Source organism: Hyperoodon ampullatus, assembly GCF_949752795.1.
Source record: "Hyperoodon ampullatus genome assembly, chromosome: 2".
In the NCBI taxonomy this organism is placed as follows: Eukaryota; Metazoa; Chordata; class Mammalia; order Artiodactyla; family Ziphiidae; genus Hyperoodon; species Hyperoodon ampullatus.
In genome coordinates, this window is record NC_136915.1 from 118457292 (window position 1) to 118529380 (window position 72089).

The following is a 72089-nucleotide window of genomic DNA, read 5'->3' on the forward strand; positions in this document are numbered from 1 at the left end:
CAGAAAGAGCATTTTCCAACACTCTATTGGGAGACTGTGTCTGCACAGCTGAGAACCACAACTCTGATGGCTTCCCATGCCACACAGTCATATAGGGTTGGGCTGGTCCAGCCAGGTGTACCCTGAACAAAGTTTCCCAGGCAAAGGGACAAACAGAGGCTGAAATGCAGTCCACACTCTACATGCCAAGCCATGTACTCATGTGAGGGGCTCATCTGCCCAAGGTGCAGTGTGGACTTGGGGAAGCCAGGGACCAGGGCTCCTCCCATATATTGAGTGTGAGAAGAGGCTCCTAAGTGGTGTGTCATGGCAGATTACAGGTGTGCAAAATGTGGATCCTTCACATATGGGGTTGCTGGGAATGGTCATCACCTCTGGTCATACACAGCCTCCAGCCATGAGCAATCTTGACTGTTTACCCCATTGGGCCATAAAAATATTTTCTCCATGTGCTGCAGTGTGAAGAAGGGTGGGAAGCACTTGTCATTCATCAGGAAGGGAGCGATTTCAGAAAGGGCATGCATCCATTTGCTTATCTAGGCACGAGCTATGCCCAGCAACAGAGTGTTTGCTTCTTTGCTTACGTGTTGGGATCTGGTGATTTGCAATCTCCAGGTAAGATCTGAGCCTAGCAAGTCTAGGTCTGGAGCATCTGCCAGTAGGTATGGTTGTAGCTCAATTTCCATGGGGAGAATTCCATCTGGGAGCCTAGATCACAATTTCATAGCTTGAAGTCCCAGGAGGTTTGCTGTCCTGAGTGTTGGTTTTCCCCATCTGCACAAAAGGGAGAAGGAGGACATGTTGACTGAAAGGTGCTGGTAGGGAATTCCAGTCCCACAAGGAGCCCTCAAGAGTCATGCAAATGGCACAGACAGATGCCTTAGATTTCCCTGGTTCTGGGGTAAACTGGGTAGCAGGGCCTTGTCCTTTGCTGAGTCCCTCACCTCTGTTCCAGCCACGCAATTTGGAAGCCCTTGGGTAATCAACTTCTTAGCTTAGGAAAAAGCAGCAGTAGAGAATGTGGATATTTGCACTGATTTTGATTATAGACTTGAGGCAACATCCAGGCTCAAGCTACCCATGTTCCATGTTCCTAGTTCAGCCTCATTCCTTCTGTATCACAGTAACTGCACCTTGGCCTATATTTAGTGGTGAGTCACCTCCACTGGTGTCATATGCTCTAGTTACTTAGAATACTGCAGACAACTCTCCCATTGGCTTGCAGAGTCCTAGGTTTTAAATTACACATTATCCAAATTAATAATTGTCATCTAACTTGTCTAGAGGGTTTACTTTGAGATGTCTCAATCCAAGAGTCCCTGACTAATCCCTCAAGTCTAGTCTTTTCCAGTTGTATTTTCTTCTCTGTTTCCTCCCACTCTCTTTCCAATCCTGGTTCAAACATGCGGACACCTTGCTTCCCGCTTCCTGCTTCTCCTCCCTTTTCCCTCCTCCTCCTCTTTCCTCACTCACCTCCTTCTTTTCCTTCTCCCTCCTTTCATCTCCTGATCACTGAGGAAGTCAAGGTCCTTTTACCTTGTTCTCCAGGACACTTGGCTTATCTTTACATTCAAACTGACCTGTGCATTGAGTTCCCTTATGACCTTCCTACTTGGCCAACTCATAGATGCCTCATAGAATCAGCTCTTAATTCTTATTCATGGATTCATTTGCATTCCATTTTGATATCCCTATATTTCTTCTCACTCTTCATTTGTTATCATTATTATCCCTTTCCTCCGAGACTTCTGGGTTCAAATTTATCTTTCATGATTAACTTCCTACCTATTAGCTCAGCTATAAAACAGAAACACTGCCAAAATATTTGATTCACCCAGATACCCCAGAGCTGTCCTTACTGTAGCAGAAATGAGGACCCTCAGACAGTATCAACTCCTCACCAGATCCCCCAAACTGAAAGTCCTGTCAAAGATCAGGACTTACCTTCTCTCTTTGCATAATTGAGAGAAGGACACTGAGGCACAGGGAATGTGAGTGTCACTAGAGCTCTACAAATGGTTGGGCATGTTACACACTGTGAGGGTCTGCTGAGGGAGCAAATGGGAACGGGGGTTCAGCTTGTGTTCTACTTGCCCTTGTGTTCTACTGTGCACTTGGTGTGGGCCTGTGTCTGCCCGGGGTAGGGGGAAGGTGGGGGACACCTGCTTTCTAATTTCCACACTGTGAGCTAGCAATGGCCTTGGATGTTATAGAGGCTGGAGTTTCCACACTGTAGTTCAGAGGCCTAGGGGCTCCTGCATATAAAGTGTGGGATCAGCATCAAGGAAGCCAGCTTGTGGATGGTCATGGACCTGGGAAGTAGGGCTCTGTGAATGTGTGGAATGAGACCAAGGCCCTCAGCAATTAATCCTGAGAAGCATAGAGTCCCAAGGGAACCAGCTGATTCCTGGTTGGATGGACAAGATACAGCAGAAAGGTTGGAATAGACAGGACAACAAGGTTAAAAATCAGAAAGTCTTTACCTTATCAGAGTACTGCACTATGGAATAAATCGTGTTCACTGGCTCCTCCTTGGTGGGGAGCACCTGTAAAATACCCATCTTCCCTCAGTGAGGGAGCCCAGGTAAAATCTTATGAGTCCCCCTTCTTACTTCTGCTTCTGCCCATCAGCCCTCCCTGGTTGCACTTTCACTAGGTGGCCTCCTCTCCAGCTTCAACTCTGGTTCCATCCAGCTTTGGAGAGGATCAGGTTCAGGTGGAGGTGAGCATGGGACAGTTGGCAGCCATTGGGAAAAATCTTCAGAAGCCAAGAAGAGGGGTCAGACTGAGTCTTGCTTAGTCAGAATTTTAGCTTTCCATGGGCTCTATGGACCCAGCTGACCTATCAGTCCAAGTACAAGGCTGGATTGACCGAGCAGACCTCAGTTTCCCTTTCACTCCTTGGAGACTTTAGGAGAGCACGCTGGTGGGGGCACAGAGAAAGGCAATACCATGTAGAAGTCTGGTTCAGGGTGGAGGTGAGGGAGGGACAGGCAGGTAAAAGGCAGGCGAGAGGCGAGGCTGTGGGACAGAGTGAATCAGCCTGAGGAAAGCAAGCTGTTGCTGCAGCCAGACCAAGAAGTCAAGTTCAAGGGGACCTCTCTCAGTTCTGTGACCTTGAAACCCCCTTAGCAAATTGTTCACCTGTAGTGGCCACATAACAGCTCTCACCTAACAAAAGGGACACCCCTGTTGTGGGTCCCCTATAGAAGGTGCTTTGCTCTTAGTCATGACTCTCATTTAACCTGGAGCCAGGCTCTCATGTGGAAGCATGAGGCTTCAATCCTGGGAGACTGTTATGGGGTGACACCTGACCATATTCTTGTCCTCATAGAAAGACTCATGGCATCATTTCCCTGACCTGGTATTTCCTGGTTGGACCCCGTCAGGCTCTTGGCTGTGGCTGCTGCCCATGACTCCCTGTCCTGGGGGGCTGTGGTGGAGACCCACGAGTAGCATCACCTCACCTTGGACTGTGGGATTTCATCATAGATCCTGGGCTCTGCTGTCTGGGTGTCTCTTGGAACTGTGATGTATGTGTATATTGTTTTCTTTGAGGCAGCATCTGTGTCACAAACAAACATAGAACCACAGTATGTGAAATGTGGATGAATTTTTCGAGGTGATCTATTCTAATGTTCTCTTTTTCAGATGAAGAAATAAAACCCCAAGAGGTTAAATGACTCCCATCCTCTTGAGATGGATGCTTGGATCCTTGACTCTCTTTTCCTTTTCTAGGGATGGCATGTGGGATGGGAGACACCTGGCTCAGGTTTCATCCAGAGCTCAGTGGGAATTCTTTTCTGCTCCAAAGCCCACATTAGGGTAAAGAGATTCTCCCCAATCCCGGTGTTGGCACTGAAGGTAGCTTTTCCACCCAGGGTCTTAGTGTGTCTGGCACTTAGCATCCACTGCCTTGCATGGCTAGTTTTCTTTTCACGTGAGGGTCTTAATTTTTCGACTAGAATGATTCTCTCTAGTTATACACTGTGTTGGCCTCTTCTGGTGCATACCTTTCTTTTACCACCTCAATGTTAGACCTGTAGTAGATGCTCCACAAATATTTGTTGCTTGACTGATTCACAGAGTCAAAGATTTGTTAAGCTCTCTCCACATGCCAAGCTATGTATGAGGTCACAGAGCAGCAGACAAGAGAGATAAGTCCCTACTTTTAAGAATTCGTGGGCATTCCTCCCAGTGTACTGCTTTTCTTTGCTCCTAACATGGAACATTTGAGCGTCAAGTTGAAAAGAGATAGCCATAATTTGGGGCCTTCATATTCCAGGGCACCAGCATATCCGCAGACAACAAGTCTGAGCTGAGTGATATTACAGGGATCCAGTGTTTCAGAGTTTAGTCCTGTCGTAGCCCCTGCCTCAGACCTGGTGAGTGAGCCGGACCCAGTGCTCTCTCTTATCTCATTTGCAGATGAAAAAATAGCCCTTATTCCTTCCCATGAGGCTGTGAGAGATTGGAGGCAGATGCCTCTTTGAGGAGCCCAAAACATCACCTATGGCTTGAGCAGGTTGTGTGATTTCTCCCCATCATGACGCCATTTGAGTTACAGTTCATGTCACAGACTCTCTTCCGCCAGAATGCCTCCTTCTGTGCCAAGCCCAGGTTGGTCGATTGTAAGTATAGTATCTAACACTAACTGAGTATTTACGAGGTACCAGGCACTGGGCCAAGTATTTTATATGTGTAATTCATTAAATCCATTTAATATTTATATGCAGTACATCCTATTTTTATGCATATTTTACAACTGAGAAAACTGAGACAGTGATAAAATAACTGGTAGTTGATAAATGGTCAAGCTGCCACCTTCACCCCAGACTGCCTGCAAAGTACAAGCTTAGGCTTAACCACTCTGCTGTGAATGCATCTCTTCCATCACACAGGGAAACTCATGGCTGAGAACTTACCAGGGTTCTTACTGAAGGTCTTTAAGTGGGAACCTGAGGAATCAGACACAAAGGAGAGTCAGGAATATGGAATCAGATGTAGAGCCTCGCTACATTCAGGCTTGTTATTATGATCAGTGGGAAAGCAAGATTTTGGGTGGACACGGAGTTAGGAGGAATAGGAGGGTATAATGATCCCCTAGGGCCGAAGATCAGGTTTTCTGAATTGAGAATGGTTACAATTACAGAATGATCCAGAGGGACCCAAAGGGATCTAGTGACAACCATGGAATATAAAATTAGTACATGTCCCTCAATGACATTTCAAAGCTCACAGTTTTGATGGAATTGGAAGTGACCTTGGAGACCTAGTCCAAACCTCATTTCACATGTGAGAACATTGAGTCAGAGAGGTAAAGACATGTATCCCATGAAGCACAGCTTGTTAATGCCAGTGCTAAACTCAAACCCAACTTCTAGGCCCACCACATCTTGGTGATCCCAGAAACATATTTTGAAGACCGTTCAGGGTAATGTTATATAGTCCTCAGTACAATCTTTCTGGGAGATGGTAAGGTGAGGGGCTGGGGATTTTAGGAAGGCTAATTCCCTGGAACAAAGGATATTTCCACCCCACCTTGGATAAATGACTTCAGTCCCAGGAAGAAGGAAGAAGGAAGAAGGAAGGTGCATTTCCACATTTTAACTTCTGAGAAAATCTTACCTTGTCCTCTTTTGTGCAAAAGGAACAAAATCACTGAAGCTAGAATGATTAGAAGCAGAGAGAGCACAGCCAGCCCACTCAGCAGCACAGTGCGGTGAGTATGGAGGCCCATTGCGATGTCTGGAAATAGAAGATGCTGTGAGACTTGACTCTCAGGAAATAGGCCTTAGAGGCTGGGCAAGCTTGTCCATATTCAGGGGCACTCCCCTGGAGGACACTCAATATGGATAGAGGGGAGTGCCAAAGCTCCGAGGGAAACTGTACTTCCTGCTATTAAAGGTCAAGATCAGAAAGTGAATTGGGGAGCTAAGCGGGGGCTGCCTCAGAACACCCTGAAATGCCCAGCATCACCCAGAAGGCTTTGGATTCTTTTCTAGGGCTTCTTGGGAAGAGAATTCCCCTGGGTCCAGCCCTGGCATAAGAGAGGCACCTTCCCCTGGAGAGCTAGGGCCGATTCAGGCCTTGCAGCAGGTTACAGTGATTTCTGAGACTCCAGGAGAGATGGACAGAGATGGTTACCTGCACAGAGCTGCTTGGCAGAGATGGAGTCAGAATTGTTGCTGACAGGGTTCCATGCTGTACACGTGTAAGTCAGTTCTTGGTTGTCAGGGGTCTGGAAGACTCGAAGAACATTGCCTTCTTCCTCCAGTGGACTCCAACTGTATGTCACATTCTTTTCTTCTCTCTCGACAGAGCATGTCAGTGTGACATTGCAGGTGCTATTCACAGATGTCATTAAACTCTGAGTAATTTTTGGCTTCCCAAGCCGACCTATGAGGAGAAAACACATGAGCCAGTGGTAAGCTGGAGCTGGCCTATACCAGCTTGTGGGAGCCAACTGTTAAATTTTCAGAAATTTTCATGATGGATATTAAAAACTTACAATGAAATAAATTATATTAAAAACAAAGCTAATAACTCTTCAAAACTCATCACTTTCTAATTTTTTTGGACAATTTACTATAATCTATGCTCTAGAGGTTATTTCCATCTATTGTATCTATCCCTTGTAATGATGTATCAATACAAAGTCTTCCCAACTTTGCAGGTCTTAAAATCAGCCAAAGTGGGAGTATTTACACCAAAGAAATTGGCAAATGCTGCAAACTAGGGCTTGACTTACTGTTTTCTTGATTGTCACACTAGACTTAAGAAAGCAATGGAGGAGAGGGTACTGAAGCAGATTAAACTAACAATGCATCCTGTCTGTAGTCATTATATTGTGAATAGCACACAAAAAATTGGAAATGTTCTTCCAGTATTTGAAAACCACTATCCAGTTCAGCAAAGAAATTGCTCACATCATTGATGAACAAGTGAAGCTCCAATATATATGTCTTTGTTGAATCACTTTTTTCTTATTACTGAACTTAAATGAAAATGTCAACCAATATATATATTGGTTGTGTTTATCCGTTCCTCATGTTGGTTCCCTCATCAGTTGCAATGATATGTTGGCTAGGGATATAAATGCTCAACAAAAACCACTGAAAGGGGGGAGAACTTCAAGATGGAGGAGGAGTAAGACGTGGAGATCACCTTCCTCCCCACAAATATATCAGAAATACATCTACATGTGGAACAACTCCTACAGAACACCTACCTACTGAACGTTGACAGAAGACCTCAGACTTCCCAAAAGATATATGTATTTTTTTTCCTTTTCTTCTTTTTGTGAGTGTGTATGTGTATGTTTCTTGGTGTGATCTTGTCTGTATAGCTTTGTCCTAGGGTTCTGTCTGTCCGGTTTCTTTCTTTTTTTTTTTTTAGTGTACATTTTAGAGTTTGTTATCATTGGTAGATTTGTTTTTTGGTTTGGTTGCTCACTTCCTTATTTCTTTTCTTTTCTTTTTTATTGCTTTTTAATTTTTTCTATTGTTAATAAGTATTTTTTATATTAATAAATTTTTTTTATATTTATTTTATTTTATTTGTTTGTTCTTCCTTTTTTTCTCCCTTTTCTTCTGAGCTGTGTGGCTGACAGGGTCTTCATGCTCCGGCTGAATGTCAGGTCTGTGCCTCTGTGGTGGGAGAGCTGAGCTCAGGACATGGGTCCACCAGAGACCTCCCAGCTCCAGGTAGTATCAAACGGCGAAGGCTCTCGCAGAGATCTCCATCTCAGTGCTAAGACCTACTCCACTCAACGATGAGCAAGGTACAATGCTGGACACCCTATGCTGAACAGCTACCAAGACAGGAACACAACCCCACCCATTAACAGAGAGGCTGCCTAAAATCATAATAAGGTCACAGGCACCCCAAAACACACCACTAGACGTGGTCGTGCCCACCAGAAAGACAAGATCCAGCTTCATCCACCAGAACACAGGCACTAGTCCCCTCCACCAGGAAACCTACACAACACACTGAACCAAACTTAGCCACTGGGGACAGACTCCAAAAACAATGGGAGCTAGGAACCTGAAGCCTGTGAAAAGGAGACTCCAAACACAGTAAGTGAAGCAAAATGAGAAGACAGAAAAACACACAGCAGATGAAGGAGCAAGGTAAAGGCCCACCAGACCAAACAAATGAAGAGGAAATAGGCAGTCTACCTGAAAAAGAATTCAGAAAAGTGATAGTAAAGATGATCCAAAATACTGGAAAAAGAATGGAGAAAATACAAGAAACATTTAACAAGGACCTAGAAGAAGTAAAGAGCAAACAAACAACGTTAAACAACACAATAGATAAAATTTAAAATTCTCTAGAAGGGATCAATAGCAGAATAACTGAGGCAGAAGAATGGATAAGTGACCTGGAAGGTAAAATAGTGGAAATAACTACTTCAGAGCAGAATAAAGAAAAAAGAATGAAAAGAAATGAGGACAGTCTCATAGACGTCTAGGACAACATTAAAGGCACCAATATGCGAATTATAGGGGTCCCAGAAAAAGAAGAGAAAAACAAAGGGACTGAGAAAATATTTTAAGAGGTTATAGTTGAAAAGTTTCCTAATACAGTAAAGGAAATAATCAATCAAGTCCAGGAAGCACAGAGAGTCCCATATAGGATAAATCCAAGGAGAAACATTCCAAGACACATACTAATCAAACTATCAAAAATTAAATACAAAGAAAAAACTATTACAAGCAACAAGGGAAAAACAACAAATAACATACAAGGGAATCTCCACAAGGTTAACAGCTGATCTTTCAGCAGAAACACTGCAAGCCAGAAGGGACTGGTAGGACATATTTAAAGTAATGAAAGGGAAAGACCAACAAACAAGATTACTCTACCCAGCAAGGATCTCATTCAGTTTCAACAGAGAAATTCAAAGCTTTACAGACAGGCAAAAGCTAAGAGAGTTCAGCACCACCAAACCAGCTTTACAACAAATGCTAAAGGAACTTCCTTAGGCAGGAAACACAAGAGAAGGAAAAGACCTACAATAACAAACCCAAAACAATTAAGAAACTGGTAACAGGAACATACATATGGATAATTACCTTAAATGTAAATGGATTCAGTGCTCCAACCAAAAGTCATAGACTGGCTGAATGCATACAAAAACAAGACCCTTATATATGCTGTCTACAAGAGACCCACTTCAGACCTAGGGATACATACACATTGCAAGTGAGGGGATGGAAAGATATTCCACGCAAATGGATATCAAAAGAAAGCTGGAATAGCAATTCTCATATCAGACAAAATAGACTTTAGAATAAAGACTATTACAAGAGACAAAGAAGGACACTACATACTGATCAAGGGATCAATCCAAGAAGAAGATATAACAATTGTAAACATTTATGCACTCAACATAGGTGCACCTCAATATATAAGGCAACTGCTAATAGACATAAAAGGGGAAATTGACAGGAACACAATCTTAGTATGGGACTTTAACACCCCACTTTCACCAATGGACCGATCATCCAAAATGAAAAAAAAAAAAAGGAAACACAAACTTTATATGATACATTAAACAAGATGAACTTAATTGATATTTATAGGACATACCAACCCAAAACAGTGGATTACACTTTTTTTTCAAGTGCTTAGGGAACATCCTCCTGATAGATCATATCTTGGGTCACAAATCAAGCCTTGGTAAATTTAAGAAAATTTAAATCATATCAAGTGTCTTTTCTGACCACAACACTATGAGACTAGATATCAATTACAAGAAACAATCTGTAAAAAATACAAACACATGGAGGCTAAACAATACACTACTTAATAACCAAGAGATCAATGAAGAAATGAAAGAGGAAATCAAAAAATACCTAGAAACAAATGACAATGAAAACACGATAACCCAAAACTTATGGGATACAGCAAAAGCAGTTTTATGAAGGAAGTTTATAGCAATACAATCCTACCTGAAGAAACAAGAAACATCTCATGTAAACAACCTAACCTTACACCTACAGCAATTAGAGAAAGAAGAACAAAAAACCCCCAAAGTTAGCAGAAGGAAAGAAATCATTAAGATCAGATCAGAAATAAATGATAAAGAAATGAAGGAAACAGTAGCAAAGATCAATAAAACTAAAAGCTGGTCCTTTGAGAAGGTAAACAAAATTGATAAACCATTAGCCAGACTCATTCAAGAAAAAAAGGGAGAAGACTCAAATCAATAGAATTAGAAATGAAAAAGAATAACTGACACTGAAGAAATACAAACGATCATGAGAGATTACTACAAGCAACTATATGCCAATAAAATGGACAACCAGGAAGAAAGGGACAAATTCTTAGAAAAGCACAACTGTCCGAGACTGATCCAGGAAGAAATAGAAAGTATAAACAAATGAATCACAAGCACTGAAATTCAGACTGTGATTAAAAATCTTGCGACAAACAAAAGCCCAGGACCAGATGGCTTCACAGGCGAATTCTATCAAACATTTAGAGAAGAGCTAACACCTATCCTTCTCAAACTCTTCCAAAATATAGCAGAAGGAGGAACACTGCTGAACTCATTCTACAAGGCCACCATAACGCTGATACCAAAACCAAAGATGTCACAAAGGAATAAAACTACAGGCCAATATCACTGATGAACACAGTTGCAAAAAATCCTCACAAAAATACTAGCAAACAGAATCCAACAGCACATTAAACTGATCATACACCATGATCAAGCAGGGTTTACCCCAGGAATGCAAGGATTCTGCAATATATGCAAATCAGTCAATGTGATAAACTATATTAACAAACAGAAGGAGAAAAACCATATGATCATTTCAATAGATGTAGAAAAAGCTTTTGACAAAATTCAACACCCATTTATGATAGAAGCCCTCCAGAAAGTAGGCATGGAGGGAACTTACCTCAACATAATAAAGGTCATATATAACAAACACACAGCCAACATAGTTCTCAATGGTGAAAAACTGAACCCATTTCCTCTAAGAGTGGGAAGAAGACAAGGTTGTCCACTCTCACCACTATTATTCAACAGAGTTTTGAAAGTTTTAGCCACCGCAATCAGAGAAGAAAAAGAAATAAAAGAGTCCAAATCAGAAAAGAAGAGTAAAGCTGTCACTGTTTGCAGATGACATGATACTATACATAGAGAATCCTAAAGATGCCACCAGAAAACTACTAGAGCTAATCAATGAATTTGGTAAAGTAGCAGGACACAAAATTAATACACAGAAATCTCTTACATTCCTATACACTAATGATGAAAAATCTTAAAGAGAAATTAAGGAAACACTCACATTTACCATTGCAAAAATAAGAATAAAATACCTAGGAATATACCTACCTAAGGAGACAAAAGACCTGTATGCAGAAAACTATAAGACACTGATGAAAGAAATTAAAGATGATTCAAACAGATGGAGAGATATACCATGTTCTTAGATTGGAAGAATCAACATTGTTAAAATGACTCTACTACCCAAAGTAATCTACAGACTCAATGTAATCCCTATCAAATTACCAATGGCATTTTTCACAGAACTAGAAAAAAATTTTCAAAATTTGTACTGAAACACAAAAGACCTGAAGAGCCAAAGCAATCTTCAGAAAAGAAAAACAGAGCTGGAGGAATCAGGCTCCCAGACTTCAGACTATACTACAAACCTACAGTAATTAAGACAGTATGGTACTCGCACAAAAACAGAAATATAGATCAATGGAACAGGATAGTAAGCCCAGAGATAAACCCACACACATATGGTCATCTTAACTTTAATAAAGGGGGCAAGAATATACAATAGAGAAAAGACAGCCTCTTCAATAAGTGGTGCTGGGAAAACTGGACGGCTACATGTAAAAGAATGAAATTAGAGCACTCCCTAATACCATACACAAAAATAAACTGAAAATGGATTAAAGATCTAAATGTAAGGACAGACTTCATAAACTTTAGAGGAAAACATAGGCAGAGCACACTACGACATAAATCACAGCAAGGTCCTTTTGACCCACCTCCTAGAGAAATGGAAATAAAAACAAAAATAAATTATTGGGATCTAATGAAACTTAAAAGATTTTGCACAGCAAAGGAAACCATAAACAAGACCAAAAGACAACCCTCAGAGTGGGAGAAAATATTTGCAAATGAAGCAAGTGACAAAGGATTAACCTCCAAAATTTATAAGCAACTCATGCAACTCAATATCAAAATAACAAACAACCCAACCCAAAAATGGGCAGAAGACCTAAATAGACATTTCTCCAAAGAAGACATACAGATCTCCAACAAACACATGAAAGAATGCTTAACATCACTAATCACTAGAGAAATGCAAGTCAAAACTACAATGAGGTATCACCTCACTCCAGTCAGAATGGCCATGATCAAAAAAATCTACAAACAATAAATGCTGGAGAGTGTGTGGAGAAAAGGGAACCCTCTTGCACTGCTGGTGGGAATGTAAATTGATACAGCCACTATAGAGAACAGTATGGAGGTTCCTCAAAAAACTAAAAATAGGACTACCATACAACCCAGCAATCCCACTACTGAGCATATTCCCTGAGAAAACCATAATTCAAAAAGTGTCATGTACCACAGGGTTCATTGCAGCTCTATTTGCAATAGCCAGGACATGGAAGCAACCTAAGTGTCCATCAACAGATGAATGAATAAAGAAGATGTGGCACATATATACAATGGAATATTACTCAAAAAAGAAATGAAATTGAGTTATTTGTAGTGAGGTGGATGGAACTAGAGTGTGTCATACAGAGCGAAGTAAGTCAGAAAGAGAAAGACAAATACTGTATGTTAACACATATATATGGAATCTAAGAAAAAAAATGTCATGAGGAACCTAGGGGTTAGACGGGAATAAAGACACAGACCTACTAGAGAATTGACTTGAGGATATGGGGAGGGGGAAGGGTAAGCTGTGACAAAGTGAGAGAGTGGCATGGACATATATACACTACCAAACGTAAAATAGATAGCTAGTGGGAAACAACCACATAGCACAGGGAGATCAGCTCGGTGCTCTGTGACCACCTAGAGGGGTGGGATAGGGAGGGTGGGAGAAAGCCACAAGAGGGAGGAGATATGGGGATGTATGTATATGTATAGCTGATTCACTTTGTTGTAAAGCAGAAACTAACACACCATTGTGAAGCAATTATACTCCAATAAAGATGTTTAAAAAGAAAAAAAATAATAAAAGTTCATTTAAAAAATGTTTTTACTAAAGCAATGAAAAAGTGAATGATAAAAGTTGTAGGTAGTAAAGGGTTATCTAAAAACCAATTATATATAAGTTGAGGCAATAGCTAGATCTGGAGCTGCCAGAAGGAAAGGAAAAACCTTTTACCAGGAGATAAGAAAAGGACCATATTTAGAGCTGATAAGTTTAGTTCATTCTTGTCAAAACTGCTGCAATGTGGTTTTCTCCTCCCATTATTGCCATGTGAGGGAGGAAATAGAGGAAGGAACAGGCACATGACTTTCTAATTAATGTGGAGTCTGTAAAGGCAATAAATTCAGCACTGTAAATGTAGGAACCATTTGTCTGTACCTGTGAGGGAGTAGAACATGGGAACTAAGAGCTGTAAAGTCTTTGATTCCAACCTAACCAGATATTCTGGTCCTAAGTGTCTCTTAGAGGGAACCATTCCAGATCAGAATTAGTGATAACTTGCCAAAGAACTTCTAAACAAGTTTGGAGTAAAGACCTTGATTAGCTATAACAGTGGTAGATACAGATATGTATAGTGAAAAAGGAACCAAATGGTGTGTGTATGTTTCCGTAGAAACTTGATTTACAACAGTGTTTAAGTCTCTGCTTGTTGTTCACTTATTTTTAAAAAGAGTTTTTTTTATGTGTGGGTGTCAAGGTGGGGGATAGTGGTGAAGAATAGGATTCCATCTCATTTTTCTCTGCAGGAACAGAGATGTTACCTACACAAAGCTGATGGGCAGAGAAGGTAAGGATTGTGGCTGACAGGCCTTCATCCTCCCAAGTCAAAGTGTGGAGAAGCCATTGGAGACTAGGTTCAGAATCCAGGCTCCACTGTTCTCTAACTATGGAATGGTGGAGAAGGTATCCAGCTGCACTGAGCTTAGGTCTCCTCAATTATAACACGGGGACAACAATTTTCTCTAGTTAGGGTGGTTGTGAGGATTAGATGAACTATTATATATAAAGACCACTCTACTATCTATCTATCATCTATCTATCTATCCAGCACCAATCTATCTGTGCTTATATGTACTTCAATTTTCTACAGAAGAAGCAAAATAAACTGGCAATAATGACTGCCTCTGAAAAGGAGGAGTTGCATTTCATTGTATTATCTTTTGCTCTGTTTGTGCATATATTGCCTAAATATGTATAATCTTTATGTATTTTTAAAAATTAGGTGGTAGAATGCCATACAAATAGATAGTGTTATTAAATGTCAGTTTCTTTCTCTTTATCTTCTCAGCTAACTACCCCAAAAGTGCAGATTTTGTTGTATGGGCTTTCTCTAAGACTTTACAGTAGTCTGCCCTAATTGCAGATGGTTTAACACCCCCTAAAGACTGAGTGGGTAAAACTAAACATATAACGGGATGAAAACAAACATCATAAAATTGAATGCCCTCTTTATTTTCTCAGCCAAAGTTCTTGAATGAGTCAGATATTTTCTGAAGTGTCCACACTTGGGTATGGTTCTTTGACTCTGCCGCTCATGCTCAGTTCAGAGCCTTCTTCATCTAGGAAGTTCTTCCTAACTAGAATCTAAAAAGGGGACAAGGGTTAAAAAAATTAATAACAACAGCTAGTTATTGAGCGTCTACGTTAAGGCTTGCACTGTACTAGGAGCTCAACTAACACTATCTCAATTAATCCCACCTATTACAATCTACATTTTATAGATAAGGAAATTTAGGCCCAGGCAAGGTAAGCAACTTGCCCAGGGTCACATATTTGACAAAGGTTCTAATTCTAACATTAATGTTCTTTACAGTATGTGTCCTATCCAGATGCAACCCGATTGAATTATGCTATATTAATTGAGCACTTACAATTGCCAGGCACTGTATTAGGACCTGGGACTATTATGATTAATTCATTTTTCCATTCAACAAATACTTCTGCAGCACCCACTATGTGCCTGGCAAGGTAGGAGCTGGGAACATGAAGTGTATCATATACCAGTCTCTGCCTTTATGGAGCTTGAACTTTAGTGGATTAACTGTATACCTGAATTTTATCTGTTAGTCACATTTCTGTGTTTTTCTGCTGTGGGGCAGATGGACAGTAAAATCCTTGAGACATGGTTCAAATATTCTCTATGCTAGAAATTAGTGCTGAAATAAAATGTTAACCACTTATGTAATTTAAATTTTTCTAATAGCCACATTAAAAGTAGTGAAAATAAACAGGTGATGTAATAATGTATTTTATTTAACACAATATGTCCAAAATGTTATCTTAACCTGGAACCAATATAAAATTGATTAATGAGATATTTTATGGGTTTCTTTATTGATGCTAAATCTAGTGTGTATTTTACACTTAGAGCACATTTCAATTTGTACTCACCACATTTCAAATACTTAATAGCTACATGTAGCTACTGACTACCATATTGGACAGGACAGTTCTAGATTAGCACTTCTCAAACTTCAGCACACATAGGAATAGTTCAGAGAGAATGTTAAAACACAGATTCCTGGGCTTCACCACCAATGGTGAGGATTGTGGCCTGAGAATTTGCATTTCCAATAAGTTCCCAGGTGATGCTGATGCTGCCAGCACACAGACCACACTTTGAGTAGCATTACATAACACACCACACACATCTCCTAGTGAATTGCAGCAATTTTAGTGATGATAACAGTGTTAATATTTTACCTTTTAAAAGCATTTTGCATTAGCTACTGGAGAAATTAAAATTAAAAACCAAAATGAAATATACTACTCACTCATCAGAATGACCAAAATAAAATACAGTGACAACACTAAATGCTGTGAGGATGTGGAGATACTGATCATTCGTACATTTTTGGTGGCAATGCAAAATAATTTGGCAATTCTTTTAACACTAAAAATGACTCAAAAGTTCTGGAGAGAGCTATCAAGCCATGAAAAGATATGAAGATAACTTAAATGCATATTACTAAGTGGACGAAGCCAACCTTCGTTAAAAGGGTTACATACTGTGTGATTCCAACTACATGACATTCTGAAAAAGATAAAACCATGGAGACAGTAAGATCAGTGGTTGCCAGGGCTTGGGGGGAGGGATGAATAAGCAGAACACAGAGGGATTTTAGGGCAGTGAAACTATTCTGAATGATAGTGTCATGGTGGATAAATGTCATTATATATTTGTCATTACCCATAGAATGTATAACACCAAGAGTGAACCCTAATGTAAACTGTGGGCTTTGGTTGCTAATGATGTATCAATGTACATTATTAATTGTAATAAATATATCACTCTGGTGGGGGATGTAGATAATGTAGGAGGCTATGTATGTCGTAGAAGTCAGGGTGCATATGGGAACTCCGTACTTTTTACTAAACTTTTGTATGAACCTTGAACTGCTCTAAAAAATAGAATCTATCTAAAAGGGAAAAAAATTTTCTGGAGTTGAAGAGTGGTGATGATTGCACAACAATGTAAACGTACTTAATGCCACTGAATGTTACACTTAAAAATGATTAACATGTTAAATATTATGTATATTTTATCACAATAAACCATTTAAAGAAAGAAAAATGGATTTACCATATGATTTCTTTCTTGGACATTTATCTTAAAGAAACAAAAACTTATTTCATGCAGAAACTTGTATGCAAATGTTCATAGCAGCTTTATTTGTAATAATCCCCAAACTAGAAACAACTAATATATCCCTCAATAGGTGAATGGTTAAACAAAGTAGTACATCTGTACCATGAAATACTATCCAACAATAAAAATATATAACCTATTGATACTGGTAATAATTAGGATGGCTCAAAGAAATCATGCTGAATGAAAAAAGCCAATCTCAAAAGCTTGCATACTGCATGATTCTATCTATGTAACATTTGTGAAGTAACATAATTTTAGATATGAAGAATGGATTAATGTCTCCCAGGAGTTTGGGAGGGGAAATGGGGTGGCAATGAGTGACTATAAAGGGATGAAGGAATCTTGTGACATCGGTACAGTTAAGTATTTTGATTATGGTAATGTTTACATAAGGCTATTTATGTGAATAAATTGTACAGAGCTACAGACATACACATAAATAAGTGCCTATATAACTGGTGAAATCTATTCAATAAATAAGCTCTACAGATTGTACCAATGTCAATTTCCTGGTTTTGATATTGTACTCTACTTATGTAAGATGTTACCATTGGGAGAGGTGGGGGTGGAATGCACACAGGCCCTCCCTATACATTTCTTTACACCTTTCTATGCATCTATAATTATTTCAAAATAAAAAGGTTTTTAAAAAGTACTTTGCATACACTGTCTTACTTGATCTTCACAATAACTATGGGAAGTAAATAGTATGATTCTTTACATTTTATAGGAAAGAGAAACAAGGTCCAAAGGAAGAGTACATAGCTAAAAGCAAGCAAAGCCACATCCTCTTAAGTACTGATATATTTATGTAAGTATTTATAAGTATAAAAAGATTTAGGGAATCCAGCTGTCAGAAATAAAAGTGTTCTTTAGACAGCAAATTTCAAAGTAAAAATAAAAAAACAAGCCCTCTGTCTTCCCACACTTACGATAGACTTGAAGATTGTAGCACCTGGTGGTGGTGGTGATCATTTCAGAGATCTTTACATTTATGTCGGCTTTGTAGATCCCTGAGTCTTCCAATCTCAGATTTCTGAGCTCCAGGTTATAGTTCTGACCTGAGACATTTATTCGTTCATGGTAATTTTGGTGGGTTATGGAAATTGTGGGTGCTGCTTCTGAGTTTCCTGGTGTTACAAAAGCGACAGATGTTTTGGAATTCCAAGAAATGCTCATAACTTTCTGTGATTGTTGGATATTTAAGGGGAAAGTAACTGACTCCCCCAGAATCCCATTCATCATGAAGATGTCTGTGTCACTTCCAGCTGCTTCCAGACCTGAGGACATAAATAGAAAATCATAACCATTTGACTGTTGCACCTTTTAGAATTCCCTGTTTCCCCAGGCTTGAATCTCCCCAAGGAGCAGCTCATCCAGTTTCTTGATGATACCTTCTTTTTTGTGGGGGGAGCATTCTGTTTTAAATATATTTAATATGATGGCTAAATATTCTAAAGGATGCTCTTTCAAAAACTAAGTTTCCCAGTGAATTTTAAGGGATCCATTTCATTAAAATTTATTTATCTAGACGTATAGACTCTGAGAGCTAGATGGAATTTGAGAGATGAAGGCCATAAACTTCCATGAGGTCTGAGATATTAAATGTTCTTTCTTTCCCAAGTCATATTGCCAAGTGGTCAAAGAGCTGGGACAAGAGCCTATGATGGTTACTGTGGTCTTTGCAAATAAAGAGCTACATGTATGCCTCTATTCCTAGAAGATATAGGCAGAGAGTGCTTTAGAGGCTCTGGAGTAAATATTCCCCAAGCTGGTGATTTTGGGGGGTCTTTTTTGTTCATTGCTATATCCCCAGTCTTTAGACAAGTACTTGACACATAGTGGGTGCTTAGTAAATATTTGTGGAATGAATTAATAAATGGAGTTAACTTATGTGTTGCCTAGGATCTTTTGGAGCAACTTCTGAAGTAAGCAAAGTTCGTTTATTCATTTATACTTTTATGAATGAATGCATGTATTTATTCAAGGTCAGCTTTGTTCCAGATAATATGGCAGGTATTTATTAATTTAATTATAATACAAACATTTGTTGAGCATCTACTCCTTAAAGCATGATGTAAGGAGATGGGGGTACAATGGTGAGTAAAAATAGACATAGTTCCTGCTCTCTGGAACTTAACAGTTAAAGAAGAGAACAGGTTTGATTAGATAAGTGCAAATGGTATTAAGTGTCATGGTACTTCGAGAGAGAATAAGAAGGGGACTTGATTTGTTCTGGGAATCCAGGAATACTTTCGGGTAAAAGCTGAAGGATGAATGCTTTTAAAATCTAGCATGGAAAAAAATGAAATGTTTATTTTTTTCTCTTCTCCTCCATTACCTTATGAAGATAAATTGATTTAATACATAGTTTGTAAAATGAAAAGCAATATAATTATAGGGTGTTTTTTCTCCTCTTCCTTCTATTCTTTCATCACTTTGTTATTCTCACTGAGCTATATAGTGTGAAATACTGTGTTTAGCCAGCATGTATGATATTCAAACTGTTTAATAACAAATAAGTACAGGCCCTGACCAATCAAGTAGGGCTTCAGCCATAAAGAGTAAAAGGGCCATTCTGATGAGTACTGGTTGCATGTAAGCCCCAAAGAGCAGAACAAAATTTTCCCATGTAAGTGAGTTCAGGTTGACCCTAAAGTTTATCCAGGCTTGGCATAAAGAGGGCAAGAATAGGGCTTCCCTGGTGGCACAGTGGTTACGAATCTGCCTGCCAATGCAGGGGACACAGGTCCGAGCCCTGGTCTGGGAAGATCCCACATTCCATGGAGCAACTAAGCCCGTGTGCCACAACTACTAAGCCCATGTGCCACAACTACAGAAGCCTGCATTCCTAGAGCCAGTGCTCCACAACAAAGAGAAGCCAGAACAATGAGAAGCCTGCGCACCGCAACGAAGTGTAGCTCCTGCTTGCCACAACTAGAGAAAGTGTGTGCGCAGCAATGAAGACCAAACACAGTCAAAAAAAAAATTAATTAATTAAAAAAAGAAAAGAGGACAAGAATAAAGGTCATTGAGAATACAAGTCATTTTGAAGTGTCAGAAAAGCAAAGATATTTCTTAACCTGATGGTGCTGTCTCACTATGGCCACCCCCGCTCTCCAACACAGTAACTCCTTAATGAGTCAGGGACTGCTAATATAAACCTCTTTCCTTTCAAAACATCCAAGATTTTCCCTTAGGATGAATATCCCAGGCAAGGACTGGTGACTTAGTTGGGGTGGGCTAAGTACAGAATGAGACGTAACAGGGCCCTGAGGGAAAGAGCGACACAAATGATCCCTATCTACAAACATTTATTAAGGGCTAATTAAGTGCCAGATGCTGTGTTAGGGACTCAGGGATGAATAGAACATGGTGGCAGCCCTGAGGAGCTCACAACCCAGAGAATAAGACACATGAGCATTCAAGTGAACAATAATACGATATGATGGGTACTAAATGGTAAAAGCAAAAGGAACAAACCACTAGGGGAACAGGAGAGACTAAGCTTGCCTTCGGTGACAGGAGTCAGAGTTTATTAAAATCCATTCCTTCAACATTAATTCTCTGCAGAAAAACTCTTCCACTGGGCTGATAAGGTCGGGTAGAGGGGAACTTAGAGTGTCCCAGCCTGAATTCTTGGATGTCCCAGTTATGGACATGTGACCTGTGCAGTTGTACAGAGCCTTGAGCTCAGAAGGACCTGAACTTGATTTAATGCTGCCATGTCACTTTGAACTTCTTAATATTATTTGAACAAGGGACCCCATATTTTCATGTTCTACTGGGTTCCACAAATTATATGGCTGGTCCTGGTGCCAGATCTCCTACATCTCATAAGGCTTTTTTTTTTTTAGTCAGGCCCTTGTGCCTAATTTCCATTCTGCTCTTTGGATTCAGGTTCAGTGTGAGAAGGTGGAGAGGGTGTGGGTTCCATAGACTCATAATTCTCTTATCAAACTCCAGGAAGTGGTGGGCAGTTTGTTAAGGCTGGGGCCTTCTTAATAGGAGCACAATTGTGCGGTCATAAAATGATTGGTGTGTGGTGTTGTTTTTGAAGTATGTCTTGTCTTCTGTAGCAAGTCATTCAGGAAGTGATGCTGGGGCATCAAAAGATAAGGCAGTGGGGGTGGCAGATACGCTAAGCTAGCGGAAGCCCTGTTGCTATTTTATGCTGTGGTGTTAGGGGTGAGATTCCTGGGCTTGCTGAGGAAAGGTGTAGGGCTTACACAAGCGTAATATGCACCTTTGGACATTCCATCCGAGGTCTGAGGCAGCTGCAAAACCATAGCATGCAGCGTAAAGATAAGGAGACTGAAGACATAGGTGCTAGTACTTCTACTTATGAGCTGGGCAAACTTAATAAAGCCAGAAGACTTTTCTGAGTCTCAGTATTTTCATCCACAGAATGGAAATAATAACTATAAAAATCGCCTATCTAATTAGTGATCAGAAAATCATGAGTAGAAACTCTGGTAACCATCAAGCCAAAATAAATGTTAGTAATGACTCTCATTCTCATCCTCACCTTAACAATTAGGGCATGCCCTTTAGGGCTTCCCTAGTCCATCTCTATGATGGCCTTCATGACACCAGGGCCATACTGAAGAACGTATGAAGAGCCATTATTAAGGGCTAATTCAAGTAAAGCACAGAGGGATAGAGTTTTCAACACCACTCCACTTGGTGGCCTTTATTCTTCTCTTAAAGACTTCAGTCTTTTAAAAAAGAATCTCCATATCAACCAACCCTAATATTTATTTTTCTAGGTGCTGAGGGGACTCAAACATTATATTAGTGTTGGAGGAGACCTTAAGAAAACTCAATTTCAGAGAGAATTCGTGGCACAAAAATTTCTTAAGGACTTACTATGAAGTGGACTATGCAAGTCTATGACCAAGACAAGTTCCCTGTCTTTTTTAGAAATTTCGTATATGCTTAGGGAAATAAGACACACACACAGACACACATAACTCTCCTTTACAATATGAAGTGGAAAATGATAAATTTAAGCAAATGGTAGAGACAATAATTGCAGTAGGCTTTCAAGGAAGGGAGAGATCACTTTGATCTGCAGTGGTTAGAGAAAACTTCTTGGAGGAAATAGAATTTGAGGAAGAACTTGAAGAGTGAATAGAATTTTATTGGATAGAAAGGGAAAGGATGGGTGTCTCGGGTCCTCAGGTCCTGAATAAAAGTATAGAAGCAGGAGAATGTGTGATATAGGTTGAATAAGTATAGATTTGCATAACAGAGTAGAGAGCAATAAGGCTGGAGATATAAATTGTTTAAATTTGGGATAGCCCTGAGTTTGAAGTCTACACCACAGGCAGAGGGGAGCTATTAAGGTTTTTGAGAATAAATATTAAATGATGTTTTAGGGTCATAGTAATATGGTAATAACACGTAGGAAGAATAAGAGGAAAGAGAAGCTGGGCTTAAGAAACCATTTCATAGGCTATTGTAGCCATCTGGGCGTGAATCGGGGGATGATGATGAGAATGGAAAGGAAGGGCTGAATTTGAGAGAGAGCACAAATAAAGGCAAGGAATAAGGAGGCATGTCACAGAATTCAACAATATATTTTGAGTGTCTACTTCATGTCAGTGGAAAACTAATAGCTACTGGAAATTGATTAAGTTTATGCTTGAAAGGAGTCAAAAGGAGAAGACAAGTTTAGTGTCAGAAATATTGAATGTGAGATGATGGTGGACCATATAAATAAGGAGTTGGAAGTATGGAAGATGAGAAAAGTTAATGGATTCAAAGTATTATTTGGGGGGCTGTGACAGAATCTGCTAGTTGTTTTCCAATATTTGTTTTCATCTCCATTCTTAGTAACACATATATATGGAATCTAAGAAAAAAAAAAAGGTCATGAAGAACCTAGGGGCAGGACAGGAATAAAGACGCAGACCTACTAGAGAATGGACTTGAGGACACGGGGAGGGGGAAGGGTAAGTTGGGACAAAGTGAGAGAGTGATATGGACATATATACACTATCAAATGTAAAACCGTTAGCTAGTGGGAAGCAGCTGCATAGCACAGGGAGATCAGCTCGGTATTTTGTGACCACCTAGAAGGGTGGGAAAGGGAGGGTGGGAGGGAGGGAGATGCAAGAGGGAAGATATATGGTGATATATGTATATGTATAGCTGATTCAATTTGTTATAAAGCAGAAACTAACACACCATTGTAAAGCAATTATACTCCAATAAAGATGTTAAAAAAACAAACAAACAAAAAAGACTACATTGCCCAGCCTTCTGCTAGCTCAGTTTGGTCATGTGACTAAGTTCAGGTCCATAGGATGAAAGTGAAAGTACTGTATCAACTTTTATGTCTTTAAGAAGAGGATGCTTTGTTTTCATTTCTTCCTTGTCTCTTGCAGGCTGGAATGCCATGACAACTGGATCTTGGACATTTTGGGTCAAGAAGAGGAAGCCAAGTACTGAGAACTGTGGAGCAGGAAGACTGAAAAAGTCTGGATTCCTGATTACCTTGTGAACTATTCTACCAACTGAACTGCCAACTGCAGACATTTGACATGAGCAAGAAATAAACTTTTTTCTTCTATAAGGAATTCTTTTTTTTTTTTGAGTCTTTGTCATTTGCCATCAAACTGAAATTCAAGTGGTTTAGGAATCATCTATGGAGAGATGATTGAAGAAGAGGGGCACTCAGGAAGAGTTGGCTGAAGTCCAAGGCTGAGCCTTGTGAGCAGCGCTTACATTTCTAAAAGAGGCACTATCAAAAGAAACTGAATAGACCAAGTGGTAGGAGTGGCAAGAGAGGAACCAATAGTGGACAATATCATGAAATCCAGGAGGACAAAAAATCTCAAGAAGGGGACTATAACTGATGTCTAGTGATTCAGAGTCTTCAAGTAAGATAAAGACTGAAAATGATCCCTAGATTTGTCCTTTAGGAGGTTATTGATGGTGCTTGAGAATGTAGTGCAAGTTAGGATGATTCAAATGGAGGCCAGAGTACAGAGGATTGAGGATAGAATATGTGGTAAAGAAGTGGAAAAGCTTGATAGTGAAAGAAATGTTATAAGATAGAATAATAGCTAGAGGGTCAAGAAAAACTACTATTTGATTTTGTTTTAAAGTAGAAGGTATTGGTGGGGGAAGGGTGGTAAGAAGGGAGAGAAGATAGAGATTTCCCTGATTATGTCTGCTCTAGGTTACATGCTCCTACTCATGGAGTTTGGTGTTTCTCTCTAATAGTACTTGCCACACTGGCTGGTAGCCATGAATCCATGTGTCTGTTTCTGGACACTGTGAATCACTTGAATCCAGGGACCTTGCCTTCAAATCCCAAGCGCCTAGCACAGTGCAGGATACACTGGCCACTAATGCTTGTGTGGAACAAAAGATGGAATGGAAATAGTGGGCAGAGAAAAGTATAGGTTTTCAATCAGAGGAGGGTAATACCTTCATCTGAAGTGGAAGAAAAAAAGGAAAGGATGAGTGAAAGCATACGGGTATTTTGAGGTCTTGTTGGGAGTAGGGATAGAAGAAAGTCTGCTTTGTGAAGTGGAGGAAACATAGGTTTGAGCCAGATGGACCTGTGTTCAAGTTCAATCCCTGACATTTACTGAGGCCCTTATATTACTTAACTACAAGATAGGATATAATAATGCCTGCCTCATGGAATTGTTGTGAGGGCACACAGAAGGTGTTTAATACATAGTGGACATTTTGGAGTAGAGAAGTTAAAATAGTAGACAGTCATGGTTGATAGCCTTCATCTCTTCAGTAATGTAGGAGATAAGAAGAGGCAAGAGTGGGACTAGTTAGGAAGCATAAAGGTTACGGACACACATTTTGAATCTAGGTATATTTGAACCTACATATATTATCTTGAGAAAATTATTGAAATTCTCTGATCCTCAGGTTCCTCACCTTTAAAATGTGGATAATTATTCAATGCAATTAAAAAGATAGAGCACTTAGCACAATGCCTGGCACATAAAAATGGTAGTTGCTATTATTATTTTGATGAATGTAAAAATTTTGAGGAAATGCTGCTCCAGGGAACACCTCAGGGAGTTAACAAGGGATTGATTAAGTGGATGAAGGTACTGCTGAGCAGGCTTGGGAGCCTAACGAAGAAGAGATGACCCACATTTATAACATCTCCCACTGTGTGTGATTTCCTGATTCCCATAGCCAGACCACAGCAGGGGTGGGTAGGAGAAAGGTACTACTTCTAGAGGAGAAGCAAAGGCAAGAAAAGGCTGGAACCCTGGGATGTGGGCTTGGATGGGAAAATATGTTCGCTGCGACCCCTAGGTAGCTATGGTGAAGAGGGGACCAGAGGGGAAGGATGACACCAGCTTAGACAGCACCGTGGACAGGTTATTCACTGGAGCTGGATTTCCCCTCCTGGAAGGGAAGCTGGGCACATTTTCCAGCCTAATATATCTTTCGTGTATTAGGTGATAACTCCTGTTTCCCTGGATGAACCCATATGAATGGGTGGACTTCACAAATGTACATTTCATGATAAAGTAGCTGCCAAAAATCACTGACTCACTAACTGGAAGAAGGCAATAGAGAATATGAGAATAAGAAATGTGTTGGGAAAAAATAAAGAATCAGAAACTTCATCTGGGTTAGAAATTTTGATGGGGCGGGAGAACATTAACTGAATAGAGGGAAATTCTTCATAGCTGAGCAAGGGAAACTTACTATGAAGTGTTGGGTGGAATCTAAAGAGATTTTGAAATATTAAATATTGATGACAACAAAGAGGGTGTTTAGGCTTAAACCTCATAGTTCTCCTTAGAGTCTATTAAAAACAAAGACAGTGTACATTTGGGGTTTTGAGGGGCTCCCTAATCTCCTTTCATATACTTTGCCACCATCTACTAGGTCCTGTCTGGTCTGCCCCTGCTCTCCTGCCTCATCTCCTACCTTTCTCTCCCCTACTCACTCCAATCACACTGACTTCCTCATTCTTCAAACCAGCTGCTGTTGCCTTAGAGACTTTGTACTTGCTGTCCTCCTTTTCTACACTCTTTCCAGCACTCCCTTACTGTGAAACTCTGCTCCAATGTCATCTCATCAGAGAGAGCTTTCTTAATCACCATGTTTAAGTAGCAGTCTCCTTCCCATCACTCCCTATTGCTTTGTCTTACTTTATTTTTCCTCATAGCAGTTTTGACTACTAAAGCATTGTATGTGTGTATTTACTTATTGTCTTCCCCACTTTGCACCCCCATGAGAATATAATTGCCATGCAGTCCTTGTCTGTTTTGGTCACTAGTATTTCCCTAACAATTAGTGGATGATTATTAAATATTTGTTGAAAGAATAAATAATTTTTTGGCTACTGACCCAGTTACCCTTTTTCTAGCAATAAAAAGCAAGGTAGAAAACTCAGAGCAAGAGAGAGAGTGAGGGCAAGAGATAACTCTACTGCTTTCTGCGTCTTGGTGTGGAAGGTCCATGGTGTAAACTGATTAATAAGAAGGAGAAGTTGGCTAACTGTAACTGCTTTCCATTCCAATATTCTCATGTTGTTAACAACAACAACAAAAAATTACATAGGTCCAGAGGCCGGGGCTTCAAAGCATGGTTAGTAAAAGTGTCCTGAACTAGGGATCAAGAAACATGTTCTAGTCAAGGCTCTGTTGCCAACCAGCTAAATGACCATGACTAAGTAGTCACTTACCTGTTAAACCGCAGAATTCTAGTTGGTAAATGAAATAAAATTCCTCTATCACTTTGAGGAATTATGAAGATTAAATGACACTAGGCAGCTCTACCCACCACCAGTCCCTCCCATCTGGAAACTTACACAATCCTCTTAGATAGCCTCATCCACCAGAGGTCAGACAGCAGAAGCAAGAAGAACTACAGTCCTGCAGCATGTGGAACAAGAACAACATTCACAGAAAGATAAGCAAGATGAAAAAGCAGAGGGCTATGTACCAGATGAAGAAACAAGATAAAACCCCAGAAAAACAACTAAATGAAGCGGAGATAGGCAACATTCTAGAAAAATAATTCAGAATAATGATAGTGAAGATGATCCAGGACCTCGGAAAAAGAACGGAGGCAAAGATCGAGAAGATGCAAGAAATGTTTAACAAAGACCTAGAAGAATTAAAGAAAAAACAAACAGAGATAAACAATACAATAACTGAAATGAAAACTACACTAGAAGGAATCAATAGTAGAATAACTGAGGCAGAAAAACGGATAAGTGACCTGGAAGACAGAATGGTGGAATTCACTGCTGCAGAACAGAATAAAGAAAAAAGAATGAAAAGAAATGAAGACAGCCTAAGAGACTTCTGGGACAACATTAAATGCACCAACATTCGAATTATAGGGGTCCCAGAAGGAGAAGAGTGAGAGAAAGGACAAGAGAAAATATTTGAAGAGATTATAGTCGAAAACTTCCCTAACATGGGAAAGGAAATAGACACCCAAGACCAGGAAGAGTACCGAGTCCCATACAGGATAAACCCAAGGAGAAACACACCGAGACACATAGTAATCAAATTGCCAAAAGTTAAAGACAAAGAAAAATTATTGAAAGCAGCAAGGGAAAAAGGACAAATAACATACAAGGGAACTCCCATAAGGTAAACAGCTGATGTCTCATCAGAAACTCTACAAGCTGGAAGGGAGTGGCATGATATACTTAAAGTGATGAAAGGGAAGAACCTACAACGAAGATTACTCTACCCGGCAAGGATCACATTCAGATTCAATGGAGAAATAAAAAGCTTTACAGACAAGCAAAAGCTAAGAGAATTCAGCACCACCAAACCAGCTCTACAATAAATGCTAAAAGAACTTCTCTAACTGGGAAACATAAGAGAAGAAAAGGACCTACAAAAACAAACCAAAACTGTTAAGAAAATGGTAATAGGAACATACATATCGATAATTATCTTAAACGTGAATGGATTAAATGCTCCATCCAAAAGACTCAGGCTTGCTGAATGGATACAAAAACAAGACCCATATATATGCTGTCCACAAGAGACCCAGTTCAGACCTAGGGACACATACAGACTGAAAGTGAGGGGATGGAAAATGATATTCCATGCAAATGGAAATCAAAAGAAAGCTGGAGTAGCAATACTCATATCAGAAAAAATAGACTTTAAAATAAAGAATGTTACACGAGACAAGGAAGGACACTACATAATGATCAAGGGATCAATCGAAGAAGAAGCTATAAAAATTATAAATATATATGCACCCAACATAGGAGCACCTGAATACATAAGGCAACTGCTAACAGCTATAAAAGAGGAAATCGACAGTAACAGAATAATAGTGGGGGACTTTAACACCTCATTTGCACCAATGGACAGATCATCCAAAATGAAAATAAATAAGGAAACAGAAGTTTTAAATGACACAATAGACCAGATAGATTTAATTGATATTTATAGGACATTCCATCCAAAAACAGCAGATTACACTTTCTTCTCAAGTGCGTATGGAACATTCTCCAGGATAGATCACGTCTTGGATCACAAATCAAGCCACAGTAAATTTAAGAAAATAGAAATCATATCTAGCATCATTTCTGACCACAAGAGAAATTAGAACTCTTGCATTCCTATACGTTAATGATGAAAATTCTGAAAGAGAAATTACAGAAACACTCCCATTTACCATTGTAACAAAAAGAATAAAATACCTAGGAATAAACCTACCTAGGGAGACAAAAGACCTGTATGCAGAAAACTATAAGACACTGATGAAAGAAATTAAATATGATAGAAACAGATGGACAGATATACCACGTTCTTGGATTGGAAGAACCAATATTGTGAAAATGACTATACTACTCAGAGTAATCTACAGATTCAATGCAATCCCTATCAAATTAACAATGGCAGTTTTTACAGAACTAGAACAAAAAATCTTAAAATTTGTGTGGAGACAAAAAAGACCCCGAATAGCCAAAGCAGTCTTGAGGGAAAAAAACGGAGCTGGGGAAATCAGACTCCCTGACTTCAGATTACGATAATCAATAAAAAGCTACAATAATCAAGACAATATGGTACTGGCACCAAAACAGAAATATAGATCAATGCAACAAGATAGAAAGCCCAGAGATAAACCCACACACCTATGGTCAACTAATCTATTGCAAAGGAGGCAAGGATATACAATGGAGAAAAGACAGTCTCTTCAATAAGTGGTGCTGGGAAAACTGGACAGCTACTTGGAAAAGAATGAAATTAGAACACTCCCTAACACCATACACAAAAATAAACTCAAAATGAATTAGAGACCTAAATGTAAGACAGGGCACTATAAAACTCTTAGAGAAAAACATAGGAAGAACACTCTCTGATATAAATCACAGCAAGATCCTTTTGACCCTCCTCCTAGAGAAATGGAAATAAAAACAAAAATAAACATATGAGACCTAATGAAACCTAAAAGCTTTTGCCCAGCAAAGGAAACCATAAACAAGATGAAAAGACAACTCTCAGAATGGTAGAAAATATTTGCAAATGAATTAACGGACAAAGGATTAATCTCCAAAATATATAAACAGCTCATGCAGCTCAATATTAAAGAAACAAACAACCCAATCCAAAAATGGCCAGAAGACCTAAATAGACATTTCTCCAAAGAAGACGTACAGATGGCCAAGAAGCACATGAAAACCTGCTCAACATCACTAATTATTAGAGAAATGCAAATCAAAACTACAATGAAGTATCACATCACACCAGTTAGAATGGGCATCATCAGAAAATCTACTAACAACAAATGCTGGAGAGGGTGTGGAGAAAAGGGAACCCTCTTGCACTGTTGGTGGGAATGTAAATTGATACAGCCACTATAAAGAACAGTATGGAAGTTCCTTAAAAACTAAAAATAGAATTACCATGTGATCCAGCAATCCCACTCTGGGCTGGGCATATACCCAGAGAAAACCATAATTCAAAAAGACACATGCACTCCAATGTTCATTGCAGCACTATTTACAATAACCAGATCATGGAAGCAGCCTAAATGCCCATCGACAGACGAATGGATAAAGAAGTTGTGGTATGTATATACAATGGAATATTACTCAGCCATAAAAAGGAACGAAATTGAGTTATTTGTTGAGATGTGGATGGATCTAGAGACTGTCATACAGAGTGAAGTAAGTCAGAAAGAGAAAAACAAATATCGTATATTAATGCATGTACATGGAACCTAGAAAAATGGTGCAGATGAACCAGTTTGCAGGGCAGAAGTTGAGACACAGATGTAGAGAACAAATATATGGACACCAAGGGGGGAAAGCCACGGGAGTTTGGGGATGGTGGTGTGCTGAATTGGGTGATTGGGATTGACATGTATACAATGATGTGTATAAAATTGATGACTAATAAGAACCTGCTGTATAAAAATATAAAATAAAATTCAAAAATTCAAAAAAAATGACACTAGATTTCTCTCAGGTGTATATATCAACAGAGAAGAATGTAGAACCCCCAAAGGGAGTCTTGCCATGAGGAGCACCCTATTTCTGCCCCCGTGTCATGCACCATGACTTAGTGATGAAGATTCAGACTGCCTGAGCTTGAATCCTGCTTCTTCCAGGCACTAGCCATGAGACTTTGGGAAATTTAACCACCTCTCTGTGTCTCAGTTTTATCAGCTTCTAAATGAAGCCAATAGACTAATAGCACTTACTTCATAGAAACGTTATGAGAGTTAAACAAGTTAATATATGTAAACCTATTGGAAAAGTACCTTGCATATACTAGGCACCATAGGCGTTTGTTATGTAAAATGAAAGCATTATTACAGAGATTAAGATAATACCCCAGACAACTTTTATGTGTTCCAAAAGAAGAGCTGCAGTATTGGGGAGATGTTAGAGAAGGCCAACATGAAGCTATTCATGGGAGGGGAAATAAGGAAGGGTAGACTGTTGCTTAATAGTGACCCAAACCCCCTCACTTCTTCAGGATTCTTCAAGTCAGTATTTCTTGTCCTTTTTTTGACTCCAACTAACCTTCCCCTCCTCTCCTCCCATTCACTGCCTGCCTGAATATTGCAGGCCTGGAAGGGTGACCAGACGTAGCACCACCCAATGGCACCCAGAAGAGAGGTGGTTGTAACCAGTTATTCTGAGTGAAGTGAAGTAGCAGGCAAAGAGGAAACAAAGTGTTAGCAGCCAGAAGTTTTGTGTCATTCTCCATGAGGATGGAAAGTCCTTGGTTATGAGGTTTTAGAAAAAAGGAACCTACCACCCCCATACAATAGTATGCTATTTTCTGCTGAATTTTATTTTATTTTATTTTATTTTACTTTATATTATCTTTACTGAGATTTGGGTTGACTTGAATCCACTTCTGCAACACACACACACATACACACACACACACACACACACACAGATTCTCAAAACAGAGATGTGGTCCTGGCCACCCATTGTTTTATCACTACTCGGCACTGTAAGCATATAATAAAACATCGAGTATAACAAAGGAAATGTGGGTACATACCTCTACTAACATCAGCCCCCCAATTGATTTTCACACCTCTTTCTTTTCCAACTTCCATGTAGATGAGTTTAGATACCCCCAAACTTACAGATTCATCCTTCTCTTAGGTTCAAGAGAAGAAAGGTTTGATTTAGGAAATACTTGAATAGCCCAAGTGGCCTAGCACTGACTTTTGGGCTCCTGTTGTGAAGTCACTCTGGCTGCTTTGTGGTTCACCATATTGATCTCTAGGGCTGCTTTGTGGATTGGGTTGGTGTGGTGGGTCATACCCCCTCTACTGGAGTCCCGTGTTGTCACAAGTATGCAGCTTCAAGCCTCTACTTGGAGACTGGATTTTTAAGTTAATGTCCTGACACCTAGTTTTCCCCATACTTAATACATTTTTTCTTGTCTATAACTGGGCTTTTGCTTTTTTTTTTTTTTTTGAGCAATAGCCAATATTTATTGAGCACTTACTATGTGCCAGGCATTTGTGCTAAGCTCTGTATCATTGAATCTTTACAATGATTTGCTTTATTTATTTTTTAAAATATTTTTATCGATTATACTCCATTTAAAATTATTAGAAAATAATGGCTATATTTCCCTGTGCTATACAATACACCCTTTTGCTTGTCTGTTTTATACATAGTAGTTTTTTTTTAAACAACTTTATTGGAGTATAATTGCTTTACAATGGTGTGTTAGTTTGGGCTTTTGTTTTTAAGCCGTTTCTGAGTGTCTATGGTAGTAGTCTGCTCAAATCGCTTTCTAGAACAGAGGCTTGGTCTTTATCTTGAAGGCCTCTCTTTATTAGGACTTTGGACTAGTGGCAAATTGACTCTTGCCAGGACCCTTCTCCAGGCATGAAGTCCTGTCTCTAACCCCCAGGATGATGGTTGGGGTCTACTTATCCAGAAACAGATATCCAGAGGGGCCCACTCACTTCCCTTGTACTTTTAAGTATCACCTACTGGAACACACCATGACTGTTCTCTACGTTCAACAAGACATCAAGACCTTGTTGATACTGGACCCTTGTTTGTTTTGAAAAAGAAAATTCAAATCAACACATAACCATGTTCATGTGAATGATACCTGAACCTGTCTGGATATGGTCATTTACTTGGATATTCTTCCTTGCTGGCCTGCCTAAACTTCTGTTATTGGCAAAGGCCTGGCCTCTAACCCCCATCCTCCTCTGTAGGTAGGTATAGAGATAGGCCCAGCCTCTTCTGAATAACCCTTTCTTGTTGGGAATAAATCACCATTCATGATAAATCCTAAAGTTGGATAACCATCAATCTCAGGGACAATTCTACTTCAGCATCAAAGTGGGTGAAGGCAGCACTGCTTAGTGGTTAAGCCTAAAGATACTGGAGTTCAAATCATACTTCCCCCACTTTTTGGCTAAATGACTTCTGATTTTCTGTGTTAATGTCTTCATCTGTAAATTGGGATATTAATAGTATCCATCTCATAAGGTGTTGTGAGGATTAGACAAAATAACAAACGTACGCTACTTAGAGTAATGCCAGACATGTAGTGATTGCTTCATAAATGGTTAATTATTACTATTATTGACAGGAGAGAGGAGAAAGGAGCAAGTGGAGGGGCTGGAGAAAGAGAAGTGAGAAAGGTGTGGAGAAAAGGAAGAATTAAAGGAGTGTGAGAAAGAACACATAGAAGGGCATGAAGCAAAAGTGGTGGATTCTTGTCTTCTACCCCAAAGGGTAGGTAGCTAGTAGAATACTTGGAGGGACAGTCAGAGTCACAGTGTTCACAGGTCACGATGAGGAAGTTGAGATTACAGAGCATAAGACTGTGAGTCTTGGTTCTTAGAGAAAACTTTTCCAACATGGAATGGTCATGAGCTTTGCACACTCAGACTCCTCTTATTTCAGTGGTTTCAAGGGAAAATGGGATTTCCAACCCCCTTTTCCCACTGCATTTCAGCTGCTTCCACTGCTCTGAATTCCAGGGAAGTAAGTAAAGTCAGTGTTGATGTCTAAGCCCAGTGCTAAATATAAGGGACCACCTTTGCCAGGAATAGCAGCAGGAGGGATTTCGGGTATATTTTTGCCTCAGGAAATGTTGGTGGAATAAACTTTAAAAGGTAAACAGATCCATTCAGCAAAGGCAAATTGTACCTGAAAGTACTTTTAGTTTTACTGCTATAAAAACAAGTCCCCACCCCTCATTTATGGATCCCTGACAAAATGAATATTTCATCCCTGGTTTTCTCTTATGGAACCCCAAAAGCCCACACCTAAGCTTAAATTCCCACCATCTTTTCATCTGCTCATGTTCCTTGGATCATCCTAAACAGAGGAGTCTCACCCAGGATCTCAGTGCAAGAAAGCCCTGGCTCCTCCTAAAACCATGTGAAAAGCAAGTGTGAAAAACAACAGCATTAGCTAATATTTGTTAAGCACCTACTATATTCAGATACTGTGCCAAGTGTTGTACATGGATTATCATTTTGGTTCTCAAAAAAATCCTATTTTACTAATAGTTCTCCCATTTTGAAATCTAAATAACATTTTTGGGACCCAGGATGGGCTGCCCCCAAATATGCCACAATGGCATATTGATTACTATTATTACTTTTTGGCCATGCCACTTGCAGGGATCTCAGTTCCCCTACCAGGGCTAGAACCCGGGCCATGGCAGTGAAAGCCCAGAATTCTAACCATTAGGCAACCAGGTAATTCCCAATGTTGATTATTTTGAATTGAATTTCCTTAAGAAGCAGCCAGTGCAAGAGGGAAACTCTGACTCTTCTCTGTCCCCCTGAAAGCAGAAAATAAATCTCCCATGTGAAAGGTGCACTCCCTATATCTGGAGGTACAAGGACATCCTTATCGCCAGAGACAGGGAATTTGGGGCAAGAAGCTTGTATAAACAAACCTTGTTACTTTAATTTACTACTTCAAGCCCAAACTCTGTTTACATTCTTCACTGATTGAGCACCCAAAGCCTAAGTTTCTTTGTCCTGTTGATTCTTCACAAGTTTATTTTTTCTTTGTCTAAATAGTATAAAAGCTGTTTGTGTTGGCCACTTGTTAGGTCTAATTTCTATGAGACTTCTGTGTGCACAACTTAAAATTTGTCTCTTTTCTCCTATAATCTGTCTTGTGTCAATTTTATTATTAGTCCAGACACAGGAACTCAAGAGGGGGAAGAGGGGAAATGGTCCCCTTCCTGACAACAGGTGGAGTTTATATAACTTTCCCAAAGTCCTAAAACTAATGGATGAATGATTCACTGCTAGCTGATTTGACAACTTCGATTTCAGTTTCAGTAGATGAGGCAAGTGTATCTTAGAGCTGCCTTTCATCGTAGCATGTTTTGCCCTTTGAAGAGTATCAAGGACATGGAAACTGAATGAGTGAAGAAGTCAGAAAAGTGTGGAGCAGAAAGAACTATAGCCCTGGGGTTAACAGAACAAATGTCCATTTCCAGCTCTACCAATTTCAGGTTGTGAAATGTCAGGTGAATTGTTTAACTTGAATCTTAGATTACACTTTTTTTGCATAATGGAATTAATAATATCTCTCTTGCTTATTTAAATGATTTTAGTATGTATCACATAAGAATGTGGGCATAAAAATTGTAAAATGCTTTCCAAGTTAAGTGGTATCAAGTACCACCCTGTCCAGCCCTTCTTTGGAAGATTGGGAACATCCCTAGATTTACACTTAGGTTCTATCCAACTTTTTTCCCCATCTACTTGCATTTTCTACGTGTATGTCAGGATGACTAACATAGGCTCTAAAAACTTGACCTGCCCAGTGGATACAATCTCTATGAATCTCACATTAAATGAGCCACAGCTTTAAATGGTTAAGGGAACCAGAGAGACCAAGGTGCATGGATTCTACCTTTTCAAGAAATCCTAACCCACTAGATTCTCTGTGTTCTAACTCATGCCAGGAATTTGCTAGTGCATTTCCAAAGTTGGTAAGAGACACTATAAGTAGATTTAGAAGTGCCAAATATAGTCAGTTTTTACAGAAATAAGGCAATTGTTAGGATTCAATGAGATAATATATGCAATGACAGAGCACTCCCAGAACTATGTTGATGTTACATAGTTTTCTTTGTACTAACAACAACCAATATTCATTTGACCTTTATACTTTACTGTAAGCCATAAGTAAGAAAACCAGAATTTTCAGTTCAACTTCTCTGTTTATTTTTTGAGAACTAACTTATTTGTAAAACAGGGATAATAATCTCTTCTCCATTTATTTTAGGGTTTTTGGATGACAGAAGCAGAGCAATAGCTCCGAATTTGCTTTGAAAATAAAGGGGGCTTATAGCGATGAAGTTTTTACAATGATAATTATAGTCATGCATCTCTCTAATCTGTTGGAGCAATGAAATAATTGAGAAGGGTCTATCTCTGTTAAAATCTATATAACACATTCTAACACCCCCCAAAAAATTGCTTTTAAGTTTTTCAAGGTTTTGGATTATCTGTTCCTCTGTTGGATTTCTGGGCAGGTCTACCATGTGCTGACTCTTCTGAGCAGAAGGGTTTGTCTCAGATCTTTAGAGACTGAATACAAATAAAATTCAGAAATATAAACTCTAAAGCTGAAAAACAGTTAGGTTTGGATCTTAGGTCTCTTCCCAGTCAGTTGGATCCCCTTTGAGACCCAGGATGTTTCTGTTAAAGCAGATCAAAAGGGCATTTCAATGTCTTCCTTAAGGGAAATTTCTAAAACAACAGAAAATTAGGAGGGGATCAGCAAGGGTCAGAACTCACAGGTTTGTAGGCAAAGGAGCAAGATCCATAGGTGGTGAAGAGCCATCTTCTTCCAGAGTATGAATTTCTGGGCAAAAGTATGGCTGTCTTCCCGTGGAGAATCAGTCTCACTTCTGCTTTCATGCCCCTTTTTATAGAAGGCATTGAAGAAAGGAAGTGAGTTAGCTGATGAAGGAAATGCTAGTTTTTTTTTTCTACTGTATAATTAATTATTTTTTCAACAAATATTTATTGAATAACTACTATGTGTCAGACACTCTTCTGGGCTCTGGCAATATAAAGAGCAACAAAGCACTTGATCACCCTCCTTTCATGGAGCTCATATTCTTTTTGGGGAGATCAATATTAACAGGCAATATAGTGTGATAAGTGTTGCCGAAGAGAAAATAATGGGAACTGAGAGGGCAGCGGGGAGTTCTAACCCAGACTAGGACAGTGTGGGGAAGACTTCCTGAAGGAACTGACAACCAACCTGAGTCAGGTCTGAAGAGTAAGTTAACATTATTAGGAGAAAGGTGGTAGGGATTATGAATAGGAAGAATGTGTTAACACTATAGGAGCTTAATAAGTGGTAGCAGTTAATATTACATAGTTATAATGTAATAATAATTATATATAATTCTATTATACAATTTTATAATTATATATAACTGTAAAATTATGTATACTGCATAATAATTATATTGTATGTAATAGCAATATAATGTATATTATCAGATAATATATAATATATAAATTATATTATACATTGTAATGTATATATGTATATACATAAATAATGTATATAATGTATAATTTGTATAATTATGTTTTGATTGAGCTAGAAGTAATACAGGACTGTTCTCTAGTATACTTCTAGGATACTTCTCTAGTTATGTTCCTAGCCGATCCCTGTTAGAAGTATAACAAGGACCTTTTCTGTGTGGGGTGTGTTGGAGAGTGGTAATGTAAGTAAATATTTGGGAGCAGATGCCAAGCAGTTTGAACTTGGACCCAGATGTTTTGGGGAGTGCTGGGAAAACTGAGGAGATAGGTCCTGAGACCTGGGGAAGTAAGATTTTATGCAGCCTTTCCCTCAGCCAGCTAGCTCGTTTCTAGGGGTCCTGAGCATCTGGAGTCATTCATAGAACAATCCTGCTCATCATTCTCCATATATACTTTTTTTTTTTGTAGTACGTGGGCCTCTCACTGTTGTGACCTCTCCCGTTGCGGAGCACAGGCTCCGGACGCACAGGCTCAGCAGCCATGGCTCATGGGCCCAGCCGCTCCACAGCATGTGGGATCCTCCCAGACAGGGGCAAGAACCCGTGTCCCCTGCATCGGCAGGCAGACTCTCAACCACTGCGCCACCAGGTAAGCCCTCTCCATATATACTTATTCAATATTGAATACTTGAGTGCCTTTATGTAGATATAGTGAACTGGGAAGCTGGGACCAAAGAAGGATTAAAATAAAAATAAAATTTCCCAGGCTTCCCTGGTGTTGGAAGACTCAATATTGTTAAGATGTTAGTTCTCCCCAGATTGATCTATAGATCCAACAAAATCCCACTCAAAATCCCAGTAGGTTTTTTTTTGTTTTTGAACATTGTAAGACACTTGTTTTATTTAGTAAATAAATTTCTCTAAATACATATAATAAAATGCTGTAATTATATTAAACAAGTAATAATTACAAACATGTAGACCCTACTATAGCCTACTTCTTCATAATCACTGTGATGATTACTATACTATCCTGAGAAAATCTGTGGCAAAAACTAAAATTGAAAAATCCTTTGGTGAGCACAGTCATCTCTCTCTCCATCAAAATGAAAAGTTTACCAAGCTATAACAAATATAAAAGAGGTGGTTAGTAATTCACAACAGTCTTCAAGAGCATTAATTATCAATTCTTTACCTGATTTAGGTACAACCACTTGTTCTCTAATCTCATCTTTACCAAATGTGTCAAGCAATATTAGATGTTGGAGACGACAGAAGAATCAAACTTTCCCTATCCCTGCCAAATTTCAAGATTCCTGATGAGTATAAGTTTCTTGAAAATAGTGGAAATTTTTTCTACTTGATAGTGGAGAATGTGATGTAGAATTTTGCATTTGGCACAGAATCTGGCTTAGATGATTTGGTGAAATGTGAGGACTGGGCTTGTGATGGAACATTTAAATGTAGTCCAGATGTGTTCTACCAGTTGTATAGGTTATATGCATTGATAAGAGATAACAACATTCCTCATCTGTTCATTTTACTTCTAGGGAAATCTGAAGAGATTTACAGCAGACTTTCTTGTGTTATAAACAACTTAAACATCCAACATTGGATCCTGAATCCTTAATGACTGACCTTGAGAAAGGAAGTATCATCCTTCTCTTTAAGATATACTTGAATACAACTACAATCATGAATCTACACATATTTTAAATGTTTTCAAATATTTTTGTACTTTTATTTTCCACAATAAAATATTTCTAATTGAAGTGTAGTTGATTTACAATGCTGTGTTAATTTCTGCTGTGCAGCCAAATTTTATATATATATATATAATTTTATATAAATATATATATATATATATAATTCTTTTTTATATTCTTTTCCATGTGGTTTATCTCAGGATATTGACTATAGTTCCCTGTGCTATACAGTAGGACCTTGTTTGTTATCCATTCTACATATAATAGTTTGCATTTGCTAACCCTGAACTCCCAGTTCATCCCTCTCCCACTCCCCCTCCCCTTTGGCAACCACAAGTCTGTTCTCTATGTCTGTGAGTCTGTTTCTGTTTCATAGACAGGTTCATTTGTTTCACAATAAAATCTTTTGTTATTGATTTTTCATGTTTCATTATGTCCTTTTTTATGTCTGTCTTTTATTTGATTTGTTTTTGTTATTTTCTTTTATGGCAAAATTGTCTTATGGCTAACTAGTTGGGCAACAAAACTGCTGTGATGAAACTGCTTGCAGCAAAGATTCTTACTGTGAAAATACCAGATATGGTTAAGCACATTTTCATGTACCTGTTCACCTTTTGTATGCCATTTTTGGATAAATGTCTAGTTAGTACCTCTGCCTATTTTTAAATTGGATTGTTTGGGGTTATCTGCTATTGACTAGTATGAGTTCTTTACATGTTTTGGATACTAATCCCTTACAATATATGTGTTTTGAAAATATTTTCTCGAATTCCTTCAGCTGTCTTTGCATTTTGTTGATGATTTCCTTCACTGTGCAGAAGCTTTTTAGTTTGATGAATCCAACTTTTTAATTTTTTTTCTTTTGTTGCCTTTGCTTTTGGTGTCAAATCCAAGAAATCATTGCCAAGACTGCTATCAAGGAGCTTACTGCCTATGGTTTTTTCTAGGAGTTTTATGGTTTCAGGTTTTACATTTTAATCCATTTTGAGTTGATTTTTGTGTATGGTGTAAAATAGGGGTCCAGTTTCAATTTTTGCATGTGAATATCGAGTTTTCCCTGTACAATTTATTGAAGAGACTATCCTTTCTTCATTGCACACTCTTGGCTCCTTTGTTACAAAGTAATTGGCCATAAAGTTTATTTCTAAGCTCTTTATTCTGTTCTATTAATCTATGTGACTGTTTTTATGCCAATATCATACTGTTTTGATTACTATAGCTTTGTAACATAGTTTTAAAACAGGACTTGTAATGCCTCAGATTTGCTTTGCTTTCTCAGAATTGCTTTGGCTATTCAGGGTGTTTTTTGGTTCATATAAATTTTATATTGTATTTTCTATTTCTGTGAAAATGTCATTGGAATTTTCATAGGGATAGCATTGACTCTATTGTTTGCTTTGGGTGGTATGGGCATTTTAACTATTCATTCTCCTAATTCATGGGCATGGAATACATTTTTGTTAATTTGTGTCTTCTTCACTTTCTTTCATCAATGTCTTATAGTTTTTGTGTACAGACCTTTCACCTCCTTCATTAAACTTATTCCTAGATATTTTATTCTTTTTGATTCAGTTGTAAATGAGATTGTTTTCTTAATTTCTCTTTCTGATAGTTTACTAGTGTATATAAGTGCAGATGATTTTTGTATATTGGTTTTGTACCCTGCATCTTTACTGACTTTGCTTATTACTTCTAAGGGTTTTTTGGTGAAGCCTTTAGAGTTTTCTACATATATTATGTCATCTGCAAACAGAGAGAACTTTACTTTTTCCTTTTCAATTGGAATGCCTTTATTTCTTTTTCTTGTCTAAATACTCTGGCTAGTATTAAGTTTTCTAGTACTACATTGAATAAAAGTGGTGAGAGTGGACATTCTTGTCTTGTTCCTGATTTTAGAGGAACTTATGTTTTTACTGTTGAGTATGACACTAGCTGTGGGCTTGTCATATATGGCCTCTATAATGTTAAGGTACATTCCCTCTATACCCATTTTTTAGAGAATTTTTATCATGACTTAATGATAATTTTTCCAAAATTTTTTTCATCTACTGAAATTATCATATTATTTTTACTTTTCACTCTATTAATGTGATGTATCACATTGACTGATTTGCAGATGTTAAGCCATCCTTGAATTCCAGGGATAAATCCCACCTGATCATGGTGTATGATCTTTTTAATGTATTGCTGAATTTGTTTTCTAAAATTTGTTGAGGAATTTTGCATCTATGTTCATCAGGGATATTGGTCTGTAATTTTCTTTTCTTGTTGTGTCCTTGTCTGGTTTTGGTATCAGGGTAATACTGACTTTGTAAAATGAGTTTGGAAGTATTCTCTCTTCTTCTATTTTTTGGAAGAGATTGAGGATTGATATTAATTCTTTTAATACTTGGAAGAATTCACCAGTGAAGTCATCTGGTCCTGGGGTTTTATGTGTTCGAAGATTGTTGATTACTAATTCAATCTCCTTATTCACTATTTGTCTGTTCAGACTTTCTATTTCTTCATGATGAAGAAAGAATGTATGTATGTATGTACATTGTATGTTGTATGTTTCTAAGAATTTATCCATTTCTTTTAAGTTGCTTAATTTGTAGTTGGATAATTATTCATAACCAGCAGGATTTTTAACAGAAATTTACAAGATGATTCTAAAATGGAAATGCAAAAAACCTAAATAGGTAAAACAACTATGAAAAAGAAAATCAAAATTGGAAAGTTACCAATAATAATTATGAATTTAGAGCTGAATAGTGTAGTATTGGTTTAAAGATATAAACAGATCAATGGAATAGAATAGAGAGTCCAGAAAGAGACTCACACATATACGGACAAATGGGTTTTGATGAAAGCACAGAAGAAATGAAGTCCATAAAGGGCAGTCTTTCCCACAAATGATTTTAGAATAATTGAATATCCATATGAAAAAGAAGATAAAGAAAGAAAGGAAGAAAAAGAAATAGAAAGAAAGAAAAGAAAGGAGGGACTTCCCTGGTGGTACAGTGGTTAAGAATCTGCCTGCCAGTGCAGGGGAAATGGGTTCAATCCCTGGTCTGGGAAGATCTCACATTCTGTGAAGCAACTAAGCCTGTGCACCACAACTACCGAGCCTGCACTCTAGAGCCTGTGTGCCACAACATCTGTGCCCGTGCACCACAACTACTGAAGCCCGCATGCTCTATGGCCCACGTGCTGCAACTACTGAAGCCTGTGCACCTAGAGCCCATGCTCTGATACAAGAGAAGCCACCACAGTGAGAAGCCTGTGCACTGCAATAAAGAGTACACTCACAGCAATTAGAGAAAGCCTGCATGCAGCAATGAAGACCCAATGCAGCCAAAAGAGAGAGAGAGAGAGAGAGAGAGAAAGGAAAGGAAAAAATAGAAAAACAACTTTAAGTCATACATTGTACCATATTTTAAAAAGCCCATTCAAAATAGACTGTGACCTAAAGGTAAAACCTAAAAATTATAAAACTTCTAGAAGAAAACATAAGAGAACATATTTGTCAAATATTTGTAATTTTGTGGCAGATGAAGATTTCTTAGACACACCACCAAAATCACAATCCACAGAAGAATAAATTGACAAATCTGACCTGACCAAAATTAAGAACTTCTGCTTTTCAAAAGACACTGTTAAGAGAATGAAAAGAAAAGCCACAGAGAGGAATTTTTTGCAAACTATGTATCTGTCAAAGGACTTATATCCAGAAAATATAGCAATCTCAAAACTAAATAATAAGAAAACAAACAACCCAATAAAATAAATGGACAAAAGTTTAAATAGACACTTCATCGAAGAAGATATAAGGCTGGCAACTAAGCAAATGAAAAGATGCTCAACTTCATTAATCTTTAGGGAAATTGAATTAAAACTACAATGAGATACATTTAAACATCCTTTAAAATTAAAAAGACTCACTGTGATGGTTAATTTTATGTGTCAACTTGACTGGACCATAGGATGCCCAGATATCTGGTTACACATTATTTCTGAGTGTATTGTGAGGGTGTTTCTGGAAGAGATTAGCATTTGAATTGGTGGACTGAGTAAAGTAGATTGCTCTCCCCATTGTCAGTGGGCATGACCCAATCTGTTGAGGGCCTGAATAGAACAAAAAGGTAGAGGAAGGTTGAACTGGCTCTCTGCCTGACTGCTTGAGCTAAGACATTTGTCTTTTGCCCTTGGACTGGGATTTACACCATCAGTGTTCTTGGTTCTCAGGCCTTCAGACTCAGACTGGAATTTACACCACCAGCATTCCTGGTTCTCCAGCTTGCAGACAGCAGACTGTGAGACTTTACAGCTTCCATAATCATATGAGTCAATTCCTTATAATAAGTCTCATTCTGGTTATATATGTATATATTCTATTGATTCTGTTTCTCTGGAGAACCTTGACTAATACACTCACCATACCAAATGTTGGCAAGGATATGGAGGAACTAGAACTTTTATACACTTCTGGTGTGTATGCATGTTAAATGGTTGCTATAAACTGAATGTTTGTGTCTCCCTAAAATTCATATGTTGAAACCTAACCCCCAATTTGATAGTATTAGGAGGTGGGGGCCATGGAAAATGATTTGATCATGAGGCTGGAGCCCTCATAAAAGTAATTAGTGCCCTTATAAAAGGGGTCTCAGAGAGGCAGAGTCAAGATGATTGTGCAGGAAGATGTGGAGTTAGCATCTCCCTACAACTAGGGCACCTACTAGCCACTGGTGGGAGACTCTGATGCCCAAAGAGATGGAAGGAACCCCAAAGTGAACTGGTAGGATGTAGGGTGACTGAGGGGGGAGGAGAAGTGGAGGCCAGACAGGATTGGCGCCCTTGAGGTCAAGGAGATCAGGAAAGGCAGGTGGGAGGGACTCTCCGGGAAGAGTGGGAGAGGAGTGGAGGGTGATTGCCTTGCCCATTTGGGCTGGGGAGCCTGCTGAGCTCTCAGGCCAGCTCCCTGCCCTTCAAAGACCCCTCCGTACTTCGTGGGTCCTTGGGGGCATAGGAGGGAGGTCAGGGAGATCAGGAGAGGCAGGCGGGAGGGGCCCTCCCAGACCAGAGGAGCAGGAGAGGAGAGGAGGGCATTTGCTCCACCCACTAGAGCCCAAGAAACCTGCTGGCTCCCAGGTGAGGTCCCCTGCCCTCTGAGACCAGGGGTGGGGGCACACCAGGGTCTCTTCTGTTTTTTGAGCCTAAGCTCCACACCCCACAGCCCCCAGGGCCTTTTCCAGCCCTGTGGATCCTGAGCATTGGCCCTGCCCAACACAGCTAAGGCCTTTCCATCCCTCCCCCCACTTTTTTTTCTTTCTTTCCCTCTCCTCTTTTTTACTATTGTGGTACTGATGTACAATCCAGTTGTCAATTCATCTATATTTTTTTTCCTTTTTTTTTTTTTTTTTTTGCAGTATGCGGACCTCTCACTGCTGTGGCCTCTTCCGTTGTGGAGCACAGGCCCCAGACATGCAGGCTCTGCAGCCATGGCTCACGGGCCCAGCTGCTCCGCAGCATGTGGGATCCTCCCGGACCAGGGCATGAACCTGTGTCCCCTGCATTGGCAGGCAGACTCTCAACCACTGTGCCACCAGGGAAGCCCCTATATTTTAATTTTTATATTCTTCCTAACATGTTTGTTAGTTTCCTGGTCTAATTTTATTTTTTACTTTGTTATTTATTTATTTTTGCCCCCTCAGGAAGCTTGCAGGATCTTGGTTCATGAGCCCAGGGTCCAGCCAAAGCTCCTGTGGTGGGAGCTCTGAGTCCGAACCACTAGACTAACAGAGAACCTCAGACTCCAGGGAATATTCATCAGGGTGAGGTCTCATGGAGTTTCCCATCTCAGCACCAAGACCCAGCTCTACTCAATAGCTTACAAACCCCAGTTTTGGAAGCCTCAGGCCAAACAACCAGTAAGACAGGAACAAAATCCCACTCATTAAAAAAAAAAAAAAGAGAGAGCAAAAAATATATCACAGATGAAGAAGCAAGGTAAAAAACTACAAGGCCAAATAAATGAAGATGAAATAGGCCATCTACCTGAAAAGAATTCAGAGTAATGATAGTAAAGATGATCCAGAATCTTGGAAATAAAATGGAGGCATGGATTGAGAAAATACAAGAAACGTTTAACAAAGATCTAGAAAAACTAAAGAACAAACAAACAGAGATGAACAACACAACAACTGAAATGAAAAATACACTAGAAGTAATCAATAACAGAATAAATCATGCAGAAAAACGAATAAGTGAGCTGAAAGACAAAATGATGGAAATAACTGCCGAGGGGCAGAATAAAGAAAAAAAGAATGAAAAGAATTGAAGACAATCTCAGAGACCTCTGGGACAACACTAAACACACCAACATTCAAATTATAGGGGTCCCAGAAGAGGAAGAGAAAAAAAAAGAGTCTAAGAAAATATTTGCAGAGATTATAGTTGAAAACTTCCCTAACTTGGGAAAGGAAATATTTAATCAAGCCCAGGAAGCACAGAGAGTCCCATACAGGATAAACCCTAGGAAAAACATACCAAGGCACATATTAATCAAATAGCAAAAATTAAATTCAAAGAAAAAATATTAAAAGCAGCAAGGTAAAAACAAAAAATAACATGCAAAGGAATCCCCATAAGGTTATCAGCTGATTTTTCAGTGGAAACTCTGCAAGCAAGAAGGGATTGGCAGGATATACTTAAAGTGATGAAAGAGAAAACACATACAACCAAGATTACTCTACCAGCAAGGATCTCATTCAGATTTGATGGAGAAGTCAAAAGCTTTTCAGACAAACGAAAGCTAAGAGAATTCAGCACCACCAAACTAACTTTACAAAAAATGCTAAAGAAACTTCTCTAAGCGGGAAACACAAGAAAAGAAAAAGACCCACAAAAACAAACCCAACACAATTAAGAAAATGGTAATAGTAATATACATATTGATAATAACCTTGAATGTAAATAGATTAATGCCCCAACCAAAAGACACAGCCTGGCTGAATAGATACAAAAACAAGGCTCATATATATGCTTTCTACAAGAGATCCACTTCAAACCTAGGGATACATACAGACTAAAAGTGAAGGGATGGAAAAAGATATTCCATGCAAGTGTAAATCAAAGGAAAGCTGGAGTAGCAATACTTGTATCAGACAAAATAGACTTTAAAATAAAGACTCTTACAAGAGATAAGAAGGGACACTACATAGTGATCAAGGGATCAATCCAAGAAGAAATTATAACAATAATAAATGTTTATGCACCCAACATAGGAACACCTCAAGACATAAGGCAAATGCTAACAACCATGAAAGGAGAAATCGACAGTAAGACAATAATAGTAGGGGACTTTAACACCCCACTTACAGCAATGGACAGATCATCCAAACAGAAAATAAATAAGGAGCCACAAGCTTTAAATGACACAATACACCAGATAAATCTAATTGATATTTATACAGCATTCCACCCCAAAATGGCAGAATACACTTTCTTCTCAAGTGCACATGGAACATTCTCCAGGATAGATCAGATCTTGGGTAACAAATCAAGGCTCAGTAAATTTAAGAAAATTGAAATCCTATCAAGGATCTTTTCTGACTACAATGCTATGAGATTGGAAATCAATTACAGGAAAAAAACTGTAAAAAACACAAATACATGGAGACTAAACAGTGCACTACTAAATAACCAAGAGATCACTGAAGAAATCAAAGAAGAAATTTAAAAATACATAGAAACAAATGACAATGAATACATGACTATCCAAAACCTATGGGATGCAGCAAAAGCAGTTCTAAGAAGGAAGTTTATAGCAATACAATCTCACCTCAAGGTACAAGAAAAATCTCAAATAAACAATCTATCCCTACACTTAGAACAATGAGAGAATGAAGAACAAAGAAAACCCACAGTCAGTAGAAGGAAAGAAATCTTAAAGATTGGAGTAGAAATAAATGAAATAGAAGCAAAGAAAACAATAGAAAAGATCAATAAAACTAAAAGCTGGTTCTTTGATAAGATAAACAAAATTAATAAACCATTAGCCAGAGTCATCAAGAAAAAAATGGAGAGGATACAAATCAATAAAATTAGAAATGAAAAGGGAAAAATCACAACTGACACTTCAGAAATACAAAAGATTATAAGAGACTACTACAAAACAACTCTATGCCAATAAAATGGACAACCACGAAGAAATGGGCAAATTCTTGGAAAGGTACAACTTTCCAAGACTGAACTAGGAAGAATTAGAAAATATAAACAGACCTATCACAATTAATGAAACTGAAACTGTAATTAAAAATCTTCCAACAAACAAAAGTCCAGGATCAGATGACTTTACAGCTGAATTCTATCAAACATTTAGAGAAGACCTAACACCGATCCTTTTCAAAGTCTTCCAAAAAATTGCAGAGGAAGAAACACTCCCAAATTCATTCTATGAAGCCACCATCACCCTGATACCAAAACCAGAAAAAGATATCACACAAAAAAGAAAATTATAGACCAATATCACTGATGAACATAGATGCACTGATGAACAAAATACTAAAAAACAGAATCCAACTACACATTAAAAGGAGCATGATCAGGTGGGATTTATCCCAGGGATGCAAGGATTCTTCAATAAACATAAATCAATCAATGTGATATACCACATTAACGAATTAAGGAATAAAAACCATATGATCATCACAATAGATGCAGAAAAAGCTTTTGACAAAATTCAACACCAATTTATGATAAAAGCTCTCCAGAAAATGGGCATAGAGGGAACCTACCTCAACATAATATAGGCCATATATGACAAACCCACAGGAAGCATCATACTTAACGGTGAAAAACTGAAAGCATGTCCACTAAGATTAGGAACAAGACAAGTATGTCCACTCTCACCACTCTTATTCACCATAGTTTTGGAAGTCCTAGCCCCAGCAATAAGAGAAGAAAATGAAATAAAAGGATTACAAATCAGAAAAGAAGAAGTAAAACTGCCACTCTTTGCTGATGACATGATACTACACATAGAAAATCCTAAAGATGCCACCAGAAAACTTCTAGAACTAATCAATGAATTTGGTAAGGTTGCAGGATACAAAATGAATGCACAGAAATCTCTGGCATTCCTATACACCACCAACAAAAAATTGGAAAGGAAATTAATGAAACAATCCCATTCACTGTTGCAACAAAAAGAATAAAATACCTAGGAATAAACCTGCCTGAGGAGGCAAAACACTTGTACTCAGAAAACTATAAAACACTGATGAAAGAAATCAAAGATGACATAAACAGATGGAGAAATATACCATGCTCTTGGACTAGAAGAATCAATATTGTGAAAATGACTATACTACTCAAAACAATCTACAGATTCAATGCAATCCCTATCAAGCTACCAATGGTATTCTTCACAGAATTAGAACAAAAATTTTTGCAATTCGTAGGGAAACACAAAAGACCTCCGAATAGCCAAAGCAATCTTAAGAAAGAAAAATGGAGTTGGAGGAATCAGGCTCCCTGACTTCAAACTATACCACAAAGCTACAGTAATCAAGACAGTATGGTACTGGTACAAAAACAGAAATATAGATCAATGGTACAAGATAGAATGCCCAGAGATAAACCCACCCACATATGGGCACCTAATTTATGACAAAGGAGGCAGGAATATACAATGGAGAAAAGAGAGCTTGTTCAATAAGTGGTGCTGGGAAAACTGGACAGCTACATGTAAAAGAATGAAATTAGAACACTACCTAACACCATACACAAAAATAAACTCCAAATGGATTAAAGAATTAAATGTAAGACCAGACACTATAAAACTCTTAGAGGAAAACATAGGAAAAACAGTCTTTGACATAAACCACAACAAGATCTTTTTTGACCCACTTACTAGAGTAACAGAAATAAAAATAAACAAATGGAACTTAATTAAACTTAAAAGCTTTTGCACAGCAAAAGAAACTATAAACAAGAGAAAAAGACAGCCCTCAGAATGGGAGAAAATATTTGCAAATCAAACAACAGACAAAGGATCAATCTCCAAAATATACAAACATCTCATGGAGGTCAATATCAAAAAAAAAAAAAAATCCAGTTAAAAAATGAGTGGAAGACCTAAATAGACGTTTCACCAAGGAAGACATACAGATGGCCAAGAGGCACATAAAAGATGCTCAACATCACTATTATTAGAGAAATGCAAATCAAAATTACAATGAGGTATCACCTTATGCTGGTCAGAATGACCACTATCAAAAAATCTAGAAACAATAAATGCTGAAAAGGGTGTGGTGAAAAGGGAACCTTCTTTTACTCTTTGTGGGAATGTAAATTTATACAACCACTATGGAAAACAGTATTGGTGTTCCTTAAAAAACTAAAAATAGAACTACCGTATGACCCAGCAATCCCACTACTGAGCATATACCCTGAGAAAACCATAATTCAAAAAGAGTCATGTACCACAATGTTCACTGCAGCACTATTTACAATAGCCAGGACATGGAAGCAAGCAAAATGTTCATCGACAGATGAATGCATAAATGGCACATATATACAATCGAATATTACTCAGCCACAAAAAGAAATGAAATTGACTTATTTGTAGTGAGTTATTTGTACTTCACAGAGTGAAGTAAGTCAGAAAGAGAAAAACAAATACCGTATACTAATGCATATATATGGAATCTAAGAAAAAAAAAAGGTACTGATGAACCTAGTTAAAGGGCAGGAATAAAGAGGTAGACATAGGAAATGGACTTGAGGACATGGGGTGGGAAGGCAAAGCTAGGGCAAACTGAGAGTAACATCAACATATATATACTATGGAATGTAAAATAGTTGGCTGGTGGTAAGCAGCAGCATAGCACAGGGAAACCGGCTTGGCGCTTTGTCATGACCTAGATAGGGTGGGATAGGGAGGATGGGAGGGAGGCTCAAGAGGGAGGAGATATGGGGACATGCATACTCATATGGCTGATTCGTTTTGCTGTGCAACAGAAACTAACACAGTACTGTGAAGCAATTATACTCCAATAAAGATCTATTAGAAAAACTAGTATAATGTCATATGTCAATTATATCTGAATTAAAAAGTAAATAAAATCTAAAAGAAAAAAAAAAGAGGTCCCAGAGAGCTTCCTCCACCCTTCTACTATGTGAGAACACAGCAAAAAGACAGCCATCTATGAACCAGGAATTTTGCCCCCACCAGACACCGAATCTGTTGGCTCTTTGATCTTGGACTTCCCAGTGTCCAAAACTGTAAGAAGTAAGTTTTTGGTGTTTATAAGCTGCCTAGTTTATGGTATTTTTTTTTTATAGCAGCCTGAATGGACTTAAGACGATGGACAACCACTTAGAAAACAGTGACAATTTCTTAAAAATTAAGCTACACCTATCATAAAATTCAGCTATTCCACTTCTGGGTATTTATTAAAGAAAATGAAAGCATATGGCTGTTCAAAGTCTTGTAGATGAATGTTCAGTACAACTTTATTTGTAATAGCCAAAAACTGGAAACAACCCCAATGTCTCTCAATAAGTGAATGAATGAATAAATTGTGTTATAGGCATTGAATACAATACTACTCAGCAGTAAAAAGGAATGAACCATTAATACACATGAAACATGAACTACATAGATGAATCAGCATAATTATGCCAAGTGAAAGAAGTCAGACACAAAACATACTCTAAATTCCAGTTATAAAAATTTTTAGAAAATGAGACATCTATAGGGATAGAAAGCAGATTAGTGGTTACAAAAAAAATTTGGCAGTAATGGATCTGTTCATTATCTTGAATGTAGTAATGTTTCATTGTGTATACATATGTGAAAAATGTATATATTCACACATTTAAGCAAAGAACTTTTGGAGTCTCCTACATCTGTTCCCTTGAGTAGAGAGCAACTTGGGTACCTGAAACTCAATTTACACTATTTTCAATGTTTGTCTTAAGTGTGCAGATTTGACTGAATACCTCCAAATGTCATACTATCAATATTACTATTAGACATTTTAAACAATTAGTTTCACTTCTCCTTGGAAAATGGTAGATTGTGCATCATCTTGTGCATCATCTAGTTCCAAGTCCTCAAATTTACATTAAATTGTCAAGACTCTGGGTGTCACCAAGCCTCCAACATAATTTCTAAATTTCCTTTTTATATGAGCTTTGTGTAATAAGCACATTGTAGTATGTTGTTTGAATGAGAAAATGCATGATGATAAAAAATATATGCAATATACTTAAAAGATATAGTGATCATAAAACTTTAGGCACCTAACAACATAGCATTTACATTCCTATATAAAAAAAGCTTAGAATACAAGTAAAATTTGTCAGAAGGATGGTTATGTTTCTTTTCATTCTAATTAACTTGGCCAGTTAACAGTCTCATGACGGTGTCTCTTGTCCTGCTCACTGCAGTGTTTTCTTCTAATTTCTATTTGGTGGAGCTACCTAGCCTCATATCCACAAACTGGTTAGTCAGAAGTCAGTTTTTCTACTGCCAAGTTCTTTCACCAATGTGTCAATGCCTTAACAGACTGGGCTAACTTTTGAAACTAATCTGTTCTATTAGTGGTTACACATAGCATTTTAAGGAACATACAAATCTATATTTTTCTATCAGTAATGAGAATTAATTACTGTTGATATCCCTAACTCCAAGCAAGATGAAATATTAGCATTTATTTCTCTCAGTCTCTTCATTTCATTGAAATAACCTGGAATTGTATTCCTTTATTACTTTAAAAAATCATTTCCTGTTTTACGAATCCTCTCCTAGTAATACTGATGTTAGAAATTTTATTCTCATCAGTCTGGGAATTTACTATTACTGTTTTCTTTGCTCACTAGTATATCTTGAGTTCCATAACTTGCCCCTCTTTTTGGAAATATTTATTTTAATCTATTTTTTAAGTTGAAGTATAGTTGATTTATAACATCATACTAGTTTCAGGTGTACATCATAACAACTCAACATGTTATAGATTATACTCCATTGAAAGTCACCATAAAATAATGACTATATTTCCCTGTGCTGTACAATACATCCCTGTAGCCTATCTGTTTTACACATTTGTATTTCTCAATCCGCACCCCATCCCACCTCTCCACACCTCCCTCTCCCTTCTGGTAAACACCAGTCTGTTCTCTATGCCTGTGAATTTTTTGTTCTGTTATATTCATTCATTTGTTTTATTTTTTTAGATTCCACATATAAATGATAACATCCAGTATTTATCTTTCTCTCTCTGTCTTATTTCACTTAGCCCAGTATCCTCCAGGTTCATCCATGTTGTTGCAAATGGCAAAATTTTATTCTTTTTTATGTGTGAGTAGCATTTAGACTTGCATACAAAAATATGCTATTTTTATTCTTGTTCTGTAATTTCTCTGTCTGGAAATATTTAAGACTTTCTCTTGATCCTAGGTTATTAAACCAAACTGTTTTCCTTTCTTTCTTCATTTTCTCACTTCTCTGATTAAATTTATTCTTTGACTAAGTTTTTCTACAGACAAAATGCAGGCAGAGGACATGGGGGGTGGTATGTTCAGGAAAGGCCCCATAGAGACCTGTTCAGTTACAATTCCCCCCTTTCCTTGGATACTCCTCAATCTTGAGAGAGAACAGATGCAGAACAAGAAAGGGAATAAACTTTTGGATTGAGAGGTTAATCATAAACTTGGCAGAGGAACTCAGTTTTAGTTTCCATTTCTGTTTCAATTTTCCCCAACTCTTTGAGGGAATAAGGTGATGACCACTCTGGCTACTTCCTGCTGAAATGGGGCATAGTCCTGCCTAATTTGGGAAATAGACACAGAATTGGAAATAGTCTCTAGTTCCAAGTTCAGCATCAATATTTTGTATTATGAAAACCGTACTTCCATCTTTGATTGCTTTGTTATAGCACCTGGACAAACATTTGAATATTAATAGACATATTACAATGAGGATAATGATCAAACTACACCCTTATAGTATTTTTCAAAAGAGTCCTCCTACTTTAGATGGCAACCAGGAAAATAAGTTTTAGAGTGTTTCCTCTTTACATACATTCAGTAATCAAGTAGATTTTTGAATTGTTCTATATTTGGTTTTTAACTTTTCCAGGGGTACTAATTATACATAACAGTAACTATTGGCCACTATACATGTCTCCCTTTTTTTTGACCAAAGTATAATTTAAAGCAATTTTATTAGCTAATATTATTCTGACTAAAGAAACGAGTGCCTTTTGCTGGGAGGCTATAGTTTGAGCTGTCTAATTTACCAATACTATTTCTAAAGTGGGAAAAGGTTTCATAGTTACAAGGAGGCATTGAAACCATAAGGTTGCAGTTGGCAGCTGTTAGCAGGTATTGTTTCGAGAACAGCTGGTGATGTCTTTAAGTCTAATAAAGTTTAGAAAACAAGTTCTCAGTAATATAGGAATGTGTCTGAACCCAGGTCCACAATGGCCACCTATCTCCATTTTGGATTTCTGAACCACAGTTACTCCATTCTGATTTTTTAAATGTATGTTTCCTTAATGGCTAAAGCAGATATACAATGCATGTTTAATAGCCCACAAACAGGCTGTTCTGGTTAGCCTAAAGCCAGAAAGACCTCCACATACCTCAATATGTAAAAATTTCTTTCATTATTTTCAACTTTTGATGACAAATCTTTCAATAGAAAGTACTGATAATCAGAATATCTGTCCCTTGATGCTGGGGTGGTTCAGCTGTCTACCCCAGGGTTAGATCATGTCCCTAGGTGCTAGGCCTCCTTTATATTTGCCTAGTTATGCACTTTGGGGGAAACTAATCAGATATTGTGAACAGGCTCAGAGGTATGTTAATGGGGAAACATTTTATAAGATATACATTTTATCAATAATTGTCACAAAAATCAATTGTCACATAAGCATTGCACATGTGCTTTCAGCAATAGGTTTAAGCCAACAGTTTTACACATCATGAGTAGTTATACTCTGTGAAAGCTCCATTAGACAATTATATTCCTATCCTAAACACTGAGGGCAACAGTGTGGTTAAAAGTAAAACAGTAACTTTCAATGTTGATAGGGAGACAAACATTTGGTACACAGTTGCATTAGATTTGTATGATAGGCCTTACAGGTCCAGTCTGGTTCAACTGCCTACCACTGCTGTTGTCTTCTTCTCATTCTGGTATTAATATTGTTTGGAGTCAGCAGTCCTTTCTATAGACCAGTCCAATGCAGAGGCCTTTCTTAAGTAAGAATATGAATTTGAGTTAATTCACTTCAGTTGCTTTGTCTATGATGTACTTAAGAATACCTGATAAGTAGTCTTTCATCTAGTTTGGAGATAGTCCTTTAAATGATGCTTTTTCCGGTATGCATAATCCCCTGGTTATAGATCATGGGGCATCTGATCTTCATCCAAAAATAGATTACAGTGATCAGAAACAAGCTTAGAATATCTTCTTAATAACTCAATTAAGCTTTACAATAATGTAACATAGCAAAAAAGAGCTATTTGGGAAATGAGTTTTAGACAGTAAATACTGATGTCAATTAACAAAACTAGAATTGAATATATAACAAAACACAATCTTTTTCTCTCTCTTTTACCCTCATTTTTACCAAATATAGCCAAATTAAGATTAATTTGTTTGTAAAATAAGTCTGATTAATTGATCACATAGGCTTTTAAAAAATTGGCTGTGCTTAAACTTTTCATAAGGAATCTCAGACTGAACTTTTAAAAGGAATCTCAAGGCCAGTAAAGCCACACCAAGGGTTGTCACAGATTCTGCCTGCAATATCTATAGATTTGGGTGAATTCTTCTCTTCTCAAGGTCCCCCAAATAGCTTGAGATTTTACATGCACACACACACACACACACACATACACACATATATATGCCACAGCAGTGACAGCACTGAATCCTAAACACTAGGCCACCAGGGAACTCCCTTGAGATTCTTGAACTTGTTGAGAGGTGGCCTGCCTTATTAATCTGATAAGGCTTCTGGGAACCTGAAAGTTTCTAATTTCTGGAGGGATCAGGTAGAGAGAAAAGATAAATATTTCAATTTATAAGGTATAATTTACCAAATCGTTATAAATCATAATCAGCTTAAGGGGAAAGGTTCCCTTACATCTGAAAAACAAAGATTGAAAGCCAGTAATATGTCAGACAAAATGTCATAAAAATTATAATCATATTTTTCAGTTCTTTCAGTCCCATGTAATTAATTTTTATTCTGAGTCCATTTTTTCCATTAGTTTTGTTGACCTTGCCTGATGATTAAGAATGATAGTGACAGTGATAATTTCAACAAGTTTGTGGGATTTTTTTAAGGCTTGTATGTTTTGTCCAGTGAAGTGGGTGCCTTGATCACTGGAGATTGTAGAAAGTATACCCCAAGTAGAAAATACATTTTTAACCATTTCTTTTTTTTATTGTGAGAGCATCAGCGTTTCATCAAGGGAAGGCTTTAACCCACCAAATAGAAAAATGGGGTTTTCCATGGAACCTGGAAGAGCCAATTGGCTGTATTAGGTTTCCCATAGCCCTGATTATTTAATTCACAACTATTGTTTACCCACCTTAATTTCTCTGATTTAGGAGCAGACTGTTGCCATGACACAAGGATATCAGGATGACAAAAGTCTGACATGAGGGGTTAATTTTTTGTAGAAATAGAATGGACTTTATATGTGCCATAATCTTTATACATTCTGTTGTTGTTGCCTTTAGATGAAAGTCAGCTAGGGCATTTCCTTAATACTCGGGTTCAGTCCCTTTAGAGTGAGCCTCAGTTTTGATGACAGATAGCATTTTTTGTTAGGACATATATGATTTCCAGGAACTTCATATAACTTCTGGAACACCTATAATATATATTTATATAGACATAACATAAGAAGGCTTAACGTTACCTTTTATTTGAAAATGCTTCCCCTGTAATCCAATCTACCAAATAATCCTAGTTAGTTTAATATTTTTCTGAGATGCTTCAGGGGCCCTGTAAAATATCCTAAAGTTAGCTAGAGAAAGAGATTTAGCCTGTTATCAAAAGCAACATTCTAAGAAAACTTTGTTCTCTTAACAGAGAGAGAGAACCAGATTCCAGCCTTAAATTAGTTTACTGATAATAACAAAATTCATTTAACTAATTAAATTCACTAAAATCTTAATCAATCCTGACCATGTACAAAATTCTTTTATCAAGGTTCTTTTTCTACAAATTTTTCATAGTTTTCTGAATCCATATTAATTTGTCCCATTTTTCCACCCGGAAATAACCAACTCTAAGAAAAAATTATTCTCCTTTTTTCTCCAACAAATGTATATCCAGTCTTCATATTTTCTATCACCGACAACTTATTTCCTACATTCTTTACACACTGAAATGTTTCCTTTGTCATTTTTAGTAGCTTGAATTACTTATATTACCATTTTAACCCTTAAAAACCTTAACCTCAAATGAAAATCAAGAAACAAACAATTGTGAACCGTATGTCATACCAATATTTCCTGAATAGCAAAGAACTTAACAACATATACCATAACCTCTAAAAACACACATTTTTATAGCATAATTTTTAATGTGGTACAAGACATGTACCTAATAAACCCAAATATCTTTAAGTTTTTTTCTCTTAATAAAAAGGCTTGTCTAGCAAACAAAGTTCTAGTATTTTATCCTAATTAAAATGACCTAGACGTTCAATGAATTTTTATCATTGAAGTTAACTTAGCAAAACCCTAAAGTTTCAAGTTACTAAGAATCTAGAAAAACTAAAACATAATTATTTCTAAAAATTTCACATAAGACATCTTTATCATTTATCTCTTTTTCATTAGTTATGACAATATCATCATATCAAGATAATTTTCTTGCTGACAAATTTTGTAATAAATATAATATGAACTATTGACTTTCAGGATAGCTAGGTACAGTAAAAAAGTATTATACTTAATGTTGATGACTCAAAAGACATGTCTGTATTAATTAATAAACTTAAACAAAATTTAATACCAAATATTAGTTTAATACTGAATATTTCCCAGATCACGTGAAGCTGAAAGTCATTTGGATTATTTTCTGTTGTATTTTATTTATTTATTTATTAAAAATATTTTTTAAAATCTTTATTGGAGTACACTTGCTTTACAATGGTGTGTTAGTTTCCACTTTATAACAAAGTGAATCTGCTATACATATACATATATCTCCATAAGATCTCCTTCTTGCATCGCACTCCCACCCTCCTTATCCCACCCCTCTAGGTGGTCATAAAGCACTGAGCTGATCTCCCTGTGCTATGCAGCTGCTTCCCACTAGCTATCTATTTTACGTTTGGTAGTGTATATATGTCCATGCCACTCTCTCACTTGGTCCCAGGTTACCCTTCCCACCCCCGTGTCCTCAAGTCCATTCTCTACATCTGCATCTTCATTCCTGTCCTGCCCGTAGGTTCTTCAGTGCAATTTTTTTTTTAGATTCCATATATATGTGTTAGCATATAATATTTGTTTTTGTCTTTCTGATTTACTTCACTCTGTATGACAGACTCTAGGTCCATCCACCTCACTACAAATAACTCAATTTCATTTCCTTTCATGGCTGAGTAATATTGCATTGTATATATCTGCACATCTTCTTTATCCATTCATCTGTTGATGGACACTTAGGTTGTTTCCATGTCCTGGCTATTGTAAATAGAGATGCAATGAACATTGTGGTACATGACCTTTTGTTTTTGTTTTTGTTTTTTAACATCTTTATTTGAGTATAATTGCTTTACAGTGTTGTGTCAGCCTCCGATTTACAGCAAGGTGAATCAGCTATACACATAAACATGCTCCCATATCTCCACCATCCCACGTCTCCCCCCTCCCCCCTCCCCATCCCACCCCCTCAGGTGGTCATAAACCACCTAGCTGATCTCCCTGTGCTACACGGCCGCCCCCCACCAGCCATCCATTTCACGTCTGATAGTGTATATATGTCCATGCCACTCTCTCACTTTGTCACATCTTACCCTTCCCCCTCCCCATATCCTCAAGTCCATGTTCTAGTAGGTCTGTGTCTTTAGTCCCGTCTTACCCCTAGGTACGTCATGACCCCCCTTTTTTCCCTTAGATTCCATATATATGTGTTAGCATATGATAGTTGTTTTTCTCTCTCTGACTTACTTCACTCTGTAAGACAGACTCTAGGTCCATCCACCTCACTATAAATAACTCAGTTTCGTTTCTTTTTATGGCTGAGTAATATTCCATTGTATATATGTGCCACGTCTTCTTTAACCATTCATCTTGATGGACACTTAGGTTGCTTCCATGTCCTGGCTATTGTAAAAAGAGCTGCAATGAACATTTTGGTACATGACTCTTTTTGAATTATGGTTTTCTCAGGGTACATGTCCAGTAGTGGGATTGCTGGGTCATATGGTAGTTCTATTTTTAGTTTTTTAAGGAACCTCCATATTGTTCTCCATAGTGGGTGAATCAATTTACATTCCCACCAACAGTGCAAGAGGGTACTCTTTGCTCCACACCCTCTCCAGCATTTACTGTTTTTGGATATTTCGATGATGGCCATTCTGACTGGTGTGAGGTGATACCTCATTGTAGTTTTGATTTGCATATCTCTAATGATTAGTGGTGTTGAGCCTTCTTTCATGTGTTGTTGTTGGCCATCTGTATATCTTCTGTGGAAAAATGTCTATTTAGTTCTTCTGCCCATTTTTGGATTGGGTTGTTTGTTCTTTTGATATTGAGTTGCAAGAGCTGCTTGTAAATTTTGGAGGTTAATCCTTTCTCATTTGCAAAGATTTTCTCCCATTCTGAGGGTTGTCTTTTCATCTCCTTTATGGTTTCCTTTGCTGTGCAAAAGCTTTTAAGATTGATTAGGTCCCAATTGTTTATTTTTGTTTTTATTTCCATTTTTCTAGGAGGTGGGTCAAAAGGATCTTGCTGTGATTTATGTCATATTCTGCCTATATTTTCCTCTAAGAGCTTTATAGTGTCTGGCCTTACATTTAGGTCTTTAATCCATTTTGAGTTTATTTTTCTGTATGGTGTTAGGGACTGTTCTAACTTCATTCTTTTACATGTAGCTGTCCAGTTTTCCCAGCACCACTTATTGAAGAGGGTGTCTTGCTCCACTCTATATTCTTGCCTCCTTTATCAAAAATAAGGTAACCATATGTGTGTGTTTTTATCTCTGGACTTTCTATCCTGTTACATTGACCCATATTTCTGTTTTTGTGCCAGTATCATACTGTCTTGACTACTGTACCTTTGTAGTATAGTCTGAAATCTGGGAGCCTCATTCCTCCAGATCCATTTTTCTTTCTCAAGGTTGCTTTGGCTATTCGGGGTCTTTTGTGTTTTCATAAAAATTGTGAATTTTTTTGTTCCAGTTCTGTGAAAAATGCCATTTGTAGTTTGATAGGAATTGCACTGAATCTGTAGATTGCATTGGGTAGTGTAGTCATTTTCACAATGCTGATTATCCCAATCCAAGATCATGGTATATCTCTCCATCTGTTTGTATCATCTTTGATCTCTTTCATCACTGTCTTATAGTTTTCTGCATAAAGGTCTTTTGTCTCCTTAGGTAGGTTTATTCCTAGGTATTTTATTCTTTTTGTTGCAATGGTAAATGGGAGTTTTTCCTTAATTTCTCTTTCAGATTTTCACCATTAGTGTATAGAAATGTAAGAGATTTCTGTGCATTAATTTTCTATCCTGCTCCTTTATCAAATTCATTCATTCGCTCTAGAAGTTTTCTGGTAACACCATTAGGATTATCTATTTATAGATAGTATCATGTCATCTGTAAACAGTGACAGCTTTACTTCTTCTTTTCCAATTTGGATTCCTTTATTTCTTTTTCTTCTCTGATTTCTGTGGCTAAAACTTCCAAAATTATTTTGAGTAATAGTGGTGAGACTGAATCACCTTGCCTTGTTCCTGATCGTAGAGGAAATGGTTTCATTTTTTCACCACTGAGAATGATGTTTGCTGTGAGTTTGTCATATATGGCCTTTATTATGTTGAGGTAAGTTCCCTCTATGTCTACTTTCTGGAGGTTTTTTTTTTTTTATCATAAATGGGTGCTGAATTTTGTTGAAGCTTTTCTGCATCTACTGAAATGATCATATGGTTTTTCTCCTTCAATTTGTTAATATGGTTTATCACATTGATTGATTTGCATATATTGAAGAATCCTTGCATTCCTGGGATAAACCCCATTTGATCATGGTGTATGATCCTTTTAATGTACTTTTGGATTCTGTTTGCTGGTATTTTGTTAAGGATTTTTGCATCTATGTTCATCAGTGATATTGGCCTGTAGATTTCTTTCTTTGTGACATCCTGGTCTGGTTTTGGTATCAGGGTGGTGGTGACCTCATAGACTGAGATTGGGAGTGTTCCTCCTCTGCTATATTTTGGAAGAGTTTGAGAAGGATAGGTGTTAGCTCTTCTCTAAATGTTTGATAGAATTCGCCTGTGAAGCCATCTGGTCCTGGGCTTTTCTTTCTTGGAAGATTTTTAATCACAGTTTCAATTTCAGTGCTTGTGATTGGTCTCTTTATATTTTCTATTTTTTCCTGGTTCTGTCTCAGAAGGTTGTGTTTTTCTAAGAATTTGTCCATTTCTTCCAGGTTGTCCACTTTATTGCCATATATTTGCTTGTAGTAATCTCTCATGATCCTTTGTATTTCTACAGTGTCAGTTGTTACTTCTTTTTCATTTCTAATCTGTTGATTTACATCTTCTCCCTTTTTTTCTTGATGAGTCTAGCTAATGGTTTATCAATTTTGTTTATCTGTTCAAAAACACAGCTTTTAGTTTTACTGATCTTTGCTATTCTTTCCTTCATTTCTTTTTCATTTATTTCTGATCTGATCCATATGATGTCTTTCCTTCTGCTAACTTTGGGGTTTTTTTGTTCTTCTTTCTCTAATTGCTTTAGGTGTAAGGTTAGGTTGTTTATTTGAGATGTTTCTTGTTTCTTTCTTTTTTTTTTTTTTTTCTGTACGTGGACCTATCACTGTTGTGGCCTCTCCCGTTACGGAGCACAGGCTCCGGACATGCAGGCTCAGTGGCCATGACTCACGGGCTCAGCCACTCCGTGGCATGTGGGATCTTCCCGGACCGGGGCATGAACCCATGTCCCCTGTATTGGCAGGTGGACTCTCAACAACTGCGCTGCCAGGGAAGCCCTCTTATTTCTTGAGGTAGGATTGTATTGCTATAAACTGCCCTCTTAGACCTGTTTTGCTGCATCCCATAGGTTTTGGGTCATCCTGTTTTCATTGTCATTTGTTTCTAGGGTTTTTTTTATTTCCTCTTTGATTTCTTCTGTGATCTCTTGGTTATTTAGTAACGTATGGTTTAGCCTACATGTGTTTCTATTTTTTACAGATATTTTCCTGTAGTGATATCTAGTCTTATAGCGTTGTGGTCAGAAAAGATACTTGATACGATTTCAATTTTTTTATATTTACCAAGGCTTGGTTTGTGACCCAAGATATGATCTATCCTGGAGAATGTTCTGTGAGCACTTGAGAAGAAAGTGTAATCTGTCATTTTGGGATGGAATGTCCTATAAATATGAATTAAGTCCATCTACTTTAATGTGTCATTTAAAGCTTGTGGCTCCTTATTTATTTTCATTTTGAATGATCTGTCCATTGGTGAAAGAGGTGTGTTAATATTCCCTACTATGATTGAGTTACTGTCGATGTCCCCTTTTATGACTGTTAGCAGTTGCCTTATATATTGAGGTGCACCTATGTTGAGTGCATAAATATTTATAATTGTTATATCTTCTTCTTGGATTGATCCCTTGATCATTATGTAGTTCTTCTTTGTCTCTTGTAATAGTCTTTATTTTAAAGTCTATTTTGTCTGATATGAGAATTGCTACTCCAGCTTTCTTTTGATTTCCATTTGCATGGAATATCTTTTTCCATCCCCTCTCTTTCAGTCTGTATATGTCCCTAGGTCTGAAGTGGGTCTCTTGTATACAGCATATATACGGATCTTGTTTTTGTATCCATTCAGCTAGTCTATGTCTTTCGGTTGGAGCATTTAATACATTTACATTTAAGGTAATTATTGATATGTATGTTCCTATTACCAGTTTCTTAATTGTTTTGGGTTTGTTTTTGTAGGTCTTTTCTTCTCCTTTTTTCCTGCTTAGAGAAGTTCCTTTAGCATTTGTTTAAAAGATGGTTTGGTGGTGCTGAATTCTCTTAGCTTTTGCTTGTCTTTAAAGGTTTTAATTTGTCTGTCAAATCTGAATGAGATCCTTGCCGTGTAGAGTAATCTTGGTTGTAGGTTTTTCCCTTTCTTCACTTTGCTTTTGTATATGTCCTGCCAGTCCCTTCTGACTTGGAGAGTTTCTGCTGAAAGATCAGCTGTTAACCTTATGGGGTTTTCCTTGTATGTTATTTGTTATTTTTCCCTTGATGGTTGTAATATTTTTTCTTTGTATTTAATTTTTGATAATTTGATTAATATGTGTCTTGTCGTGTTTCTCCTTGGATTTATCCTGTATGGAACCCTCTGTGCTTCCTGGACTTGAGTAACTATTTACTTTCCCATATTAGGGAAGTTTTCATCTATAATCTGTTCAAATATATTCTAAGTCCCTTTCTTTTTCTCTTCTTCTTCTGGGACCCCTATAATTCGAATGTTGGTGTGTTTAATGTTGTCCCAGAGGTCTCTGAGACTGTCCTCAATTCTTTTCATTCTTTTCTCGTTATTCTGCTCTGTGGTAGTTATTTCCACTGTTTTATTTTCCAGGTCACTTATCCGTTCTTCTGCCTCAGTTATGCTGCTATTGATTCCTTCTAGAGAATTTTTAATTTCATTCATTGTGTTGTTCACATTGTTTGTTTGCTCTTTAGTTCTTCTAGGTCCTTGTTAAATGTTTCTTGTATTTTCTCCATTCTATTTCCAAGATTTTGGATCATCTTTACTATCATTACTCTGAATTCTTTTTCAGGTAGACTGCCTATTTCCTCTTCATTTGTTTGGTCTGATGGGTTTTTACCTTGCTCCTTCATCTGCTCTCTGTTTCTCTGTCTTCTCATGTTGCTTCACTTATTGTGTTTGGGGTCTCCTTTTTGCAGGGTGCAGGTTTGTAGCTGTCATTGTTTTTGGTGTCTGCCCCTAGTGGCTAAATTTGGTTCAGTGGGTTGTGTAGGCTTCCTGCTGGAAGGGACTAGTGCCTGTGTTCTGGTGGATGAGGCTGGATCTTGTCTTTCTGGTGAGCAGGGCCGCGTCTGGTAGTGTGTTTTGGGATGCCTGTGACCTTATTATGATTTTAGGCAGCCTCTCTGCTAATGGGTGGGTTTGTTTTCTTTTCTTGGTAGTTGTTTGGCATAGGGTGTCCATCATTGTAGCTTGCTTGTCATTGAGTGGAGCTGGGTCTTAGCGTTGAGATGGAGATTTCAGGGAGATCTTTCACCATTTGATATTACATGGAGCTGGGAGGTCTCTGGTGGACCAATGTCCTGAACTCAGCTCTCTCACTTTAGAAGCACAGACCTGACATACGACTGGAGCACTGAGACCCTGTCTGCCACATGGCTCAAAAGAAAATGGAGAAAAAAAGAAAGAAAGAAAGAAAGAAAGAGAAAATGAAATAAAGTTATTAAAATAGAAAAAATTATTTAAAATTTAAAAAAAATTTTAATAATTAAATAAAACAGACAGACAGAACCCCAGGACAAATGGTTAAAGCAAAGCTATACAGACAAAATCACACAAAGAAGCATACACATATCCATTCACAAAAATAGAAAAAGGAAAAAATACATATCTATATATATTAAAAAAAGACAAGAGCAACCCAATCAATAAGCAAATCTACCAATGATAATAAACTCTAAATACTAAACTAAGATAAAAATAAAATCAGAAACAAATTGGATGCAGAAAGCAAACCCCAAGTCTACAGTTGCTCCATAAGTCCACTGCCTCAATTTTGGGATGATTCATTGTCTATTCAAGTATTCCAGAGATTCTGGATACATGAAGTTGATTGTGAAGATTTAATCCGCTGCTCCTGAGGCTGCTGGGAGAAATTTCCATTTCTCTTCTTTGTTCATCCTGCTCCTGGGGTTCAGCTTTGGATTTGGCCCTGACTCTGCATGTCGGTTTCCTGAGGGCATCTGTTCTTCACTCAGAGAGGACGGGGTTAAAGTAGCAGCTGATTCAGCGGTTTTAGCTCACTCAGGTTGGGGGGAGGGAGGGGTACGGGATGTGGGGCGAGCCTGCAGCGGCAGAGGCCAGTGTGACGTTTCAACAGCCTGAGGCACGCCGTGTGTTCTCCTGAGGAAGTTGTCTCTGGATCACGGGACCCTGGCCATGGCAGGCTTCACAGACTCCTGGGAGGGGAAGTGTGGATAGAGACTTGTGCTTGCACACAGCCTTCTTAGTGGCTGCAGCAACAGCCTTAGTGTCTCATGCCCATCTTTGGTGTCCACGTTGATAGCTGCAGCTGGTGCCCTTCTCTCGAGCTTGTTTACGGGGTGCTCTGAATCCCCTCTCCTCGAGCACCCTGACATAATGGTCTGTTGCCTCTTAGGCAGTTCCAGATTTTTTCCCAGACTCCCTCCTGGCTAGTTGTGGTGCACTAGCCCCCTTCAGGCTGTGTTCATGCAGCCAACCCCAGTCCTTTCCCTTGGTTCTGATCTCCAAAGCCCGAGGCTCAGATCCTAGCCTCCACCCGCCCCAGTGGGTGAGCAGACAAACCTCTCAGGCTGGTGAGTGCTGGTCGGTGCTGATCCTCTGTGTGGGAATCTCTCTGCTTTGCCCTCTGCACCCCTATTGCTGCATTCTCCTCTGTGGCTCTGAAGTTTTCTCCCCGCCAGCCCCCGACTCTGCCAGTGAAGGGGCTTCCTAGTGTGTGGAAACTTTTCCTCCTTCACAGCTCCCTCCCAGAAGTGTAGGTCCCATCCCTATTCTTTTGTCTCTGTTTTTTCTTTTTTCTTTTGCTCTACCCAGGTACGTGGGGAGTTTCTTGCCTTTTGGGAAATCTGAGGTTTTCTGCCAGCATTCAGTAGGTGTTCTCTAGGAGCTGTTCCACTTGTAGGTGTATTTCTGATGTATTTGTGGGGAGGAAGGTGATCTCCAAGTCTTACTCCTACGCCATCTTGAAGGTCTCTTCAGTTGTATTTTAAAATGATTGATTTGTAAACATTTACTTTTCTTTAAGCTAATTAAATAAAGCTCATTTACAAATTAACCTCAGCAATATTATCCAAAGACAAAGACACATAATCATATTGAGACTTACATATATCCAGACAGAGATCTCATAGATTCATCTTAAAATTTAATCATGAATCAGATATTTTAATATAAAACTTATTAATTTATAAATTTTACCTACTTCCCTCTCTATTGTAAAACAGCTGTAATTACATAAGTCACATAGTTCAGGGATTTACCTGTGGGTCACTTTTTCCCCTGAATCTTAGGAGTATTACTGCCAAGCCATATTACAAGGGAAAATCATCTTTTTATATATCACTGGCTTATAAATGAAATTATCCAATTCTGGAGAATGCACCTCAAAGGGCTGCATCTGGGAAACAAATTTTTGAGTTTCCCACAGCTGGCACACTTACACACAAGATAAAATGCAAACACACACACAAAGAACAAAATCTAATTCCTGTGGGAAAGAAAAAAAAGGGGTGAAGTCCAACAATTTTCTCAGTTTTTCAAACAAGGATCCCTCTTTTTAACAACAAACAACATGTAAATGGAAAGGTAGGGAATAATGACCACAGGTGTCATGGCAATATACCTGGCAAATGCAAAATCAAAAAAATAACATTAGGAATAAGTTAAGTTTACTTACTTGAGCTTAAAAGGTCTCTTTATACTTTTTTCCTTGGTTTGAAGTTCTATTTATTAACCCAAGGCCAAAGTCTCAGGCAAAGGTGAGCTGTGTTTGTATTTCAAGGACATGATAAAAGTTAAAGCTTCAAGCTTTTTCCTAGGAATATTTTTGTTTTCTCAGGGTCAGAATTCTGAAGTATTTTATCAAGCCAGCTTTTCCTAACTACCTGTGCAAAAAGAATGAGTTTTGGAATTTCAAAAGAGTTTCATCCTAACCAGTTTTCTCCAGAGTCTAAACAATATTGTGGCCACAGAGTTTTAAATCATTTTTTCCTTAGTCATAGGTTCATAGCTATAATAAGATCATTTTTCCAAAATATGCCCCAGAGGGCATGTTCCCCAGACAAGAGAAACAAAACACAAATGATGCCCCCAAAACCAAACGTTAGCATCCAAATAAACAAAGAACCAGTTCACAAATAGGGTAGAAGTCCAACAACTATTCCTCTTTCCAACAAGGTACCCCACACCAACATGAAAAAAAACAGGCTTATTCTGGGGAGGAAAAGCCCAGGGTAGAGAGGAAAGGAATTTTTGGTTTTACACACAAAAGACTCTTACCCTCCTACACTGAGTCTGTCAACTCCCAAATGTCTGTTCATTAGTAGAGACAAATCAAAAACAAAGTTTTTTTTCCTTCATCACAGAATTGAAAGTACTGTGAGCCAACAATGTCTGGTCAACCGCAAGAACTTGGGGCTGCCCCCAAGACAAAGGTGCTCAGGCAGCTGCTGAACAGGATTCAAGAGCCACCATCATCCAGGCGCTGATGTGCCATGGGCAAGACACCCACTTGGGACTTCCACCCCAGCTGGGGTGCCAACATTGTTACCAAACAGAACTTGGGTCCACTTGCCTGTGCACAGTAAAGCCAATCTACTGACATCAGGTTGTGGTGAAGGAAAGTGTAACGTTTATTACAGGGCACCAAGCAAGGAGTCCAGGTAGCTAGTGCTTAAAAGGCCTGAACCCCTGGAAGGTTTTCAGGGAAAGGTTTTTAAAGATAGAGTGAAGGAGAGGGTTGTGAGGTATGTGATCAGCTCATGGACATTCTTTTGATTGGTTGGTGGTGAGGTAATGAGGAGGCAACACCATCAACCTTCTGGTTCCAACTGGTCTGTGGTCTACATGCTTGTGGGCAGCATACAGTTAACTTCTCCCACGTAGAGGGGGTTTCAGCATCTGCAAAACAGCTCAAAGGACAGGGCTCAGAATATTATCTATAGTTCTTGAGGAAGAACTAAAAGCCCTTGACTTTGATTAATGGCTGAAGTATTATTTTGTCTTGCTTGACTGGTTTCCTTTCTTTCTGTGTTGTCTCACTTCTTTGATTCATTTTGTTCTTTTATTAAAATTTTTCTACAGAGAAAAGGCAAGCAGAGGATATTGGGGGAGGGGTGTTCTGGGAAGGGCCCATAGGGTCCTGCTTGGTTACACTTGGATTTCTAGATTTCGCCAGGATGTGTTCAAGTGTGTTTTTTTTTCTTCAATATATTCCTGTATGGTACTGATTTTTTTCTTCAGTAAAGGGCAATTTTCTTCTGTTTCCTTGATTATTACTTCTTTTCTAGCCTCTCTACTTTTTATTCCTGAAATTCCTATTAAAATATATGAAGCTATCCTCCATATGGATGAATTAACATCTCTCAGTTTTCTCTTTGTCTTTCTGTTTTACATTCTGTTATAATTATTTATAGACATCTTATGGAACATCTTCCAAACACAGGTTTCAACCATGTTCATACTGCTCTTCAGCTTTTTGCTTGAGTTTTAAATTTTGGTAATAAATATTGATTTCTAAGAGTCTTTTCTTAGCCTCCATTTGTACCTGACTCTTGATTTATGATTATCTTTAATTCCATGTTTGGGAATTCTCTACACTAGAAAAAGTGTATGCTAAAAAAAAAAAAAAAAAAAACATATCGACAAAACCCTGTAAGAAACAACTATGACTGGAAGAGAAGGAAACTGTGAAAGAATTGTTAAAGTGGTCAGAGGAAAACAGGAGAGGTAATGCCATGAAATTCAAACAAAGAAGGTTTTACATAAGAAAGGAATGTTGAAGAATTTTTAATTCTGCAAATAATTGAATGAGAAATGAAAGAGTATGTGCAATTTTTAAAATAATGTAAGCAAAATTTAGGTTCTGAGAAAGAAATAAACCAAATAACCAAGTGGCATAAAAAGGCTCAAAATCCATTTACCTGTATGGCCATAGCTTTGAGCTTAACAAAAAAATCCCCCAAAAAAAAACTGTCAAGAGGGAAGAGAAAGGAGGATACCACAATTTAAGTGAAAAACAAGGGGAAAGTTATAAGATGACAATGTTGTACAAATAGTTGAAAACATGAGAGAAAATGCAGAAGACTACAGTCCCCACCCCTTTGCTATATTACCCCATCAGGTTTTTATTAACCATTCTAGGCCTTGGTTTCCTGATTTGTAAAATAAGGACAAACTATAATAGTACCCTAAGTTTGTTTTGCAGTTTCAATGAGAATGTCTGTAAACAGTTAGCAAAGTGTTTGGCACATTGTGAGCTTTCAATAAATGTTAGTTCTTAATATTATCATTACTAAGAAATGAATAATAAATAGCATATCATTTGAACAACATTAATGATCAGGAAACTGTCCACCAGAGGGCAACTGATGGTGAAACATGAGGCACTGACAACAATAAGAAAGACATAATTATCTTTTATTGATTGCTGAGTTTGTTTCCAGGACTATGTTAAACAATTCCAGATGAGAAATATTTGAAGGAATTGGGGTTGATTAGCTTGGAAAAGAGAAAATCTGGTGAGGGGGCTGGGATTAAGGTGGGGAGTGGAACAGTGTAATAACCATGGCCAGATATTTGAAACACTGTTGTTTGGATGATGGCATCAAGGTGCCTCCATAAGGCAGAACTAGTCACCATGGATCTTGTTCCAGGAAGCGGACTTCAGTTCAACATAAGGTTTCCTGCCAGTCCTCCTGCCTCCACCAATAAGTGTAGTCATTCCCCAAGGACTACACCTGGACCTCTAGTACGCAGATGCTGCTGTGGGAATGTCTCATTTTGTAGTTGAATCTTGAATGTACCCAAACAAAATCTTTTAAATTCTGTGTCTCATTCTTATGAAATCCTCCCTAGCTACCTAGTGTATGGGGCCATGAACTTAGAGGTTCTTTATCTAATAGATTTTGTTTTTCTAGCTGGCTTAAAAAGCCATCAACAGCTTGTGGGTAACCTAAAATGATAAATATCAGTGGAGGAGGGGATAAATTCTGCAACAATTTTGATATTCTCAGCATGCAAACTAAAATCAATCACTTTTTATATCAACATATGGAAATCTATTTTGGGGTCATGAAAAACAAAGATGCTTATGTTTAATTGTTAATCAGAGACAGTGTGAAACGCCTGAAACTTACTAGTGCTGTCTCCAGTTGTTTGGAGAAAAAAATCATGTGGAGAACAGTAAGCCCCCTACACACACACACACACACACACACACACATGCTCAAGTGCACATCTTCCTTAAGTTATTTGCTCAGAGTCCATTATTAGCATCTAATCCGTATCTCCTGTACATAAGGAGAGGTTCCATTTTTAAATACAACTCATTTTTTTCTTCCTCTCTCCTCATCTCTCTTATTTCTCTCCTACTTTTTTATCAAAAATTATTTGAAGAGAAGGTAAGAGAACTAACTTAAAAACAGAAAGATCAATGTTAGTTTAAAAAGTATATTCTTCTAAAACTTTCCAGTAACCTGGAATTAGAGACAGATACAAATGAAAAACTAAAAAAATTCTGTGACTATGTACCAGGGATAATTATTCTATTTATGTGACTTTTAAAAAAGACAAATAATCATGGAAATTAAGTGGAATAAAGAAGAGAAAACAAATATGCTTTTCAGAAGGGACAGTATGGTGGCTCTGAGTGAAAGGTCAATCTTCCTCCTTGTTATTTGGACTTTACCCTTTTCCCTCTCTCCATCTTGCAACACCAATTTCTACCTCATCACTGGACAGCAATGTAAATACACAAACATGCTTTAGAAACTAATCCCCACAGTATCATATCCTAACCTCACATCTTCTACCACAGGGGTCCCCAACCCCCAGGCCATGGACCGATATCTGTCCATGGCCTGCTAGGAACCAGGCTGCACAGCAGGAAGTGAGTGGCAGGTGAGTGAGTGAAGCTTCATCTGTATCTACAGCTGCTCCCCATCACTCACATTACCGCCTGAGCTCCACCTCCTGTCAGATCAGCAGCAGCATTAGATTCTCATAGGAGCCTGAGCCCTGCTGTGACTGCACATACGAGGGATCTAGGTTGCACACTCCTTATGAGAATCTAATGCCTGATGATCTGAGGTGGAGCTGAGGCAGTGTTGCTAGCAATGGGGAGTGGCTGCAAATACAGATTATCATTAGCAGAGAGGTTTGACTGCACAGAGACAATAATGAATGAATTGCTTGCAGACTCATATCAAAACCCTATCAGTAAGTGGCAAGTGAAAACAAGCTCAGGGCTCCCACTGATTCTGCATTATGCTGAGTTGTATAATTATTTCATTATATATTACAATGTAATAATAATAGAAATAAAGTGCACAATAAATGTAATGTGCTTGAATCGTCCCCAAACAATACCCCCCCACCCTAGTCTGTGGAAAAATGATCTTCTACGAAACTGGTCCCTGGCGCCAAAAAGGTTGGGGGCCACTGCTCTACCATATACCATCTCATTTTCTTTCCTCTTATTGAAAGCAAGACTTATTGAACTATGAAAATATTGTCATTGTCTTCATGCCCTTACTTTACTTTCTTATTTCAGCCCTCTCCAATAAATCTCGACTCCACTGAAACTCTTCCTGTCAAGTTAATCTGTAACCTCCACATTGTGAACTGTATGGGTTGATTCTTTGTTCTCTTCTTTTTAAAATAATTGTATAATTTATCATCGAAACCAGATGTTTGAGATTTAAAGGGGCACTTTAATACTATTCAATTTTTTGAAATATTAGTATTTTGGATGACAAATTGATTTTTATTATAATGGTGAACTGGTAAAATAGTTTTGTAAGAATATTTTCAAAATGAAATTTTTTTCTAAAAAGACATGTTTATGTTTATTGAAGTAAAATAAAAACTTTATTACTATTTATACATTAAATTATATTTATATTATTGGTCATCTGAACATCAAAAATAACATAAAATAAAAATTTTAAATAACATAAATAGAATAATTATCCCTGGAACATAGTCACAGAGCTTCATTAGTTTTTCAGTTGTATCTATCTCTAATATCAGGTCACTGGAATTTTTAATCATTTTAAAAAAAAAATTTATTGGAGTATAGTTGATTTACAGTGTTGTGCTAGTTTCAGGTATACAGCAAAGTGAATCAGTTATACAGATACATATATCCACTCTTATTTTAGATTATTTTCCCATATAGGCCATTACAGACTATTAAGTAGAGTTCCCTGTGCTATACAGTAGGTTCTTATTAGTTATCTATTTTATATAGAGTAGTGTGTATGTCAATCACAATCTCCCAGTTTATCCTTCCCCCCACTCCTTATCCCCTGGTAACCATAAGTTTGTCTGCTACATCTGTGACTCTTTTTCTGTTTTGTAAATAATTTCATTTGTACCACTTTTTTAGATTCCACGTATAAGCCACATCATATGATATTTGTCTTTCTGTGCCTGTCTTACTTCACTCAGTATGACAGTCTCTAGGTCCATCCATATTGCTGCAAATGGCACTATTTTGTTCTTCTTTGTGGCTGAATAATATTCCGTTGTATATACGTACCACATCTTCTTTATCTATTCCTCTGTTGATGGACATTTATGTTGCTTCCATGTCCTGGCTATTGTAGATAGTGCTGTAATGAACATTGGGGTGCATGTGTCTTAATTTGAAGCTTCTTTGGTTATTTTATACATAATATACAGCTTTATATTGAAAATATTCTATGCAGAAAAAACTATGATTGATAATAATGAGAGAAAATAGACATTAGAAGCAGACCTACAGATATAGATTAAATAAAGATTTTAAAATAACTATGATTAATATTTTGAAGAAAATAGAGGAAAAGATGTACACAATAGATGAAAAGATGGAGAATTTCAACAGAGAATTTGAATTTATTAAAAAAATTAATTTGACATACTAAACCTATTAGATGATGAAATAGAAGAATATCTTTATAACTTTGAGAGTGAGGAAATTTTTTAACCAAGATATAAAAAATGCAAATAATAAAGTGAAAATTTTGTTCTTTTTTATGGCTGAGTAATATTCCATTGTATATATGTACCACATCTTCTTTATTCATTCCTCTGTTGATGGACATTTAGATTGCTTCCATGTCCTGGCTATTGTAAGTAGTGCTGCAATGAACATTGGGGTGCATGTATCTTTTTGAATGGTTTTCTCCAGATATATGCCCAGGAGTGGGATTCCTGGGTCATATGGTAGCTTTATTTTTATTTTTTAAGGACTTCCATACTGTCCTCCATAGTGGTTGCACCAGTTTACATTCCCACCAATAGCGTAGGAGGGTTGCCTTTTCTCCACACCCTCTCCAGCATTTATTGTTTGAAGATTTTTTTTTTTTTTTT

At 37.9% G+C, this 72089-nt stretch overlaps 1 protein-coding gene across 2 annotated transcripts; it reads right to left on the reverse strand.

Moving 5' to 3' along the window:
* Positions 1 to 708: 708 nt before the first annotated feature.
* CD84 (CD84 molecule) lies at positions 709 to 36154 on the reverse strand (the record flags this gene model as incomplete). 2 transcript variants are annotated; one of them, XM_079696472.1, is made up of 8 exons in its annotated part: positions 709 to 774; positions 2484 to 2546; positions 3468 to 3565; positions 4926 to 4958; positions 5629 to 5748; positions 6148 to 6399; positions 17787 to 18134; positions 36109 to 36154. In XM_079696472.1, 8 exons carry the CDS (start codon positions 36152 to 36154, stop codon positions 709 to 711), a joined length of 1026 nt encoding a protein of 341 aa, XP_079552598.1. The 2 variants fall into 2 exon arrangements, with proteins under 2 accessions (XP_079552598.1, XP_079552599.1); XM_079696473.1 differs by lacking the exons at positions 4926 to 4958; positions 17787 to 18134.
* Between the last annotated feature and the right edge of the window lie 35935 nt (positions 36155 to 72089).